Raw genomic sequence first — 60,948 nt, 5'->3', positions numbered from 1 at the left:
AAAAGCGGTAACTCCGCTTTCTAAATCTACGGCACCTTAAATACACAACTATACACAGTTGTTATTCGTTCCCTGGGACGGTACTTTTGAAAGAACAGATGTGAGACGCGTGCTCCGTAGGTGGTCAGGACAGTGCGTAGTCCACGGTGACGGATATTTCTGTGCGCAAGCCCGCCGGGGAAACATGTGGGAAATGTATTTATCGAAGTGCGTGTGGTCTAGATCTGTCAGTGTCTTCTTCACGCTATCGCTAAGACAATAGAGCTCAAAATAATACCTACTTCATGTTTGTGAGATGGAAATATTTCAATGGTGATATAGATGTCCTTCACGTGAAGCACTAAGTCCCCACATTGTTAAAGTGTATATTTTGCTTGCGTGTTGTTCTTGGTTAAAACTCGACCGTTCGTTCTTTTCTCGCCTTTGTCTCTTGTTGCGTCCAAACAGCCGCCAACTATCACCATGGTGTAATTTCCAACGTTGCCGAGCCAGCCGCCGGGGTTGGTACCCACTTGCTCTACTTGTAGCGTTACGCTGCGGCCATCATTATTATTAGATATAAAAATGTGCCTACTTTATTATACCTATCAATCAATAAATTTTTCGTGTTATGGCTCCATCAAGGTGTTGATGATTCTGCCAAGACGCCGTGTCTTAGTATATGAATCTTATCATATTACGGTCATAGGCAGTGTTCGGTGGAGTAGGTATCCGATAAATCTGCAAAGAAATACAACTTACCATTACTTAACTAATAAACTACATATAACTATTAAACAATTGTGAACACTACAATATTATACCTACTTAATGAAGGACTTCACCTGTGTTTACACAATCATACATCTCCGAGATAAATTACATTGTCCACGTAACATTTGACGTTTGAGACGTTTCTGACGCCTACTGTCAAACCCGCGACCAAAGAGAAAAGTGGTATAGATAGATACAGATCAGAGCACATCTGACCGAAGAAGGGCCAGCCCCCGCCCTGGTGAGGAGTAGGTATCTATGTGCATGTATTTTCTGCTGTAAGTGTTAACACTCGTGGTAAGGGGTATCTCTTTGTGATATTGCCGCCCGCCGCCGCCGTGCGCCGAGGGCGGGTATTTTACTACACGTGAATAAATACTTTGACATATTTTAATGTATTTTATTGTTTCATTTGTACCTATAACCTATCATGTTAACACGTTCTCAGTCCAGTGCCCCATATATGGGTCACGCTGAACTATCTCTACACGTCCGTGCACCACATATGGGTCACGAAGATACGACCAGGTACGCACTTAGATTAGTATAACTTCATACTGCGAGATAATATATGGGGATTTTTTTTATATATAATAATATTTTTGTCTAGTTAGACAACAGCATATAGAAAGTTATTGTTGTAATTCGAGTGCGTGGTTGTTTTTTCTTAGTGACCCATATGTAGAGCACGGACGTGTCATTAAAGTAATTTGTTTGGACGTATGTACCAGGAAATGCATACATGTAGTATGGGGACTGTTAACGTGTTAAAACAGATAACTTATCAAGGACAACAATAGTGAAAACCTCTACATACCTTATCGTACGTTGTACATACCTCGTAAAATTGCACAAAGAGTTTACATATATTTCCTATGTAGCAAAAAAAAAAAACGCCTAGACATTTTCTCGTTTTAAAGTCGTCATGTCGCGTCAAAATTGCACATAAATATAAGTAAACGGCTGCGAGCATGTTGGGCCGCGCCTGCCGCTCGCGCCAGTAACACAATGTGTCGCACGAGCCGCGCGAGGGTCTCCAGCTTCATTCACGTTTAGTCGTTGGATCATGGTAAGTTGGCCCCTTAGGTCCCCGCTGGAATGTAAAAAAACCTGTAGCTTATAAACCTTTCATTACCTATTTTAATGAAACGGGTCTTTATTAGCTTACCTTATACTTCGATTTATTTATTTGCCTAGACGTTCCGAACGTGTCGTTAGATTCCTGGTCGCAGGACGACTGCCTGATAATATTCGTTTGCGGCATCATGCGTCTCATTATGTATTGATGATGTATAACAACATGAGTGCAATAATAAAATACTTGAATAATTTTCGTTGAGATTCGCATAGTACCTAGACGACAAACATATTAGGCATAGGAAGCGATGACTGCTACGTGCTACGGCGTAGCAATCGTAGTAAACCGTACCCAGCGAAGCTTTGTGTATTGAGAGAACGACTAGATATCCTTCCTTACATTTCAGGAGGATGAATGCTTGGGTGAATTGATTTGCATCGTGAATAAGACAGATTCCGAGAAAAGTATCGCGACGACGAATGCGTACTCTCTAGAGTGTACGGAGGGATCGCGGTCGTCTGGCAAGGAGTCGCAGTCCTCGGGCAAGCAGTCACGGTCTTCGGACAAGGAGTCTCAATCCTCGGACAAGGAGTCGCGATCATCGGACAAGAAGTCGCGCTCCTCAGGCAAGGAGTCGCAGTCCTCGGATAAGCAGTCGCGGCGCACATACGTGCTAGCGGCCGACAGTGGGAGCGACTCAGCCTCCCCCTCCCCCTCCCCTTCTTCCTCACCCACCCGCGCCCGTCCCGCTCTTCTTTACGATGCCATCTCTCTCAAGAGCACGTCCAACGTTAGCCAGAGCCAGAAATTTACCATTGATGCCGCGGACACCATTCAAGAGGAAGGGTTCGCAGACGCGAGCGACGAGCTGCCCGAGTGCGAAGCCATCAACGGCGACCCGGATACCGCGCAACTACTTATAGAATACTCACTGCACGCCCAGGAAACCTTTACTCAGACGAGCAAGACTATACTCGAACTAGCTCAGACAAATTGCGTAAAATGTTTTACAGACATTAATGCCATAGAAACACAAACCTCCCGCGTTTCCATTTTCGAGAATAAAACTATAGAATACAGAATAGAAGTAACGGGATCGCAGACGCGATTCACAAGAAATGAAATTCCCTCGGGAGTGAGCGGCCGCGCCGGCGCCCGGCTCTCGCTCGCCGGCCCCTGTCACTCGCGAGGCGGCTCCGACGATTCCGGCACACTGAGGATAATTGACGACGAATCCGAAACTAAATCCATAGAGGAAATTGAAAAATCCGACCTCAGTGACAATAATACTTCTAAATACGATACGGACTTTACTGATTCACTCGAAGACGACCGCACTCGGCACGACGACAACAGCGACGGGAGCGTCCCGAAATCTGTGGACCGAGACGTCGAGGAGCTGTACACCAACCTGGAAAAAAGTTTCGATTTGCGTTCGTTTGATAGGCCTCAGTTTGATACTCCACGGTACGTCGCACTGTCCACTTTGTCCGAAGAAACGATGAAGGAGAGTTCGGTATCACGGCGAGACAGTACAAGAACACAACCGAAAGAAAGCCCACACAGACATAGTATCACAACGCCTGAGCTAAGGAGGAACCAGCTGTCCGCAGAGGGGGAGAGTAAAGAGCAATGGAGACTGCCTCCCATCGGCCGGGCTGAGCGCGGCGGCAGCCCGCGGCGGCGCCCCTACAGCCCCGGCGCCCGCGCGCCGCCCGCGCGCGCCTCGCGCGACCACGCCCGCGCGGACGCCACCAGCGACCTGGCAGCAGGGGAACACGCCAATCTTGCTACCAGGATTGGTATGATATTCAATTTACAGTATTTGGGACATTTTTAAATCATATGGACCCACCATTAACATTTTCATAAATATAAAATGTCGCCAAGACGAAACCTTAAGGTACAACACCTTATTCAAAGTATGGGGCTTGGCCGTTTCGTTACTACATGAAATATTGTATAACAAAAAAGTAATGAACAGTCAATACATTTTTCATCTTACGCCCATGTGACCAAGGTGTAGAGTTTGTGAAGTTAGGCTTGTGGAGTTAGAAGCTTGGCTCTACATGAGATCTGATAACTTTTTGACAGTGCGAGCCTTATGGTTTCGTCGAGGCAAAATTTGACATGAAAATGTATTTGGTGCTATTTCACTTCTTTTTGTAAACTGCTTCCATCTGCTGATTTAAAGGGTGGGGGTGATTTACAAAAAATCCTGATACAGATACGTATTTTCCTTATATATATACATTTTCAGACCTCCACCAGAGCCCAGAGAACAGAGAATTTAAATTTGCGGAAGTCTCATACTTACAAACTTTTATTCCCTATTTTAAGTGTTTATAATACTTTTTTGTTTGATAATACTAGCTTACATACCAATTTTTAGCTTTATAGGACTTCAGGAAGTACCCTAGAAATTTGATGATCATCAGTGAGTGAGTGAATGACGAAATAGGTTTTTTTTTAATATATAGATAAATTCTAAAGTATACACAGATAAAAAAGATATCTTCATTCAAAACGCAAAACTCTCTTGCGCACGGTTGCTTAAATAAAATAATAAATTGCTTCTTCCAATAAATATGTCTTGATTTAAAAACAACATAATTTTTTAAAGGAGAACAAAAATTATTTAGTTTTATCTTTACACATTTTTAAAGCGAATGGTAGTGATTTGAGTTAATATATTAATTATTCGCCGCAAGAAATAACGTCTTAACAAGAGATACAGCACGCTCTTAAAAAACGGTTTTATCTTGAGTAACTCTTCCTCAAACCAAAAATATTACCCAATTCCAAAGAAGAAGCACCAAAATTTTCCTTTGAGACTTTAAAGTTTTTAGACAAGAGCGATAAATTCTTAGTTTAATGTTTTCAACCTACAGTCAAGAGCCAAAGCTATTTCAAAGAAGAAGCACCAAAATTGTGCCTTGAGACTTTTACATAAAATAGTATCAATATATTTGACGAAGAGGACAAAAGCGCTGGTGGCCTAGCGGTAAGAGCGTATGACTTGCAATCCGGAGGTCGCGGGTTCAAACCCCGGCTCGTACCAATGAGTTTTTCGGAACTTATGTACGAATATTCACCAGTCGCTTTTCGATGAAGGAAAACATCGTGAGCTAACCGTGCTAATCCCAATAAGGCCAGGTTTAACCCTCTGGGTCACGCAAAAACTAGTGCCTACGCCAATTCTAGGGATTAGTTTCCAAGCGGACCCCAGGCTCCCATGAGCCGTGGCAAAATGCCGGGACACCGCGAGGAAGAAGAAGAAGATGAAGAGGATTATTGAAAAGTTATAACTACAAAGATTTCAACGAATGACGAAAATCATGTATGTTTAAGAAAATTAATTCTTTATTCAAGACATTCTAAACTTGGCGCTAAGAGATTTCAGCTCTAGATATAAATAATATCATATTTCACATTGAGTAACGTACTCTTGTACCAATGCTTTTTCATTGTTTTTATGGAGAAATATAATTCTAACCCCAAGAAACAAAGTTTCTTGGCACAAGTTCTTTAAGTATTGCACTAAGACACTTAGGTTCAATTTAAAAAATACAATACTTAAAACAAAACGTAAACGCTCTTGGTGAGAATAATGAGCTTTTAAAAAAAAACTTTTTATAGCTCGGATAGAGAATTTAATTTTTTGGCTTAAATAATAAATTTTGAAATATTTTATATCTTGACGCAAGAATTATATTGTTTCCTTACGTAGGAAACACAAAATGTCTTGACACAAGAGTATTTTACTTGGCTGGAGAACTATTTTTTTTCTGTGTAAGAGCTATACAATTGAAATTTTCTATGTTTAATAAGTCCACCATTGACATCATATTCCGGGAATTTTATTTATCTGTTATAATCCAAACTTAAGTTATGAGGGTTCACAAAAACGACGAGATTGGGAGGTAAGGGTTAAAAATAGGTTAGCATAAGTTATTTACAGAGAGCACTACTTAGTGGCAACGGAATGTCTTCAGTCATGCCTAATGGTCCAGTAGGAAACTCTATGCAAGAACAGCCATCGTTCAACGCCGTTACAATAAGAACGAATTATTTGCCACAGAGAATGACACAACATTGTTGTAGGGTTCGTAGCTCCCGCCGACCCGCACCGCCTGCCGTCGCTGGTGGGGCGCGCGCCGGCGAGCCGCGGCGACGGCGCGCCCACCCCCGCACCGCGCTCGCCGCGCGCCTGCTCTCCCGACACCATCAGCATCGGCGGCAAGATCCAGCAGCTCAAGATGCCATCAGCTGACAAAAAGCGCCTGCTCCACCAATTCTCGTAAAACTTGCTTTTGGTTGCGTTTTTGAATTACATTTTTGTTTTCTTTTTATAACAGCTTTTTTACAGTGGCGAATATAATTAACGATTGCTTATTCATGTAGGTACCTATATTGATTTACAAGTACAAATACAATACAAAATTCTTTATTTCTTAATAATATACATTCATAAGATGGTGGCTAATGGTATCTACCGTTGCGCAGGAGTACCTCGAGCCCCGACAGTCGCAGTTCGTCGCCGGGCAGCGCTCACTCTCGCTGGGCCGGCGCGGGCGCGGGCGCGGCGGGCGCCGACGTGGCGGCGCGCGGCTGCGACGCGCTGTGCGCCGACGTCATTGCGCGCCTGCGGCAAGCCTGCAGGTCAGTCTGCCGTGCCAGCTCTTGATGATTATGAAGATATTGACTTGAAAATGAAAATGAAAATGAAAAATGAAAAATATTTATTTTCCTTATAAAGTAAAGGTTTACAATTTGACATAAGTGGTTGGAGCTTCCTTTTAGGTGAATGAACCTGTATCAGGATGCCCCGCTCCTCCATAACATACAGTCTTTTTACTTAGTAGTAGGGAAATATTCCATAAGTACATGAAAGATTTATAGCTATATTTATTATATATATATATGCTATTTGATTTATGTTCTAGCCTAATTAATATATGAATATATGAGTGAATATGAGTGAATATACGAATGTAGATATACATACATATATATATATATATATATATATATATACACACACACATATATATATACATTCGTATATTGTGTGTGTGTGTGTGTGTGTGTGTGTGTGTGTGTTCAGCCTATATATTACGTATAGTTAATAATTCACGCGGTACAATAATGACTCCGTATCATCATAACTTAGTTGTTTCAGCCATTTTGTGAGTTCTATCTTACACTTATACAACAGTAATGGATGGATATGAATTAGCTTATTTATATTATTGTAGATGTATGCCGATTGCGCTTTATATTGCCTTTTGGCAAACATAGATTTATAGCTTGATAAGGGGGCAACACTGTTTTGACGTCGACGAGTTTCAATAGTAAAGTTAAAATCTAGGGTTTTATGTAGCCTGAGCGTTGTATTCAAAACATACAGTTTCCTGATTGTTAATTGGTCACTAATTTCGTATAGTTCTACTTGACTTATTGCTAAAATACATATGGTGTTAACGTGAGAAAACCATGGGCTTCTGCATATATGTGAGACTAAGCCTAGGGCTACCCATGTACGGTGGTCGACGTCAGCGTCGAGCGTGCATTTCGTGCTCGAGGCGTAAGGCTGCCTTCACGACCAAAGCTGTTGCTGCGAGGGGGTGAAGCGGCGGCGGCGTGCGGAAACCGCTTGGGTACCTATCATAATTCATCACCGAGTAAGATCATACTCGTATCACATTATAACTGTTAAATACAAAGGAATACTTGGGGGCCTGGCCAAGATGATAATCGGTTGCGCTACGACAGCGAAACGCTATCTGTCTCTATCGCGCTGATATGCAAGAGAGATATAGAGACACAAAACGTTTCTTTGTCGTAGCGAATAATGATTGTCATCTTGGCTAGACCCTGTTCATTATTTGACCATATGTGATGTTTCCAAGCTCATATCACCAAATTTATGATATATTTATCTTATCTTTATTACACAAAATACAAAAAGAAATACAAATGGCGGACTTAATGCCTAAAGGCATTCTCTAGCAGTCAACCATATGGCTAAACAGAGATGTAGGATTGGTCCAAGAAGAAAAGTAAGAGGATTTAATTTTGATAATAAACATAATAAACTACATAATTTTCAACACACAAATAAAAATATTATATACAGTGTTTTTTTTTTAAACTCCGTTAACTTCGGTGTATGGCTAAGTACCTTTAAGGTACATTTAAGGAAAGTGTATGACATACTTAATTTATTTTTTGTATTTTTGATTTATTTATTTAATTTGTAAACACACTGAAAATATGTTGTACCTTGACCCGTACTTGCTACTACTAGAAATACTTTTTTTAAACTTAAGATATTTCTTAGTATTGGTTATCTGCAGTGTATTTAAGGTTATTATATAAAGTAAATAACGGTAATTTTTCTATGAAATTCAATTAAATCTTAACAAATAACTGATTTAGATGACGATCGCTTCAGCATAATATATTACAGGTTTATAGGTTTCGTTTTTTTTAAAGTTTTGAAAAAGTATAATCTATAAAGCTAGTTTTTCATTGTGTCAATAACATACTAAAAAATCTTGGAGAGTGGAAAGGGTGCACTACATTTTTTATAATAACTTTTCATATATTATAGTTTGATATATCGTTATTTTGAATAACGTAATAAATGGCATACTACCATAATACCTAATTAACGACATAAATAATGTTATTATTGGTAAAATGGTCATAAGGTATATTTACATTTCGTCTAATATACTTTGCTATAAATATTACATACTCTAAAGCATATTATTTGTTCTAACAAGTAACATCACATAATTATTTGTGTGGCATAATGAGTGCATGACATAAATGGGTTAGGTTAGGTTGGAATTGCGACTCCGCACAAACGAATAACTGGGTCTTAATTCTTTTCGTTGTCTTTTTGATGTCCCCAAAAAAATGTGACGAAGTTTAGCTTTTTGGATGAGATGAAATTTCGTATTTATACATTTTCATGTAAAATATAACCTATAGCTAGAAAGACATACAATAGCACTCACTTTATTATTTATTTGATAGAAGACATTTATTTAATATGTACAAGCATGACAGAGTGGTCAGAAACAAGACAACGAAAAGAATTTTGACGGAACTACCTAGCAAAAGGAGGGTTAGCTTAGGTTATAACTTCGACCCCCGTAGAATAAAATACCTAAAAAGCGGTGTAGGTAAGGTTTGAACTGCGGCCTCCGCATAATCAAAAACCTGGAAAAAATAGGTTAGGTTAGGTGGGATGACAATCTGTACTTAATTATATGGCCTGCGTACTACTTGATATAAAAATTATGTAAAACTTTACGTAATCATTAAATTAAATATGACAAAAGATGTTATACAATATATGTATTTATACTTGATATAATTGTATAAAGTGTTACGTTATACAAATATATAATATAACACCAGTCATTATAAAATATGTCTATATACTGCTTAAAAATTATATTACCATAGGCATTATATCAATGACAGTTTAGATGAAATCATAATATAACAAATAAACGTATAATAAAAATAACATTATAACATATAATATTATGTCAAATAGCAATATAACAAATGTATGATAGTTTTTTTTTTTATAATTATACTAGCTGTTGCCCGCGACTTCGTACGGTACGCTTGGATTTGTATGTTGGTGGTTATATACATGAGCACAGAACATTATGCAGCAAAAGGTAGCAGTAGGGACGGTTAATCACTTGTTAATAATTAATTAATTATACAATGCATGAGATTTGTTTGACACAACCTACGAAGTATCAATCCCTTAAGGAGATTTTTAAGTCCACTATTCCAATCGAATGCAAACTTTTTTTTCGCCAATTTAGGGGATTAATACTTGTTTCCTATTATTGTGTCTTTTTACGACATTACAAGATCACTATTTACAAAAAACTTCGTTCCCGATGCAAACAACCCTTTTTACAAGCTTTTATTTACTTTCACCTGACCGTTGTCTGTTTGTAATCAAATCTTGCAAGTTAAATTTGATCCACTTCCCGGTTTCCGATTGAGCTGAAAATTTGCTTACATATGTAAGTCGGGTGACAATGCAATATTATGGTACCATCAAGCTGATCTGATGATGGAGACAAGAGGTGGACATAGGAACTCTGTGATAAAACAACGCAACCTAATTGTGTTTGGGGTTTTTAGGATTGGCTCGATGAGTATTAGTTGCCTGTGGAAAGAAAAGTACAGTCAGCGATAAAAGCTTGTACCAAAAATGAAATATTTGCCAAAAACTTTTTCACTAACTTAGGGAATGAATGTTCAAAAAAGGTGATATGTATCAGTGTTCGTTTATTTGAATAAAGAGGTAATGCCCGTTTACCAAGTTTCAAGTTCCTAGCTTAAAAGAAAACTCGTAACACATAAACTTCTATCGCCTTTTTAAACCCCTTAGGGTTTGAATTATCAAGAATGTTAAAATAACCTTTTTTAATCTTTCATTATGTTTTTCTATGAAGTTTTAAAGCATTTGTAATGGATTCAAACTTTCAACCACTTTTTAACCCCTTTAGGGGATGAATTTTTAAAAACGCTGAAATAACTTTTCTTTTGTATTTATAATGCAACACCGCCGTAAACTTCACTTAGCTTGTTTGCTCTTTGGCGTACTGAACTATAAAACTCCTGCATATCTTTTCAAGAAGCTATCTTGCATTAAGCTCCGCGAGCGCCGTGATTGTGGAATTCATCTGTTGACGCCGCGTCATGCCTCAGCCGCTTTCCGAGGGAGTTTTAAGTATTCTGCGTCACGCTCTTGGAACAATGTGCCGCCGCCAGTGAAAAACCTGCAAAGTATTCATAGTTTTAAGACAAAGCTTAAACAGTACTTGCACAATCACCAGCTTAACCAGGAAACCTGCAGATTGGAAACAAGTTGCCTGTAGTCAACACTCTATTATTGATCGGATTCACCAATGATCGGATTTCCCGGTGCAACACGGGGTGAATGACCTCAAACATTATACTAATATGGATATACCCCGGGATTCCACAACTTATGTTGTAGAATAAGTTACTGGCTATATTAAATTCAGTAAATTTTAATAACATTTTATCGCGTAAATAAATATTTTCGGAAAATAATTGTATGTGCATTATGCATATAATAAGCGTTAGTATTTTCTTTATTCATCTTAACTCTTAGGTATAGGTTTTTTATAATATGCATATAATGTCTGTTACCTTCCGTAATTATTTCGCACTCGATGGTTTCATCGGAAGATCAGCGCTGGAAGTCGCCAGCAACATGCTGAGATGAGGCCATTTCGTGACACTTTACTTTCACTATGTTCTCTTTTATGTATGTGTTTGTGTGTTTATGAATAAAACAAATTCTATTCTATAATATACCTACTTACAAAGTTTCAAATCCCGCACTCAAAAAAATATTTGTTCTCCATACAATCTTTCAACCCCTTTTCACCACCTTAGGGGTTGAATTTCTCAAAATCGCTTCTTAGCTCTTGCACACTTTATAAATGCAACCTAGTGTGTAAATTTCAAGTGTAGGGACGGTCACGTGGTATAGTCCCCTCTTAAGTTACAAAGTAATCGCTCTCAGAAAGGATTCCTAAAATGTTTTCGGCAGAAATAAAATACGGCCATTGCTAAATATATTTTTCTAAGGTAATTTGTACTAGAAAAATATGTTGAATGGCGTAGGGGACGAATATTGCGTATTGGTATTTTTATGTTGTAATGCCGTGTAGCTATAATTGCATTAAATAAATAAATAAATCTTGAACTTGACCCCTCATCCGCCCATATGCTTAAATATCTGTGATTTCATTAATTACTAGCGTTGTTGTAACACGGCCATTATATTTAAATACACCAACCTATTGAAAACTATGACATATCAATGATATGTCGAATATCGATCGTCCGAGATAGTAGTTGCGTTTAGTAGTAAATACAAGTAAACACTAATCAATGTGTGAACTGGCCCTAAAGCAAGTGTACACGCTTATAGGGGCCTTATCAGGTAAAAATAAATAATTAATTATCTCCAAAATGGAGTAAATTAGAATACCTACTCTTACCGGTTTCTTTGAGAATTTTGAAAAAGATGCTTAATTTAAGCTCAGGAATGCACCCATGAAGTTAAAGAGCTTTAAAAAAAACACTATATGTATACAATTAATATACTATTACATACTTAATTATCATACTCGATTTAAAATCAAATGATGAGTTTGTTTAGCAGTTCCACGCGGATGACATTCGAGCAGCACGTGAGCCGGTACGAGAGCAGCGACAGGTGCGGCGCTAAGTGGTAAGTACTTACAACACATTCCTTTATCAACGGCTTTCACCACTCATCCTTTGATAATCTTAGATATGTTATAGTATACTTACCTACTTCAGTCAGTCCTGCATGGATTAGTAGACCGCAAGTCAGGAACAGATTTATCCGCCTCACGGGTGATGTAAAAATAAGCATCTAAACTATCATCTAAAAAAATGTTAATTGGGAGGCGATGACTGATTTTTTTTTAGTTACAATAAGTAGAGAGCGTTTATTCTTGGTAAAATAAAAGAAGAAAACAACAGGTACCAAAACATAACGAAATGGGCCCGACACATCATGGCGCTAGCCTGGCTGGGCTAGCGCTGGTCTTCCGTCAACTCCGTGACCGTGTGCAGCACGAAGCGTAACACAATATTCAAAAAAATGTGATCACATTACAACCGGCTGACTAAACTAAATTCATTATAGCATCTAAACTATTATATGTCGATGTATCAGCCGGGAGGCGATCATTGACGATATACGAGGGGCGTCTGAAAAGTTCTAACCCTAAGATAGAAAAAAAAAAAACTATTTACAAAAATGAACTTATGTTTATTTTTCAATATAATCCTTCCTTCTAACTCAATGCATTTTTACATTTTTTATACAGTGCCCTTAGCCCTTTAAAAAAATATTCTTTATCTTGCCCTTCAAAATGCTCCTGTACAGCCGCATTCATCTCTTCGTCACTTCTAAATCGCTTTCCCCTCAACTCTTTCTTTAAATTATTGAATATAAAATAATCGCTTGGGGCTAGATCTGGGCTGTAGGGTGGGTGATCAATTTCGTCAAAACCAACTTCCTTCGGGGCACGTTTCGCAACATTAGCGGTGTGAACGGGTGCGTTGTCTTGCAAAAACAAAATGCCTTTCCTTAGTTTACCCCACCTTTTCTCAACTATGGCTTGTCGCACCTGTCTTATTAGATTCGCATAATTAGTTCCGTTTACTGTAGAGCCTTTTTCTAAATATTTGATTAAAAGAATGCCATCACAGTCCCAAAACACCGTAGCTAGGCCAACTTTTGCACTTTCAATTTCTTCTGCGGCCTTTCGTCCTTTTCAATCCGCTGCATCGATTCATACTTACACACCGGATCATACTGTCTGATCCATGTTTCGTCAACAGTTACTATTCGGGAACAAACTTCATCTAAATGATCTTCGCACAATTCTAAAAACGCCCTTAAAGTTTCAACCACGGACGTTCTTTATCGAAGGCCGGCAGCATTTCGGGTTAAAAAATATTTTTATTATCTCAAAAAGAAATTTACATTTCACTTATATGAGAAACATTTTTCTATAAAATTTGATGATAAGGTACATAAAATTCGTAATTATTATTTATACATTGCGTAGATAAAGTATTTAAGTTTTATAAATGTTTGGTTCAACAAACATGCATTAATATAATACGATAAACGTAAACAATAATATTACTGATTTATTTCTAAGTACTAAAGCATGCAGTATCACTAAAATTACATGGTTTGTAATTAAAGTAATTATCATAATGAAAAAAATATAAGTTCGAGAGATCCAGAAATTATACATTAAAAATGAAAAATGAGGTAGACGTAGAATTTCAACGGGCAAGTTTCACAAACAAGGTGTACATAGTGAAACAGTAAAACAGTAGGTCAGTTAATCAGGTCAGTAGGCAGAGAATGGCGAAACTCGGTAGGCTTTCGCCATTTAGGATATAGTGATTTAATTTATTTTTAAATATTTTAAAAGAGCGCGCATTTTTTATAGTATCAGGTAATTTATTATATAATTGTAGTCCTGCAAAAGTTACTATTCGTTTTCCCTGAGCGCTTTTTATTTGTGGCAAAACAATGTGATCGTTTCTTCGGCTATTGCGTTTGGATATCTGGTGTTTTTTAATAAATGTGATTTGACTATGAATCATACCGCTTAGATTTTTTTTTATTAGTATACATGTACTGTTGATATATAGTTGTTTAATATTCATAAGTTTTGTTTCCATGTAAATTTGTTTACTGGGTGTTAGATAGTCATAATGAAAAAGCATACCCAACGAGCACTGACTTTACTCATGTACAAATGTTCATGTAAAATTTCACCGACTCTTTTCTTCTTACCTAAGACCTCAGCTATTTGACAAACTTTAATTCTTCTATCTTTTAATACCAGCTTTTTGACTTTTGCTACGTTTTCTCCGGCCACTACCGATATTGGCCGCCCTGAGCGGGGGTCGTCTTCGATCGAGTCCCGTCCTAGTTTAAATAAGCGACTCCACTTTTTGACCGTGGCATAAGAAGGCCCAGAAGCACCGTACTCGTAAATAATAGACATTTTCTCAAAAATACACTGCGGTGATTTGTCACTTTTTGTTAGGAACTTAATTACAACACGGTGCTCAATTTTCGTAATATTCGTTAGTAATTCACACATGACGAGGATACTTTTCTGTTGAATATCTCGAAACAGAATAATACAAATGTGACATGTTTTTTTAAATAATTTGTTTTTAAATGGCCTTTCTAGTGGCCAGTATCATAAACGCATATATAACCTCGAAATACCTTAGGCTTAGAACTTTTCAGAAGGCCCTCGTATGCTCCTGGCCCGTGGTCTAATATAGGCTCAAATTGTATTCAATAGAAAACAAGAAGTGGCCTAATATAAATGAGCATGTGTAGGTATATGATGTTCGCGTGATGTCCGCAGGGCGGCGGCCGTGGAAGTGCTGGAGGACATCCCGCGGCTGTTCCGCGGCTTCTGGCCCGCCGTGCCCGAGCACCGCCTCGCCGACCTGCTGCGACTGGTGGACTACTCTATAAACATTTAATAACCCATACCAATTAGTCTTATTCTGTTGCTACCAAATTAAAATCAATGAATACAATCAGGTCACGCTTCCTCTCCACCTTTTAAATTAATGCCCACAAACACACTTAATGCATAAGGCCGCATACACACTTGAATCTTCAAACGCGGTGGCGTGCAACTATTTCAGTTGGCGTAATTATAAGCGGCGCTTGGCGGCGCACCATGCGTCCTAAGTACGCCAATGTAATAATAGTTATCCCAACCAAACGCAGGTGGCGGCACAAGTGGAGTCCCCGCGCACGCGCGTGGCGCGCGCCGCGTGCGCCGCGCTGGCCGCGCTGCTCAGCCACACCGGCTACACCAAGAGGCCGGTGAGCTATCTACCGTCAGCAACACACGCTAAAGACAATTAATAAAGAGCGATAAATATACCCTGATAAGATCAGATGGAGGAAGATCAGATGGATAAGATCGTATGATCTACATCACTATGTAGCAATACAATGTGTGACGTCATTTCACCCCGCCCTCGCCACATTGTAGTGACCGTATTGTAGTCGTAGTAGAGAGTCAAGTGCGAGTTCGTTTACCTCGCGCATCGAGGGTTCCCTACAAACTTTAAATTTTCTCAAGAAAGACTTGACCAGAAGTATAATTGTGTACAGCGCCATCTATGGACGAATTGGCTAACTAATTTGTGCGATCTGTATGTTGTTGGTTTTCCAGGGATAATTCTTTATCATGTGAACCGATTTCAATAATTTTTATTTTATTTGAAAGATGGTGCCTTTAGTGGAATCTCATAGGAATTTCAACTATAATACGAGTAAACACTCGCAAACGGGATTAAATTGCAAATTAAATTACAAAATTACTTTTGTAAAATAAAAAGAAAAATTATCAAGATAGAGGTCTGATTTTATTTTTCCTGTAATCATTATGATCATGTTATTATTATGTTAAAATTAAACTTAAGGGGGGGGGGGGGGGGGGGGTAATGGTATTTTTTTCACATTTTCTTTCATAAGTAAATTTTTTTTACTATGAAAAAAAAATTGTTTTGTAATGTTCAATTTGAGCGCTTTCAAATGATACCCCACTTGACCTAGTAACTAGACTTTGAAATTTTGCCCCCTCTTTATATTGGGAATTTTCCATAATTAATACAAATAAAATAAAAAAATTACACTGCCAATATGTTTGGGTTAGCGTTATTCATTACTATTCCAAATTTCAAATCGATAGCTTAAGTACTTCTCGAGATATTTAGCAATGTGACAGACGGACGGACGGACAGAGTCGCACCATAAGGGTTCCTTTTGTACCTTTTTGGTACGGAACCCTAAAAACTGGACTTTTTAACCTATGCAACTTATTTTCCTTGCTTCCGATTTGTAATTAGCTATTAGTCTGATCATATACGTCCAAGAAGGTTTTTCGGTTTGGTGTCTGGAAAAATATGTAATTCAACTTTGAGTGTAGATAACTCTTAAATGCAAACCCGCGCGAAATTACCTTTTCATATAAACGTAGTCATTTTCCTCTCTGGACATTATAGAATTGAAAATATTTACACACAATTTGTTGTATATCGACCACAGCTATGCCCGTTTGATTTTTTTTTTATTAAAAAAAAGAACACCTTCGAAACACAGTCAAGGACTAAAAAGCAAAAAATAATTGGTATGTAAATACGATTTCCTGATGTGTTTAAAGTGGGTGCCACGCCAAGCCCCGCGCGTGCGGGAGGTGAACGGGAGGCTCGTGCCGAGGGAGCCGAAACGGGAAGACACGTGCGGGCAGACGACGGGTGTAGCGCGGTACCTATTTGACTTGGCACCAATTATTTTTTGCTTTTGAGTCCCTAGGTTTTTTTTGAAGGCGGTGTTTATATATAAAAATAGTTTTATTTATCATTTGCATTAAACATTAGGAGGTCAATTTTTGTGACGTCCTTCTAACTCGCCGAAAAATAGTCCGGTCCCACCCGGGTATACCTTACATCTGTTCGAATGTTGTGCGCAGGACTTCGACGAGGCGTTGGCGGCGCTGCTGGGCAAGACGGGCAGCATGGCGTCGGCGCTGCGCCGCGCCGCCAACCTCGCGCTCGACCAGGTGGTGGCCGCCGCCGCCACCGCGCCCGCCGTCACCTCGCTCTGTCTCTACGGTGCCGAGTGAGAGTTATATCTTCAACCCGATTTAGCATTCGGACGGAGTCAGAACGCGTCGTTAACATAAATGATGCCTTCAACACAAATGTATGGATGTATTTGGTTGTCGTCAGTCACAAGAGCGGGCTGGTGCGGTGCGCGGCGGCGCGGCTGCTGGTGGTGGCGGCGGCGCTGGCGGCGGGCGGGCGCGGGCTGCTGCGCGCGCGGCCGCGCTCCGCCGCCCACGCGCGCCGCCTGCTGCTGCGCTCGCTGGCGGCGCTGCTGGACGACCGCAGCCTGGACGCCAGGTCAGGGCGCTCCTTTATCTACACTGCCAATAATAATTAACTATAATCTGACTCGTACACTGTGTAAGTTGTTGTTCCAGTTACCTCAGAGTAGGCACCGTGCACGACCGAGCACGAATCTGCCGTCTTAATACGGTGCGGCATTTATTATGTGCGTTTTTCTCGAGCTAGATGCATCCAGACTGACCCAGCATTTTATTTTGTTACGCGTTATGTTAAATGTAATCGTAACATAGTTTTTTTAGTTTTGGCCAGAGCACCGTAAACATAGTCGTAATCATAGATGTCCGCTTGTGCCAGAAAGTACGCGGAGCGTCTGTACGCGTTGCTGCGGCCGCTGCCGGGCTTCGAGGCGTTCTTCCTGGCGGACGTGGAGGCGCGCGCCGCCTGCCGCCTCATGAAGAAGCTGGACCCGCTGCTGGCCGCCGTCCCGCGCCGGTGACCGCCCACGAACCGGACCCACGCAATATAACACATCATATATATCATTGTTATTATTACTCAATATCGGCCTTCGATGCATGTTGTGGTAGTTCAGTGTTTTCGTCGATAATATTGATAACGGTGTTAAATTTAGTTATGTGTTTTGAGCAATAGGAGAATAATAATACAATTATACTGATATCGCAATAGGTTTTGATATGGATTTATTGTAAACTTTTTTCTGTTCATTCTTATCGAGGGTTCGTGGCCACCTATTCTTTCATTCATTTTTTTTTTCATTTTTATTTTCAATTTTTCACACTGAATCTCCAATGTAAGGAATTTGTCAAAGTTCCGGTACATTCAGAGCTTGCGGTCGTAAGGCGACATCGGAGATACGTAACACATTGTGAGTGAAGATTGTATGTAAATAACGTCACAAGTTTTCTTGTAAGTCGTGTCGTGTATATTTCATGTTTATGTAAGTTTGAGTGTTTATTTCGTGTTGATGTAAAATCATGAATAAAGGATTTAAATGAATGGATAATTGTATATTCTTGTAAACTCGTACTTGCGCAGTGCGCGAACCTCGACAAATCAAAACTAAGTATAGTAAAGTTTAGGTGGCGCATACTTGTAGCAACAGAACGTAAAGGCAAGGCGACGCACGCATCCAGTGTTTACTGCAAGCGGCGGACGTACGCGGGTGGGTGTCCTGCGGGCGTGCGTCAGCGGGTGGCGCGAGCGCTGCGCCGCCACTGCATTGTCGTCTTGTTTATCATTACTCGGTAATAATCATTATTGTCATGATGACCCGTCACCCGTAACGTAACGCTAATATCGCCGTTAAGCATAACAATTCATGTTATTTTCCATACCAGATAAATATTATCATCGTTATTTCTAGATATTTTTAACGCGTGGATGTAGTTTTGTTTGCGTCACTTTTTGTATTTTACTTTTATATCCATATTATAAAATCCTAACCTAAGATGAAAGAAAAATAAAGAGAATAATAATAATATTTCGGTTACGGTTATAACCGATTTGCATTCCCTAGTAGAATGATAATTTCTGTAACAAAAACTAAAAATTATATTTGTCTTTTCCTAATCTCTATACCAAATCGAATAAGTATAAATCGGTTTAGCTGTTTAAGTGTAGGTAATATTTATTTTCTCAAACTTGCTATGAAATGATGACATGACTTACGTCAAATTAGGTCCGGAAATACTACATATCAGGTGCGATGAGTGAAGATGATATGAAAAGGAATTTCATACAGCCTTACACACCTAGGCCTGTAAGGCAACCTTCTTTTGTTTTTTAACGTCAAATTGTGACACAACATCTTGGCATTCAACCATCAACAAATATAGGTACGCTACCGTTGCTTAGCAACGAATATGCACAACAAATCACCGTTGTTGTGCATATTCGTTGCTAAACAACGGCGACGGCGCATCGCGCAGGCGCACGGACTTACGCGCGCAGGGAACCGCTGGTAGAGTGGCGAGCCGAGTAGGTCGCCACAAAACAAATTAACTACATTTTTTGTTTTAATTGCAAGTTTGAGAAAAGCACTATACATATCTCGGCGAGAAACGGGGTTGCCGGCCGCATATCTCTATCCGTCTATATCTACTTGGCCTGCAACCCTACGTTTCCCGGCCTCTATAGTAATGTACTATTATTAAATCTCATTTTGATTCAGGTATACTGCAGTAAATGCTTCAGAATAACCAAAGGCTTTCAATTGGTATACCGTTGGAGTTTACCTACAAAGATAAATACCCAAAGACCGATGTACTGTTTACCTAATAGGTTACATAGGTTATAGGTAATAGGTATGTATATGAATGCACTATAGCTACAGTGAATGAAATATGCCAAATAACAATTCTTAAGCCTTATCGTGTAAGTAACGTTCACTCAAGTGCACAAATGTTGATACATCATGCCGTAGGTAGGTACTTGCGTATTTTGTAGATTGGGACTGTTCTGTCGTTTAGTAGTTGTAGTAAAACACTTTATTGTACAAAAATTCAATCGAAATTGGAAAAAAATATAACAATCGAACTTATCCCTTTAAGGGATCTCTTCCAGTTAATCTTTGAGCAATTGAGGGAGAGTTATAGGCGGTCTACATCCGTACTATTAACTCTCGTTTATTTGTTCAATTAACTGAAGCGTTAGTGTTGGTGGGCCCCGTAGGTAGGTACCTACCTACATACCTAATGTAATACATATTTTTGGATTGTAGTAGGTACATTGCTTAAAATATCTTGTGACGCGAGGTCGTACGAGTAACTTATGATAAGGTGTTATCGGTATCGGTTGAGTGCCCTCACTACGTTGGGCACCGTTACAAAAATATTTGGAACAATCATCAGCCGAGCCAGTCGAACCACCCACTGAGTCGCCGTCTCGAGGGAGAGAGAGAGAGAAAATCATACACTACAAACAGTCGATTTTTAAATTTAGTGTTATATTTTTTATACTATTAGGTACTTTTACTTATACATGTGACGACTATTCGATTCGATATTTTCTCGCATACGGTTTTACCCTATATGAGACGACCGTTCACACGGCGCGAGCTCCATTCGGTTTTTTCACGTATCCCGTATATAAGGTGCTAACAAATTAGCTACCGATATATTAAGAGATGGTACTTTACATTAAAACAATAACTTCAAATAAAAATTAAAAAAACTAGCTATTCATATTTTTTTGTTTTCAAATGAAATACCGAACAAAATATCACAATTCTATCTAACAATAAAAAAAATAGAATTAAAATACAAGTCCACATCTAAAAATTTTAAAGACATAAAATACCATAAAATTAAACAACATGTCAAAAACCAGAAAAAATATAAAGAATACATCGGAATCAATACCTAAACATAAAATTAAAATCGCATTACAAAATCTTCACATTACAATAAAACGATCGCAGTATTCTTAATTACACAAAAACTTATTGACGAAATTCGCCCCGAGTCCCTCCAGATGCAAAGGAGCCCACCACGCTCGCCGCGTTGCCACGTTGAACCGCGATGGACAACCTTTGCATAAAGAACGACCCGGAGCAAGGGTCATGACCACTCTCTCTGAAACGTCTGCCCACTTCCCCAATGAACGTCTGGGCCACAGCAACACCGGACTCTAACAATAATCATCATTTGCATTAAACTGACAAGATGTTTAACACTTTCTGTCATGTCAACGATTGTTTGTCTACAATGTCATCATCAACGTGCCATTTGATTTATCAACGTGAAGTGGCCAGCTAATTTTTAGGTAAGTAAGTAAGTAAGTAAATATTCTTTATTGCACCAACAATTATACATTTTACATACATGTAAAACTACAAATGAATTTTAAAGGAAAATAGAACCAGGTAACAACAGGCGGTCTTATCGCTAAAAAGCGATCTCTTCCAGACAACCTTTAGGTAGCAGGAAATTTCGAACTCATACAAAAGTCAACAGGTAGTGCAAGGAGCTAAATATGGAGACTATTAAATACAAACACACATACTACTTATATAAGTATTAAAACAATACCTAATATACTAATAAATATACAATATAATATAATACAATATATATATATATATATATATATATATATATATATTTATACTTACACATATACAATATATAAATGGCAACTTAAGGTAGAGATAGAAAGTATAGTTTCAGCTGATTTTTGAAAATGGGGAGAGATTTAGCTAATCTTAATTCTACTGGCAGAGCATTCCATAACCGAACAGCCCGGAAGGTAAAAGAGCTATTATAAAATTTTGAAGTAGATAAGGGAGGAGCAAGAATATGAGTCTGAGAACATCTGATAGAAGAGAGATACTTGAAACGCTCTAGGTAAAAAAGGTTCTAGAATCTGATCAATGAGATCTCATTTAATTATCTCATTAACAGGGAAATTGTTTTATAATTTCCTTAAAAAAAACACCATAAAAACTATAAGTCTATAATGGTTCATACTTAAAAATACTCTAATGGCAAGACCCTACGGTACACGGTAAACAATATGTCACGCATCATAGACACCTTGTGAATGATTTTCACGTTCCCATACATATTTTGTTGTCATGCATTTGGTAAAATCTCGTATATACGATATACGAGAAAAATTGCGCCGGGTGGACGTAGCCTACATTTTCCCGAAGTGCTACGAGATAGTAATGTTGGGTAGTGTTTTTTTCTCGGGAACGTTATTTCTGTGCGCAGGTGTGCTACGAGTGCTACGGCGTAGCCCGTACATTGTTTTCCCGACGTTTAGCAAAATAGCTCCATTGATACATGACGCAGCATACGCGTCATTCGTACTGAGGGGATAGATCCCCAAACATTATTGAGCCATAATAGATTATTGCTTGCTTGATTGTTTAGACCGGTAGCCGCACGTTTTGTCCAATATGATGCACATGCACTAGTCGACATGTATACACTGAAAAAAAAAACAATAAAATATGAATAAAAAAAAAACAGATCCAAAATCACTTAATTTGAGTTCTTTTTTTAAGAGACCCGCCTCCAAAAAATAAGCACAATATAATTTTTATATCCACAACCCTATCCTTGTCCAGTCTCTATCCCGTTGGTAAAGCAAATTTCTGCCAAAAGGTAATTAATACCTAATGATAAGAATAATTACATAGTTTTTGGAGTCGGTGCCAAACCAACATTTCAGACAACGAAACACGATGCACTTACTTGCAGTTAAAGTACATAGTTTACTCATTTATTTCGTCCTTACTACTACTCGTATTTTATTTCAGTTTGGCAGCAAAGAATGCGTTTGTTGGTTTGGCACCGCCTGCGCACTGATTTTAGACATTTGAAAACTCATATACAACGAACCGTCGTTTTTCAAGATAACAAGATATTCTAGAGAAAAGTAAATTGCATTTCTAGATTCGCTGTAACTATCACGGTCCGGTGAACATCTGGTGGCAAGATGCACTTGCGGGTGCTATTGAAAAGGGCTCCCGGAATACAACCGCCCCCGGCCGCGCTCAGAAACATACTCGTCAAGAGCGGATATCTCAAAAACTTGACTAAATAAAACTTGTAACAAATTTAATCAACTTTCATTTTGTAAAATGGCCATGTCGCTAAGACGCTTAGTTTCCGATATATGATCGAAAAATCGAGAAATGGGACCTTCAAACCCCGCTCTCCCCCCGCCTCAAGGGCTACAGCCAGGGACGTTTGATATGTTCACCTCCTAACTAGTCCAAATAAAGTTACGAAGGCAAAAATTGTGCTCCAAGCATTTTCCTCTATAACTTTTTTGTACATTCGTTGCCCGGCCTAGTAGGCTAGTATTTAATACTTACAGTAAAACTATAAGTAGTCGCCTACGGATTTCAGCTCTAATGCCTGGACTTAAAGCAGGTACACTAAATAATATCGCAGAGATGTACTACCGAGGAGCAACGTGGCGGAGGCGTGCCAGATAGCCCAGATAGCGGCTTACCTAACCCGCCGGTAATTGAGCCTCGGCGATAAAGCTATAAATAAGCCGTGAGTAAGTTAATTGGCTCGTCTAGCTAGTGGCCTGCACAGTGTCGATGTCGTTAGTTATCACGAGTACCTAGAGGTTAGAGGTTCATGTTTTTTCTCCGTTATTATGTGTAGAAGTACAATCTATTAAGCATTTTTTTTCTCGCATCTTAAGCTTACTGATCATTTTGCATTTAAATCTAAACGGAGGCACTACAGAGCTACCGGAGTCCAGGTATAAAAAAACGGGGAACCCCATGTTACACAAATAGCTTAAAATAATAACTAAAAGTAATTAGGGGAAGTGTAGGCCCTACTTGCTATGAACACAGCATGCTGGAGATAATATATAACAATAATATGGTAAATTTACACTAAAGTTTTACAACCGCTATTAGTCCAGTAGTCATGTCAAACGAGGACTAAAATGATTTTCACTAAACTTAAATTTAAAATGTACAATTAAAAATAACAAGCTGCCTTTAGTATCGCCGAGGCAAGCGAGAAATGTGCACGTGCTAACGAGCTTCCTCACACCGAAAGAGAAAGAGAAAGCTTAGGTATAACAACGAGTATATGACAAAGATGAATGGAATGCGAAAATGAATCAAACAGAACAGATTTCTTCGTAGGTACTTATATAAATAAATATGGAACAATTTTTTGTGCTCCTTATGTGTGAGTATAACCTATCTATGTACAGTTATATAATGTCATTGATATTAGAACAAGGCCTGCTCACTTCGCTAGAAGCGGACCCCGGACACGGCGCTGTGTTTTCGTGTTGTGTGTGTGGCTATTATTAACGTTATGTTATCGCACGTGCCGTCTATCTCAAGTGATTCACTACATTCGGTAACTCAGTAGGTAGGCAGATTATACATTATCTTAATCTACGCAGCAGCAGGTGTTCATATGATCCTGCAGGTGGCTTTACAGCTTATTTGTAAACTGAGAGAGACTGACATGTCCGCAAAATGCGGTCCCACGTGTGTACGAGTTCGAAGTTATCTACATCAAACGGTCTCTGAGAAAAACGTTTGAAGGTTACTGATTTACAATACCGAACCGAAGTAATGGCTGAAACTAACAACATTTTGTACGGAACACTAAGAGCAGTTTGATGGAGTTTGTTGAGCGAAGTTACTGTACTTATCTTAAACTCAGTTTATATTAGACCTAAGGGGTAATATCACCCACCCGTAAAAACTCATTTTAATATATTAATAATTTATTACAAACGACATCATATTATCAATTCGCTTTTTTGTAATCTGGATGTCGTTTAAAATAATTTATCAGGCTTCTTCAGAAAGACTAATTATTTATTCAGTGATCATAATTTTATACCCGCAACGCAAACTTAGTCAGGTGAGCACAAACTCATGATCAGCTACAGGCTTCGTCACAATACCATACGACGGTAAAAACTGCAACAGGCTTCGTCTAAAAGTATACATTAAAAAAAACCCTACAAATAAAAAGCACGCTCTAACTCGCCGCCAGCAGGCAGTGTGCCCATCAGGCTGGCCGCATTTCCCCGTTGAATTGCGATGCTAATTGGCATTAATCCGTGGCATCATCATCATCATCGTGGCATCGTGGTGTCATGGCGTGGTCATTAAATCAATAATATGGGTTTTATGGGTGCAATGTTACCCCCTAAGGCTATAATTAATGTAACCCGAGTTTACGGTAAATAATTTGATGAGTTTATGCGGGGTGGGGCCTTAATACGATCTGGCTTGGAGACCAAGCGATTTAATGGATGGTCATCTTGACAACCTCATACTAGGTTAGGTTGTCTGGAAGAGGTCGCACTTCTCGACAAGACCGCCTGTTGTCTGCCTGTATCTTTAATCAATTGTTTTTCTTTAAGCTGTATCTTTTACTGCGGTGTGCCAGTGAAGAGATAGATCTATCTAGTCTCACGGCTATGTAGTCGTGGAAAGCTGTATGTAAATAAGAAAAAAAGCTGGCGATGGAGCTTAGTTTTAGCTCTAATTTTTTTTTTTGGTCATTTCGTCAAAGTTATAATTGCGATTGATTAATTGCGCTTATCATAGATATTGGCAGTGACATCACCGGACTAAAGGCGACGAAACTTAGTCTAAAGGATGTTTGCGGTATTGTAGTTTTTATGTAATATATATTATAGAATATATATGTATTTAGTTGTATATATATGTGTATATATTTGTTGTAGGTCATATACCATTGCATGTATATTGTAGGTTATAAGTAAAATAAATACCTTTTGTATATTATTGTTTTTTGCGCCACTTTGTACAGTACGGATGCCTACCTTCTCCAATTCTCCCTCAATTGCTCAAAGGTTAACTGGAAGAGATCCCATAAAAGGCTAAGTTCGCCTTTGTACTAATGACGAGTGTTTTATTTCCTGTTTTGTTTTCATTTTTGTACAATAATGAGTTTACTACTACTACTACGAAAGGCTGCAGCAGTATTTCAAACGGTATCCGGTACGAGGAATGCTGCAGTGGGCGTCATCCGAATGTCATAATTTGTCTAAAATCCTAAAAGCGCGTTCTGACGCACTCTCACAAGTATGATGGTTAGGGAAGTACGAGTATGTACGCGTTTTTTATTGTTTTTTTTTAATTAGGTCTGCCAACAGCGGTTATTATTAGGTACTTACATATTGGATTTTTTCACAAACAACCGAGGTAGTGTCGTCAAGCTCATCATACTTATCAACCTATCGAATGAGCTAATGCTTTTACGGATACTGGAAAGTGAAATGTAAATGTACTACATACCTATACGAGGCCTGGACGTTAGTGAGATGACGATATGAGTTGTGCTGGTGTCCGACTTTATTACCGACCTGTAACATGAGTTTCACATGATTACCCACCTGGTTTCTTGAGCTTAATAGTCGCCTCCAAACCTCCCCTTACAGCGACCCCATTCCTCATACAAAGTTTACCTTAAGGTCATATTAGCCTCACTGGATCACTGTTCACTCTGAGTACTGATAACGTTGGTCACAATCTACAAGATACACATCATTATTCTAATAACACCATAAGAACGTCCTTGACTTGATCTAAAAGCAAATATCACATCCCGTAGATTTGTTGGCACACAAAACCTCCTTTTTCCTACTGTCGTTCTCATCTACCCTCTCAACTTCAGCCAAAAAATCCCAATAACCTAGAAGCGGTTATTTAACTTAAACGTGACTACTAGCGTCATCTACTCCATGACGTTGGCAAATATTAGCCGGTTCGCAATACGTTCGCGACAGATAATTTACCTAATATCGCTGTAATACTAATTTGCCGAGCATCGTCTGAACTAAATTATAGAGCATACGATTTCGGTGACCGTTCTGTGGCCGCCGCTATATTTAGCGCCACCGTCTGGTCTGACGCAATATCACGTAAAGTTGGGCGACGCTGCCATGCATTACATTGTGTGTTATCCAAAAGAATACCTAAATTACCTACCTAATAATAATAATAATTCAGCCTATATACGTCCCACTGCTGGGCACAGGCCTCCTCTCATGCGCGAAAGGGCTTGGGCTATAGTCCCCACGCTAGCCCAATGCGGATTGGGGACTTCACATACACCTTTGAATTTCTTCGCAGATGTATGCAGGTTTCCTCACGATGTTTTCCTTCACCGAAAAGCTAGTGGTAATTATCAAATGATATTTCGTACATAAGTTCCGAAAAACTCATAGGTACGAGCCAGGATTTGAACCCGCGACCTCCGGATTGAAAGTCGGACGTCATATCCACTCGGCCACCACCGCTTTTTACCTACCGAATATGAAGACAAAAGTTTATACCAAACTTCACACCCTTGGGCGGCCTCATTACAAAGCGAGCAGTGATTGTCTTATCTGAGTGATCGAATTAAAAGAGATCTTGCAGTGACGAGCAGTTAGGCCATTTTAATATTTTATACTGCGTAAAAAATATTAAATACAATAACTGGCTATCTCAATGAAGGACGTAAGCGCCTCTTCCTGTACAGTCAATTTAGTTTGAAGAGGGGAGATTGTAATAATGAACTCAGCGGAAAAAAAACATTAAGGTGGTTCGACTAGGTTACCCAAAGCTTAAACCTCACTAGATGGCGCCACAATTGCAAATTTTGAGTTTTAATTTTTTTGTGGAGTAGTCTTGGTATTTCTATACTGTAAATTATATTTAGCGCACTCTTTAAATAAATATTGAACTATTACAACAAACATTGAACACTTCATTGTACAAAAACTACCCCTTAATGTCGACAGAATGTTTCTTGACTCTATTTCTAAGTATCACTCACACATTGAAACAGTCTTACTGGGATCCGTGTAGTAGACAATTTGGCACAGCGTGAGTAAGCTTCAATGGCGTTACGGTATGTACGTGGAAATACATGCAATAGGATGTGGGTTCGAGACTCATTAGAATTTTTTTTGTTATCAGTATTATCAAGTACCTATTATTATTAAATTATTTTATGAGAAATATGAGCGTTTTCCATGAAAATATTAAAAATCTGATTCTCACACATCATGATATTTTTGGGTTCTTCCAACTCAGAATCACTAGCATAATCAATCCTCGTGCTAAAAAAACCCGAAAATTTGTATTGAAATTTTAGTTTTACATTGTAATTTCTTTCACACTAAAATGTGACGTAATGGTATGGATATTTTAGGATATCTTTTTTTAATGCTAGGGTGGAGAAGATTCTAAGTAGAATGAACCTAAGAAAGTCTAAATTAGTAAGTCAGATTTTCCGGTATTTTTTTTAAAAAAAAACGCTGTTTTGTTCTAAAATTAAAGCAATCCCTTACTGCCCAGCCTTTAAAAAAGTAGGTACTATTTTACAGTAGAATAATTAAAACATTTTTTTACGATACATTAAATTAAATTACAGTGAGTTACATAATTGCATGGCCTTCTATTTATAACCATTATAAAAAGAAATGAGATATTTACCATGTTTGTTTATATTATTGATTTCCCGATATTTTGACACAACTAGAAGTTTCACACAATGCCTAGAGATAGAAAATTATTTATTTATTTTATTTATTGTCAATTTCATTCAACGGATCACATCATATCCAATTTATTTTCTACCTAGTTGGTTATTAAATTCTGTTACTGCAATAATCTTTATCTACATAAAATATACCAACGAAAGTTTAAAAAAGTATATATTAAAATGAAGTACACAAAATCAGGAATTACATATGACAATATCATTCAAAATCGCCTCCTCTGGCTTTGACACAGGCCCTCAAACGACGAGGCCAGTCATCAATAGCGGCACGCACCATTGTCATGTCTAATTCCGTCACTGTCTTAACTATGGCCCGCTTGAGGGAGTTAAGATTTGTGTGGGGTTTAGCACAGGCTTTCTCCTCAATAACCTGCTATATGGCATAATCCAGGGGGTTAAGGTCCGGGCTGGAGGACGGCCAGTCTTCGTGGGCAATAAAGTCAATTTTGTTCCTTCGAAACCAGGCTTGAGTTGTTTTTGCCTTATGTGCAGGAGCTGAGTCCTGTTCAAAGATCCATGGCTGGTTTTGAAATAGGGTGTGGCTTAAGGGCTTCACTATTGGTTCGAGAACGGTTTCCAGTTTCTGGTTTTCACACTTTTTTCACAGAAATGAATCTGTGTTAGCCCTGAGTATGACACACCCAAAATCATGTTTGGCGGGTGCCCACATTTGTGCAACGCAATAGGGTTGTTTCCATCTACAAATCTTAGGGCATAATTGTATCCCAATAAATTCTTTTGGATTATAAGAACATGTTAAACTGCTTTTACGGACCTGTAATGACCATATTTTTATAAAAATTGAATTTAAAATAACTTTTGGCACACATCACGTGACCAAACTCGAAACATCATTGAAGATTCTGATGACGTCACAACTCTCGGATTGACACTGTTGACAGTTAGGCGATTAACAACAAATGACAAATATCAGTTGACAGTTCGTATCTTCTACGTATGTATGTAGTTATGTGTCAAACCATAAACTGTGACGTCAACAATTTTCAAAGAGCGTCTTGGGCGCGAAAGCATCTGTCAAAATATATTTTGTTAATTTAACATATTTAAAGCCGTTTTTAGTATAAAAGCTGAATTTTAAGGCAACTTTTAGTTAATATAGAAAGTAATACAAGCGTTTCAAAAAATTGGAATACGATTCTCTTTTAGGCCCCAATTCATTATAGATACGACGAGATAAGCGTTATGTGTGGTATATAATTATAGCTCACAAATCCACCACATTATGTCATTTTTTATTTTTTCGGTAGCATTTGTTTTAACGGAAATAAAGAGGTTGCAAATCGAGTAACAGAACTTCAGAACAGATATCATTTGATATTTACCAGTCGCTTTTCGGTGAAGGAAAACATCGTGAGGAAACTGGACTAATCCCAAAAAGGCTTAGTTTTACCCTCTGGGTTGGAAGGTCAGATGGCAGTGGCTTTCGTAAAAACTAGTGCCTACGCCAAATCTTGGGATTAGTTGTCAAAGCGGACCCCAAGCTCCATTGAGCCGTGGCAATATGCTGGGACAACGCTAGGAAGAAAGAAAGAAATCGAGTAACAGAACTTAGTAACCAACTAAGTATAATAGTTATGATGTAAATGTCCATATCATGTTGGAGTCATATATGTATTAGCCAACTAATTATTCAAGATCAATACACTTAGCTCCCTTAGGTATTCGCCTAAGTACAATCTCGGGCAAAATTGAGTTTTATAAAAGTGAACTAGTTTCTAGGTCATATTTTCTATGAATTGGTCATTTTTGTAGACTCCAATTACAGTTACACTTTTCCTGGTTTTTCGCGGACCAGAATATCGATGATTTTTGTAACTTGATTTAGACGTTGCTATCATTTTCAATCCAAAAACACATAAAATCACAATTCAGAACATGCGGCAGCGTTGTTTTCTATCAAGTACCTCAAGCACCAGAGCGGCTACCGGGAAAATCGAAATTCGTCAATTTGGGGCATTTTTCTCTGTCACTCTAATTACGTCTTAGTGAGAGTAAAAGAAAGATCCCCGCAATTTGCGAATTTAGGTTTTCGCGGTAGGCCCCCAAGTCCTGTCAAGTTTCAGCAGTGTTGCCAGGTGAGCGGAAGAGAATTATCGTACTTGAGTGTCAATATTATTGTACCGTTGAAAAAAATATCGTACGCCAATCAAAAAGGCAGCCCCTAAAAATGTCTAGCAAAATAAGCTTAAATTTCCAATTAATAATAAAAAAAGACAATTTTCGTCTAAATTGCGCAAAAAATCTGTTTATGTTTGTGTATTTTTGGGATAGACTCAAACGGTATACAGGAAATTGTGACATTTTAAACTTTAAACTTACACCAAGGAGCCGAACACCCAAAAGATACTAATTTTAGCCTATTTCTGAGAGAAAGTGTCATATTTTGCTTCAAATTACTAGAGTTTTAAGGTGGCATCATCCAAGGGCTGAAAGTATAGTACTTTAGTGTACGATAATGCTCTTTGGAACATTACGTCATACCGGGGCCCAAATTATCGTACATGTACGACAATTATCGTACGCCTGGTCACACTGAGTGTCAGTGTCGACAAAGTCAGCTATAAACGCGTCAAACATCGCAACGTCGCGCCGATGGCCGGCCGAGGCATGGAGTGGCAACGCCGCAATGTATTTGTACACGACATTTGTCACACACACATGAGTAAAATTTATAAAAATATAACGTTGATTATTGCATGATTTCTGTATGAAACAAAGTTTTTCTATTAATTTAGCGCAAATGAATATTCGAAAGTAGATAGATGCGCAACTATTTATGTAATAATATTGTGTAATTAATTAATTAATAGCGATTGTTTTTTGTATGAAAATCGAACCACCTTAAGGAAACTCATATTTTCGTCTTATGGGAAGGAATAATGTGTTATCTGCTAACGCCATCTGGTATCTTTGACGAGTAGAACATTTGTCTCGCTACTTGCCACTGGAGGGCTCTGGTAGTTCAGAATTCTGTTCAAATCTATATGCATAATAAGTATATGCATATTTGAAGTTGCAAAACTAGTACGTGAACATCCCAATGAATTCAGAATGCGTGGTCGTAACTTTATATCTTAAATCAAGGTTACATTACTGTTGTTCTTCCTTCTTGAAAAAAAAAAAAAAACAAACTGATTTGTTAAAAATAGTGTCGAAATAAAATAATAGATGGCGATTCTCGCACAAATGCCAAAAGGTAGATCGCGATATTAAAATTTTTCTACCAATTATGATCCCATTTTAACGATATAGGGGTTAGGCACGGTTCGGAGTTAGGTTAGGTTCAGAGTTAGGTTAGGTTCAGAGTTAGGTTAGGTTCAGAGTTAGGTTAGGTTCAGAGTTAGGTTAGGTTCAGAGTTAGGTTAGGTTCAGAGTTAGGTTAGGTTCAGAGTTAGGTTAGGTTCAGAGTTAGGTTAGGTTCAGAGTTAGGTTAGGTTCAGAGTTAGGTTAGGTTCAGAGTTAGGTTAGGTTCAGAGTTAGGTTAGGTTCAGAGTTAGGTTAGGTTCAGAGTTAGGTTAGGTTCAGAGTTAGGTTAGGTTCAGAGTTAGGTTAGGTTCAGAGTTAGGTTAGGTTCAGAGTTAGGTTAGGTTCAGAGTTAGGTTAGGTTCAGAGTTAGGTTAGGTTCAGAGTTAGGTTAGGTTCAGAGTTAGGTTAGGTTCAGAGTTAGGTTAGGTTCAGAGTTAGGTTAGGTTCAGAGTTAGGTTAGGTTCAGAGTTAGGTTAGGTTCAGAGTTAGGTTAGGTTCAGAGTTAGGTTAGGTTCAGAGTTAGGTTAGGTTCAGAGTTAGGTTAGGTTCAGAGTTAGGTTAGGTTCAGAGTTAGGTTAGGTTCAGAGTTAGGTTAGGTTCAGAGTTAGGTTAGGTTCAGAGTTAGGTTGGTTTGCGGCAGAACCATGGACCTCATCTGCCGCCGGGCGCTGAGAGTTTTCTGGCGCCCGTGGCCTCCTTGTGGCGGGCTCGGGGGGGTCCGCTACACTGCAGGACGGAGGCCGAGGAGGAAGGCGCGTCGAACCATCTGGCGCGCCTAGCGTGAAGGGCCTTCGGGCATTTGCGAGGGAGCCGCTCGCGGGCGGCTGCCGCCGGTGGGGTCGCGGATGAGTGCGCAAGCGTTCCCGTAACCCCACCAATAAGGCGGCGAGGTGACATATGGGGGGTTTTTAGTGGGTATACCGTCGGCCTCATTAGCCTGGACGGGAGTCCCACATAACCACTCGGGTCGCCCCCCGCACCCGGGTGGTATGCGGAATGCATTTTCCCCCCTAGAAAAAAAAAAAAAGAAAAAAAAAAAAAAAAAAAAAAAAAAAAAAAAAAAAAAAAAAAAAAAAAAAAAAAAAAAAAAAAAAAAAAAAAAAAAAAAGGTTCAGAGTTAGGTTAGGTTCAGAGTTAGGTTAGGTTCAGAGTTAGGTTAGGTTCAGAGTTAGGTTAGGTTCAGAGTTAGGTTAGGTTCAGAGTTAGGTTAGGTTCAGAGTTAGGTTTTTTTTTTTTTTTTTTTTTTTTTGTAAGGTTTTATAGTGTCGGTTTAAGACACAGGGCCCTCGCTAGGGATACGGGCGACCCTGTGTCCATGGTGACATTTTTGAAGAGCTAGTTTGATTTATGCGATGCCGGGTCCGGCATCACCATCAGTCAAACAATGGTGATGCTCAAGTTGAAGACCCGGCGTTGTTATTATGATTTTAGATGGACCCATGGTCCCCGCGTTGAATACGGGCGGCCATGGTTCCTGGTTGATATTTGTTAGGTTAAGTTAGATGTTGCGATTTATTTGAGATTTTTGTTGGAGAAAGTTATGTTGTTATAATGAATGTATTTAGTTTGGTTTAGTTGGTTTGGTATTTTGGTTTGGTTGTTGAATAGATAGTTGTTTTTAGATAGTTGAGATTGGTTGTGGTTGGAGGGACCGCAGTAAAGATGGATAATTAAAGGCACTCAGCGGACGCTGCTGCCCGTCCGCCGGTTTTCCCTTAGTCGCCTTTTACGACACCCACGGGACGAGATGGGGTGGTGCTATTCTAAACGCCGGCACCACACGGCGTCAGAGTTAGGTTAGGTTCAGAGTTAGGTTAGGTTCAGAGTTAGGTTAGGTTCAGAGTTAGGTTAGGTTCAGAGTTAGGTTAGGTTCAGAGTTAGGTTAGGTTCAGAGTTAGGTTAGGTTCAGAGTTAGGTTAGGTTCAGAGTTAGGTTAGGTTAGGTTAGGTTAGGTTAGGTTAGGTTAGGTTAGGTTAGGTTAGGTTAGGTTGGGGTGCAAGGGCTGGTAGACCTCCTCGTGGTGCACCCTGGGAGGGGGAGGATAGACGCTCAGTTGCGCGCTTTCTATCCTTCCTCTGCTAACTACCAGTCGCAGTCGTGGTCGCAGTTGAGCTTGCTCCTGCGTTGGCTTCAGTGCCGTGTTTCGTGGCTAGCTGCTCCGATCATGCCTCAGTTTCACCTGAGGTGGCAGCGGACGCAGTCGTCGTCTAGTGGTCTTTACCATTGGGTGGTGGTGGTCATGCGAGGTCGTGCGAACTTCGTCAAAACCGCAAACCTGGTCCGTTGGTGCCAGGAGCGGGGGCCGTCTTCCTTGGGGGCGGGGGCTGCGAGGAAGAAAACCTCTATAAAAAATTACCCATGGTGAGGGCAACGGTTGATTTAGGTCAGCTGTTGGCCAACTCGTAACCTGGCCCGTGGGGCCGGCACGAGGGTCGCTGGCGTTAGACAGGGACCGCGAGGATGGAAAACCTCTATAAAAACCACCTAGGGCGGCGGGTGCTGCTAGCTTCGGGGAAGAAGTTAGTGGTGCAGACTACGGTCACCGTCGGCCGAGCCGTTATCCCGGGGTAGGTGCTGGTCATGTGTTAGGCCTACCTTGAGACCGGCGGTCTTGCCTTAATTGGCTGGGCCAAGGGGAGAAAACCCCAATAAAAATCCACAACTCTTGGCGTGAGGGTTCTCCGCGTCGGGATGCTCTTCGGAGCGGCTGGAGTGTTTACCAGTCACTAGAGACCAAACCTGTGATACCGCCCGACCTCACAGAGTTAATAGGGCCACTGTTTGGGTATTGGGAATCTCTGCCCCTGTGGAGCTTTATTTCTTCCCTACTCGTGGGATTTTTATGGACGATTTAATAGAAAACTCTCAAAACGGCCCTTCTCAGGGCCAAACCTCAAACGGTCCTTTTCAGGACCAAACCCCAAACGGCCCTTCTCAGGGCCAAACCTCGGAAGAAAGGACGCGGGCGATGACGCCTGTTGTCCGGGTGGAGCGCATGGTGCTCAGGTCGCGTTCAACGACCCCTAAAGCACCTGAGAAGACAGTGGACAAAGCCAGCAATGGCTTTACAGAGGCGGATGACCAGTCTGACACAGATAGCCTCGTCACAGTGCGTTCGCAGTCGGCACAGGATGATGCGGACACAGACTCGGCCATGAGCTGTAGCTCATTGGAGGAGAGCAGGTTTTGGCGGAAACGCAAATCTAACCCTGACAGCTCGGGTTCAGATGCCGGAACAAAAAGAGGCCGCGGCAGGCCTCCTTCTACTGGGCAATACGTCGGCCTCGCCAAAACGAAGGAGGAGCTGAACCGCGCCAAAAGAGAAGAGCTCCGACTTAGGGCGGAAGAAGAGGCAGCCGGTCTCGCGCAGTCGCTCTCGATTCGCAGCCAGCTTGGCAGCGGCAGGAGAGTAGCAAGCCTGCTGCAAGACGAGGAGGAACACACTGTGGGCTCTCTGATCGAGCAGGTGAAGACCAGCCTGAGGACAATTGATTTGGTGGCCTCAAAGTCCTCAAATCTAAAGGGCACGTTTGTAAAAGCCCTCAATGAAGCTGCCACGTCCATAGGAGATGCTTTCGAGGAGATTAAAGACCGCACGTCCTCTGAGGAATCGCGGCGACTGCAGGCGCAAAACAACCGTCTGCGAGCGGAACTGAAGGAGCTCCGCTCCGAAATGGAGCAGCTCAGAGCGGAACTCCGGGCTCAATTCAGGAAACAATCTCGGGTGCCGTCTCCACCGAAGGAGCAGGCGCAGCCCGCCCGTTCCCCTGAGCGACCCAACATGGACGATATGGTGCGTGCCGTGACGGCTCAAGTGGGGCTGATGCTTGACGCACGGTTCGGAGCTCTCGAGCTGGAGGGTAGGCTTCTGCCGGCCCAACCAATGCGGCCCCCGTTGGCTGCTGATAGGCGACGACAAGCCGCACAGGCGGCTTCACAAGAATTAGCGGCGGGGCCAACGCCCGCATCTAAGACGACTGTAGGTGGACCCAAGTCGGCTTCAACCTCCACTCCGAGGCGAGGCCCTCCGAATTTTACTGAAGAGCCCCAAAAGGGCAGCAGAACGAAAGGGAAGGGAAAAGGGAAGAAGAGCGTGGCCCCAACAGCGGCTAAGGCCACCACAAACCCATCTTCTCCCTCGACCTCTGCTCCTCCTCCCCAGCCATCAGTCCCCGCGCCCGTGAACGAGGGCTGGAATGTGGTGGCCAGAGGCAAGAAGAAGGGGACGGCAAAATCGCGCCTAGCGTCCCAGCCAGCGACGCAGCGCCAAAAGGCCACCAAGCCTAAGCCGCGTAAACTCCGCCCGCCTCGCTCGGCGGCGGTAGTTCTGACGCTGCACCCGGACGCTGAAGAAAAGGGCGTAACGTACGCCCAGGTGCTTTCCAGGGCGAAGGAAAACATCGACCTGGAGCAGCTAGGCATTACTGCCATAAAATTTAAGCGGGCAGCCACTGGCGCAAGAGTCCTTGAACTGCCAGGTGCAGCCAATGGTGAGAAGGCCGACTCGCTGGCAAAAGAGCTGGCTGAAAAGCTGGGGGAGAACATAGTCCGAGTCTCCAGGCCGGTAAAGTGCGCGGAGCTGCGCCTCACGGAGCTCGACGATTCGGTGTCGCCTGGCGAGGTTATCGCAGCGGTCGCTAAAGTCGGCGGCTGCGCAGAGGCCCAGATTAAGGCAGGAGAAATCCGCCAAGATGCCTCAGGCCTCGGTACAGTCTGGCTTCGCTGCCCAATAACGGCAGCCAAAAAGGTGGTGGAAGCTGACCGCGGGCGAATCCGGGTAGGATGGGTCCGTGCCGCAGTGAAGCTGCTCGATCAGCGTCCCATGCGGTGCTACAAGTGCCTCGAAAAGGGCCACGTCAGGGCACAATGCACCGGCGACGCTGATCGCACTGATCTGTGCTATCACTGTGGCAAACCTGGCCACAAAGCAGCTGGCTGTTCTGCGTCACCACACTGCGTTGTCTGCGAAAGTGCAGGTAAAAAGGCGGACCATAGGCTGGGCTCTAAGGCTTGTCTAGCTCCTGGCCCGAAAGCGAAGAGAAAGAAGGCTGAAACTGGCTCTCGGGCCATATCCCAGCCTTCCCAGCCATCCAACAGCAGGTTGGACGCTCCGGAGGAGGATCGAATGGCCACAGATTAATATGGCCACTCGGGTGCTTCAGGCGAATCTCAACCACTGTGCCAGGGCCCAGGACCTGTTGTTCCAATCCCTGGCACAGTGGAGGATAGGCGTTGCTGTGGTGGCAGAACCTTACTCGATCCCTCCCCGCGATGATTGGGTGGGTGATCTGAACGGTTCCGTGGCTCTTGTGGTAAGAACGGCGACTGGTGGTTTGCCGCTCACTAACATCATCAGGGGAAGGGGATACGTGGGTGCCCTCTGCGGTGAAATCTTCTTCATCGCAACGTATTTTGCGCCCAACCGCCGCCGCGGCCGTCGCCGCCGCCGCCGCCGTCTGGTCGAATTCGAGCAGTTCCTGGACGAAATAGGGGCTCGAGTTGGTCAACTCCATCCACGTCCGGTCATCGTTGCTGGGGACTTCAATGCCAAATCCACGGCTTGGGGCTGTCCGCGGACCGACGCGCGAGGCGCGACCCTGGAAGAATGGGCTGTGGCGATGGGCTTGGCAGTTATAAACCAGGGAACGGCAGACACGTGCGTGCGACAACGGGGCGGCTCCATTGTGGATATCACATTCGCCAGCGTCGCCCTGGCGCGCCGTGTCCAAAGTTGGGAGGTCATGGTGGGGGTGGAGACGTTGTCGGACCATCGCTACATACGGTTCGACGTCGCCACTCCTTCACTGACCCCAGACAACTTAGGTCGGATTGGTCCGGTTGGGGGTGGCCCAAGATGGGCCCTTACTAAACTTGACCGCGAACTGCTCAAGGAGGCGGCTATCATTCAGGCCTGGTTGCCCGTACAGGAGGAGGCTGTTGCGGTAGAGGCGGAAGCTTCCTGGCTCCGGGAGGCCATGACACACGTCTGTGATGCGGCGATGCCCCGGGCCAAGCCCCTACCGCCAAGAACATCAGTGTACTGGTGGTCCGCTGAGCTCGCGCAGATGCGCGAGGGCTGCATAGCCGCGCGGCGCCAGTACATGCGTCAGAGAAGGCGAAGGAGAACGGATGCGGACGAGGAGCGCCGCCTGTATGACAGCTACAAGGCGATAAGATCGGAGTTTGCGGTGGCCATAGGACAGGCGATTGAGGCGAGTCGTGCCGAGTTCCTGGAGACCCTTAATGCCGATCCATGGGGGAGGCCATACAAGCTCGTCCGGAGCAAACTGCGCCCATGGGAACCTCCGCTAACCCAATCGCTCCAGCCGGAGCTGGTGACCCGCGTGGTGGAGACGCTATTCCCCGAAAGAGGGCCACATCTGCCGCCTACCATGGCGCCCCCAATTGGAGGATCAGGAGAAGAGGAAGAGGTCCCAGCAGTGACACCCGCTGAGCTCCACGCGGCGGTGTTTCGGCTCCGTGCCAAGAACACGGCCCCCGGGCCTGATGGCATTCCGGGCCGTGCTTTGGTCCTGGCCATGGACGCCCTAGGGCCTAGATTGCTGAGGCTCCTGACCGCGTGTCTGGAGCAAGGTCGCTTCCCAAAGGACTGGAAGACTGGAAAGCTTGTGCTTCTGCGTAAACCCGGGCGGCCGGCCGACTCTCCGTCTGGCTACCGTCCGATAGTCTTGCTTGATGAGACGGGCAAGCTCTTTGAGCGGATAATTGCAGCCCGCCTCATCAAGCATCTGGAGCGCGTGGGGCCGGATCTTGCAGACTACCAGTACGGCTTTCGTGGCGGCCGTTCGACGGTAGACGCCATATTGCGGGTTCAGGCGATGGCCAAGGAGGCTGTGTCCCAGGGCGAGGTTGTCTTGGCGGTGTCATTAGACATCTCCAACGCCTTTAACACCCTGCCCTGGGAAACCGTAAAGGAGGCCCTGCGCTACCACAAGGTGCCCCCACACTTGTCGCGAATTATAGCCGCCTACCTCAACGAGAGAGCCGTAGTCTGGCCAGGGCGACAAGACTGGAGTCGACGGAGCATGTCGTGCGGAGTTCCGCAGGGGTCGGTCCTAGGGCCACTCCTGTGGAACATAGGTTATGACTGGGTCCTACGGGGGGAAAACTTGCGTGGAGTGGACGTCACGTGTTATGCTGACGACACGCTCGTGACGGCCAGAGGACCCAGTTACCGCGATGCAGCTGTGCTCGCGACCGCGGGAGTTGCCCAGTGTGTGGCCCGAATTCGGCGTCTAGGGCTAGAAGTGGCGCTAACGAAATGCGAGGCCATCTGTTTCTTCGGCCCGCGAAGAGCTCCTCCAGGCGGCGCAGAAATTATCGTGGGAGGCGTTCCAATTGCTGTCAAGCCGACGCTACTCTACCTCGGCGTCTTGCTTGACAGCAAGTGGAACTTTGAGGCTCATTTTAAGCGTTTGGCGCCCAAATTACTACGCGCAGCGGCGGCCTTTGGGCGCATTCTGCCCAACCTGGGTGGACCCATGGCCTCATGTCGCCGCCTGTATATGGGTGTGGTGCGCTCCATGGCGCTTTACGGTGCCCCAGTGTGGGCGGATTCTCTCAGCAGCCACAACATGGCCCAATTGCGACGACCGCAGAGGGCAATGGCGCTGAGAGTAATCAGAGGGTACCGCACGGTGAGCGCGGGGGCCGCGTGCGTGCTGGCCGGTTCTCTGCCCTGGGACCTGGATGCGAGAACCCTCGCGGCGCTGTACCAGTGGCGCGGGGAGGCGCGGGCCCGGGGCGACCCGAAAGCACCTCAGGAGGTGGCGAAGCAGCGCACAGAGCTGCTAGAGGAGGCGACGGAGATGTGGGTGCAGCGGCTGGAACGGCCGAGTGCTGGCTCTCGCACTATAGAGGCGGTTCGCCCAGTCCTCCGTGACTGGGTTGAAAGACGCTCCGGGGTTCTTACCTTCCGACTAACGCAGGTACTGTCGGGGCATGGCTGTTTCGGCAGCTACCTGCACAAGGTTGCCCAGCGTGAACCGACTCCGGAGTGTCACCAATGCGGAGCCGACGTAGACTCGGCCCAACATACACTGGCTGAGTGTCCAGTTTGGGGCGAGGAAAGAGAGGAACTGGTCGCCCAATTAGGGCAGGACCTTTCGCTGCCAGCCGTAGTTCGGGCCATGCTGGACAGCGAAAGAGCGTGGGAGACTGTGCTCACGTTTTGCGAGCACGTCATACGAGACAAAGAGGCGGCCGAGCGCGAAAGGGAAGCCCTGGCCGAGGCTAACCCGATGCGCCGCCGCCGCACAGGACGCAGGCGTGCCGCCCATGAGCGGAACCTGCCGCCCTAATGAGAGCTAGCGGGCGGTGGACATGGGGGCGTTCCCGCCCACGATGCTGGCTCCCGAGATGGTAAGCGCGACCTCGTGTCCCGGAAGCGCTTCCACTGAGATGATCGGTTAGACGGCACTAACCATGCGTCGGATCCTAGTCAGGATAGCCGCTGCGGGGTCGCGGACGAATTGCGCGAGCTTCCCCGTAACCCCGCAACCATAGCGGCGAGAGGACACCATGGGGTTTAGTGGATAGTGGGGCCTTCTGTACAGCCCTGAGTTCCACATAACCGTCCGGGTTTATCCTCCGACCCGGCGGTATGCGTAAAAGCATTCCCCATGTAAAAAAAAAAAAAAAAAAAAAAAAAAAAAAAAAAAAAAAAAAAAAGGTTAGGTTAGGTTAGGTTAGGTTAGGTTAGGTTAGGTTAGGTTAGGTTAGGTTATAGGGTTGATTCTCGGTAGATTTTGTTCAAATTTGGTACAGGGGCTTATTTTGACCTTATCTTTCTATGGTATTTCGCGCTTGCTCAGAATCGTCCTGGGTCTGGGACCTCCCATACATTTTTTTTGAAAATTTTCAGTTTTTTGTTTTTTGCGAAAAATGTATTATATTTAGGCACTTGGTTTCCTAGCTACCCCAAAATTTCTCTAATTCTGCATCGAATGACACTTTTTTCAAGAAAATCGGTTAATAAATAAAGATTTTAGACCCGGGTTAGATTATTTTCGCACATTTTTTTGAAAAAAAAAGTTGTCCAAAAATTCTGAAAAAAATTCTATTTATACATTTGCTTAAATTCTGATATTACTAACGTAATATCTGACTGCTCGAATCTGAAGTCCATTTTGCTCTATCTCTTACCGTTTCCGAGATATAGCGTCCTAAAGTTGCGAAATTTCTTAAAACATTGCTATTCCTGTTTATGCGGCGTCGTTGAATTATTTGTATGGAAATAGTGAAATCCGACTCACACTTGACCCTTTTTTCATAGAAATTGGATTTTATGTAATTATGGGTGAGTTTTTAGAGTTTGTATGTTCATATTTGGTACATAGTGACATGGCATAGTCTATATTGACATGATCTGTCAAACTGTTAAATTTGACAGTTTTTGAGAAAAAGTTTCACATTTTGTCATAGTTAAATAGAAATTGTCATTGTTAAGTATTTTTGACCAAAAGTGTCATAGTTGATGTATTTTGACAGTTTATGTAAAAATCTCGAAATTTGACAGTTTTAACAAAAATGTTTACTTGGAATAGCTATACAGCTGTATAAGATGACATGACCAAGTGCAAATTGACAAATTTTATCAAAACTATCATTTTTACAGTTTTTGAGATTTATATTGAAATAAAGTTATTTTTGAGTATAAGATGATATGATCAAGTGCAATTAAAGTGATTGGGGCAAGATTGAAAATATTGACAGTTTTTTGCCAGATTTGGTTCGTGCTTGGAAAAATAGTCATATTATTGTATGAGATGACATGGCCAAGTGCAAATTGACAGATTTAGACAAAATTGTCATTTTGACAGATTTTGTTCTAAAATGACATTTTGACAGTTTTTGACCCAAAATGTCATTTTGACAGTTTTTGACACAAAATGACATTTTGACAGTTTTAACCCAAAATGACATTTTGACAGTTTTTGACCCAAAAAGACATTTTGACAGTTTTTGACACAAAATGACATTTTGACAGTTTTTGACACAAAATGACATTTTGACAGTTTTTGACACAAAATGATATTTTGACAGTTTTTAACCCAAAATGTCATCTTGACAGTTTTTGACCCAAAATGACATTTTGACAGTTTTTGACACAAAATGACATTTTGACAGTTTTTGACCCAAAATGACATTTTGACAGTTTTTGACAAAATGACATTTTGACAGTTTTTGACCCAAAATGACATTTTGACAGTTTTTGACACAAAATGACATTTTGACAGTTTTTGACACAAAATGACATTTTGACAGTTTTTGACACAAAATGACATTTTGACAGTTTTTGACCCAGAATGACATTTTGACAGTTTTTGACACTAAATGACATTTTGACAGTTTTTGACACAAAATGACATTTTGACAGTTTTTGACCAAAACTGTCATTTTGACAGTTTTTGACAAAAAATGTCATTTTGACAGTTTTTGACACAAAATGACATTTTGACAGATATTGACTGACAATGACACTTTGACATGCTGACAATCTGACAGTTTTTGACACAAAATGACATTTTGACAGTTTTTGACACAAAATGACATTTTGACAGTTTTTGACACAAAATGACATTTTGTCAGTTTTTGACCCAAAATGACATTTTTGACAGTTTTTGACACAAAATGTCATTTTGACAGTTTTTGACACAAAATGACATTTTGACAGTTTTTGACACAAAATGACATTTTGACAGTTTTTGACACAAAATGACATTTTGAGTTTTTGACAAAATGACATTTTGACAGTTTGTGACACAAAAATGTCATTTTGACAATCTGACAATCTGACAATCTGACATTCTGACAGTTTCACAGTTAGGTTAGGTTAGGTTAGGTTACTGACATTTTGACATTTTGACATTTTGACATTTTGACATTTAGGTTAGGTTAGGTTAGGTTAGGTTAGGTTAGGTTAGGTTAGGTTAGGTTAGGTTAGGTTAGGTTAGGTTAGGTTAGGTTAGGTTAGGTTAGGTTTTTTTTTTTTTTTTTTTTTTTTTTTTTTTTTTTTTTTTTTTTTTTTTTTTTTTTTTTTTTTTGTAAGGTTTTATAGTGTCGGTTTAAGACACAGGGCCCTCGCTAGGGATACGGGCGACCCTGTGTCCATGGTGACATTTTTGAAGAGCTAGTTTGATTTATGCGATGCCGGGTCCGGCATCACCATCAGTCAAACAATGGTGATGCTCAAGTTGAAGACCCGGCGTTGTTATTATGATTTTAGATGGACCCATGGTCCCCGCGTTGAATACGGGCGGCCATGGTTCCTGGTTGATATTTGTTAGGTTAAGTTAGATGTTGCGATTTATTTGAGATTTTTGTTGGAGAAAGTTATGTTGTTATAATGAATGTATTTAGTTTGGTTTAGTTGGTTTGGTTAGGTTAGGTTAGGTTAGGTTAGGTTAGGTTAGGTTTTTTTTTTTTTTTTTTTTTTTTTTTTTTTTTTTTTTTTTTTTTTTTTTTTTTTTTTTTTTTTTTTTTGTAAGGTTTTATGTGTCAGTTGAAGACACAGGGCCCTCGCTAGGGATACGGGCGACCCTGTGCCCGTAGTGACGTTTGTGAAAAGGCTGGTGTGATTTATGCGATGCCGGGTCCGGCATCACCATCAGTCAGAAAATGGTGATGCTCGAGTTAAAGACCCGGCGTTGTTGTTGTGATTTTAGATGGAACCATAGTCCCCGCGTTAAATACGGGCGGCCATGGTTCCTGGTTGATTTTTTGTTAGGTTCAGTTAGATGTTGCGATTTGTTTTAGATTTTTGTTGGTGTAAGTAGTGTTGTTATAATGATTGTGGAATTTCGTTTGGTTTGGTTGGATTGGAATTTTGGTTTGGTTTGATTGTTGGATAGAAAATAGTTGTTTTTAGATTGGTGGGATTGGTTGTGGTTGGAGGGACCGCAGTAAAGATAGATAAAGGCACTCGATGGACGCTGCTGCCCGTCCACCGGTTTTCCCTTAGTCGCCTTCTACGACACCCACGGGACGAGATGGGGTGGTGCTATTCTAAACGCCGGCACCACACGGCGGGTTGAAGATGATGAAGTTTGATTTGTTTGTTGGGGGTTGAAATTGGGGTTTTTGAGTTGTTTTCGCGAATTGGACCGCAGTAGGTGTTGGTAACACTATTCAACGGACGCTGCTGCCCGTCCGTTGCTTATCCCTTAGTCGCCTCTTACGACACCCACGGGACGAGATGGGGTGGTGCTATTCTGACGCCGGCACCACACGGCGGGGTTAGGTTAGGTTAGGTTAGGTTAGGTTAGGTTAGGTTAGGTTAGGTTAGGTTAGGTTAGGTTAGGTTAGGTTAGGTTAGGTTAGGTTAGGTTAGGTTAGGTTAGGTTAGGTTAGGTTAGGTTAGGTTAGGTTAGGTTAGGTTAGGTTAGGTTAGGTTAGGTTAGGTTAGGTTAGGTTAGGTTAGGTTAGGTTAGGTTAGGTTAGGTTAGGTTAGGTTAGGTTAGGTTAGGTTTTTTTTTTTTTTTTTTGTAAGGTTTGATGTGTCAGTTGAAGACACAGGGCCCTCGCTAGGGATACGGGCGACCCTGTGCCCGTAGTGACGTTTGTGAGAAGGCTGGTGTGATTTATGCGATGCCGGGTCCGGCATCACCATCAGTCAGAAAATGGTGATGCTCGAGTTAAAGACCCGGCGTTGTTGTTGTGATTTTAGATGGAACCATAGTCCCCGCGTTAAATACGGGCGGCCATGGTTCCTGGTTGATTTTTGTTAGGTTCAGTTAGATGTTGCGATTTGTTTTAGATTTTTGTTGGTGTAAGTAGTGTTGTTATAATGATTGTGGAATTTCGTTTGGTTTGGTTGGATTGGAATTTTGGTTTGGTTTGATTGTTGGATAGAGAATAGTTGTTTTTAGATTGGTGAGATTGGTTGTGGTTGGAGGGACCGCAGTAAAGATAGATAAAGGCACTCGATGGACGCTGCTGCCCGTCCACCGGTTTTCCCTTAGTCGCCTTCTACGACACCCACGGGACGAGATGGGGTGGTGCTATTCTAAACGCCGGCACCACACGGCGAGGTTAGGTTAGGTTAGGTTAGGTTAGGTTAGGTTAGGTTAGGTTAGGTTAGGTTAGGTTAGGTTAGGTTAGGTTAGGTTAGGTTTTTTTTTTTTTTTTTTTTTTTTTTTTTTTTTTTTTTTTTTTTTTTTTTTTTTTTTTTTTTTTTTTTTTTTTTTTTTTTTTTTTTTTTTTTTTTTTTACTGTGCTCCTCCAACATTATCGGAGACTTTGGGTTTCCTAGTTTCTCTTTCATTCCAGTTCTCTCTTTTATGCTTCTCGTACTTTTATGCTACATACTTGTTCTTTCTTTCTTTCATCTTCTTTTATACTTTTCTGAGTGGGATTCTCAGCTAGCTTTATATTTATTCATATTTCTAGGTTGACAATAAAATAAAACAGGCATGAGGGGATTCTTTAGGGGTGGGGGGGGGTGGATTTCTGGAGGTGGGTATTTTCAGTACTTTTTATTAATGTTTTATTTACTTATGCTAATTACATTTTTAACTTCTTATTTCTATTGTAAGGTTTTACATATTCTTATCTACTATGTACATATTCATTTTCTTTTTATGACAGTTCCCCTATATTTGTCAAAATATGTGACTATCATATTTGCTTGTGCTCTTTATTTATTTCTTTTGCGAACAATATTTATTACCTTTTTGCAGTATGCTATAAACAATTTTCTTTCTGTACCTAACATTATAGTTGCTAGGTTTTGCGGTCTTATTTCAATTTGCATTTCCTGCTCTATGTTAAATCGTTCCCTGGCAAATATTGGACACTCAGTTACCAAGTGCAACACTGTCTCCTCGACTTCTGGGTCGCAGGTACACGATGGGTTATCCTTACACTTGTATTGGTACAAGTATGAGGAGAACCCGCCGTGCCCTGTCATAAGCTGGGTGGTTTCAGCCTCAACCTTCATTTTCTTTACTACCCTGTACGCCGCCAGCGCGTCAGGGAAGAACGTTTTTGTCACCGAGGCCGTTTCTCCCGTCACGTACCGTTGGTTCCATTCACTCATGGTCTGTATCCGCAGGTTTCGTTTCACGAAAGATATGGGGCACATACTGTAGTCGGGACTTTTCTTTAACTTCAGAGCAGCCGCTTTCGCCAACTCGTCCGCTCTCTCATTTCCCGGCAGTCCAGCGTGTGCCTTGATCCAAAAGAGGGAGAGATTTTTATTTTGGTCTTTACAGCGCTTTATCATCTCCCTGCTTTCGACTGCCAGGGGATGTCGAGAGTTCGGGTTAACAGTGGCCTGCAATGCCGCCATTGAGTCGCTGAAGATTCCGATTTGGGTAGCAGCAGTAGCCCTTTCTGCTTCTTTTGTCGCGCGATTTAAGGCCAGGAGTTCGGCCTGATATACTGTGCAGTAGCTGGACAGTGCAAGTTTGATGGCTTTGGTCTCGCTGGCGTCCTTCTATATGGATAGCGCCGCGCCTACCTTACCATCAATCCTGCTGCCGTCCGTGTATATCCGCATTTGCAGCTTTTCACAATCTTGGTACTGCTCCTCACCGCATATACGTTCGAAGGTAATTTCTTCCCGTTCTGCCGGATGTGGTGCTTTTACGGCTGGTGTCATAGCTTCGATCTCTCTGTCCTCCAGCGCCACTGGAGCACGGGCTCCCTTCTTGGTTTCATATAATGAAGCCATCTCACGGACTCGGAGGTCTAGGGGGAGCAATCCGGATAACAGTAGCGCTGAATTCAGAGAGACTGTACGGTATGCTTTACACAACTTTTGTGCAAAACCCCTTTGAACCGCTTTTAACTGCTTTATGACTCCCAGCTTTTTCACGGCAGGAGCCCATGCACTTGCTGCGTACATGATAGTTGGTTCAATTGCTGCTGTATATATTAGCCTAATAATTTCCGGGTGTAAGCCCCATCCTACACGGGCGGTTCTGGCCAGCATCTTATATCTATTGAGTGCTTTACTGCAGATGCTTGCGACGTGTTTATTGAAAGTTAGTTTGTCATCGATGGTGAGGCCGAGAATTTTGACATCCCTGGACATCGCGATGCCCACCCCTCCCATACTAAGGCGTGGTTAGGTTAGGTTAGGTACTAAGGTTAGGTTAGGTTAGGTTAGGTTAGGTTAGGTTAGGTTAGGTTAGGTTAGGTTAGGTTAGGTTAGGTTAGGTTAGGTTAGGTTAGGTTAGGTTAGGTTAGGTTAGGTTAGGTTAGGTTAGGTTAGGTTAGGTTAGGTTAGGTTAGGTTTTTTTTTTTTTTTTTTAAAAGGTTTGCTGTGTCAGTTGTAGACACAGGGCCCTCGCTAGGGATACGGGCGACCCTGTGCCCGTGGTGACATTTGTGATAAGGTTGATTTGAGTTATGCGATGCCGGGTCCGGCATCACCATCAGTCGAACAATGGTGATGCTCAGTTTTTAGAGACCCGGCGTTATTCATGTGTTTGAGCTTTGATGGACCCATGGTCCCCGCATTGGGTACGGGCAGCCATGGGCCCTGGTTGATTTTTTGTAGAGTTGATTGGTTGAGGTTTGTGTTGCGAAAATTGTTATTAGATAAGATGATTTTGAAATTTGTTGATAATTTGTTGTGATTTTATTGTTAAAGAAGATAGGTTTGATTGAAAATTTGTTTAAGATATGTTTGTTTGGTTTTAGTAGGTTAGGGTTGTTATTTCGAAATGGGACCGCAGTAGTTGTTGATAAAAATCTCGTCGGACGCTGCTGCCCATCCGTCGGTCTTCCCTTAGTCGCCTTTTACGACACCCACGGGACGAGATGGGGTGGTGCTATTCTAACGCCGGCACCACACGGCGGGGTTAGGTTAGGTTAGGTTAGGTTAGGTTAGGTTAGGTTAGGTTAGGTTAGGTTAGGTTAGGTTAGGTTAGGTTAGGTTAGGTTAGGTTAGGTTAGGTTAGGTTAGGTTAGGTTAGGTTAGGTTAGGTTAGGTTAGGTTAGGTTAGGTTAGGTTAGGTTAGGTTAGGTTAGGTTAGGTTAGGTTAGGTTAGGTTAGGTTAGGTTAGGTTAGGTTAGGTTAGGTTAGGTTAGGTTAGGTTAGGTTAGGTTAGGTTAGGTTAGGTTAGGTTAGGTTAGGTTAGGTTAGGTTAGGTTAGGTTAGGTTAGGTTAGGTTTTTTTTTTTTTTTTTTTTTTTTTTTTTTTTTTTTTTCAGTTAAAACTATAAATAGTTCCAACGGCCCTCGCGAGGGATACGGGCGACCGTTGGACATAGAGCTGTGGAGGTTCCCGCTGGTGATACGGGTAACCTATTATTAAAGCTGTGTAAGTATTACAATTATTTGTTTTGTCCTAGTTTTTGTACTAATACTGAATTAATTATAATCTTTTCCTGTTTATTACAACCTTCATGTGATGTTATTTGCACTATGTATTATTGAACTTTTTCAAAGTATTGATGATGTAGTTAATATGATTAATGAATGTGTCCTTAGTTGCTTCTTTTTGAATTATTTCTGCTAAATTATATGGATCTATTTTGTTTATTTCACATAATATTTCATGATTCAGCCTTGTGTTTGCATATCGTGGGCAGCTTTCCAAGAGGTGTTTCATTGTTTGTGGTGAATCATCGTCACATGGGCACGTGTTATTGTCTACGATGTGATGTCTCTTGAGATACGTTTTATTGTATCCATGTCCCGTGATAATTTGGGTTATTTGGAACGTGAGCTCAAAGTTCTTTCTGAATGTTGTTATGTGCTCTAATGAAGGTAGCCATCGTTTCAAATGTACTCCTGTTGTGCAACTTTGGTATGCATCATCCTGTGTTCTGATTGTTTCTGCACGCAAATTTCTTTTATGGTAAGACATTGGAAATCTGTCGTAATCCGGGGATTTGTGTTGTGACGCGGCTGCCTTGGCTGCCATGTCAGCCGCCTCGTTGCCAAGGAGGCCGGCGTGCGCCTTAATCCAACAGAATTGGATGTTCTGTCCGCGCTCTCTCATATGGACGATAGTTCTATGGGTCCTATTTATAATGGCATTTGTGCTATTCCGATTAGTTAGCTCAAAGAGCGCGGCCTTTGAGTCAGAGAATATGGTTGCCTGTTCCAGTCTGAGCGTCTGACATAAATTACACGCCTTCTCAATTGCCAGACACTCAGCCTGGAAAACAGTGCAACTGCTATGCAGCTTGAGCTTATTTGTTGTGCTGCGGCCGTCCGGGTGATGTATGACTACTGCTGCCCCCACTACTCCATCATGCTTACTGCCATCAGTATATATTCTGTGCATGTCGGTGGAGTAGTACGGTTCCAGATCATCGCGGTTATTTATATCTTTTAGTTCAATCTGTGGTCGCAGGACAGGATGCAGCAATTCTGTGATAGGGACTCTCTTGTCATAAAGGATGTCATTAGGTAAGAATTTAGTAACTTTAGATCTCTTAACTTTCTCAATTGATGCAACTTCCTGGACCTTATCGGGTAGAGGTGTCAGTCCCGCCAGCGCGATAGATGGTATAGTTGGCAAAGTTCTGAAACCATGAAGGATTTTTATTGCAAAACCGCGCTGGAGGCTGAGTAAGGAAGTGCGTACTTTTTTAAAAACGGTTGCATGTCCCCAAATTTCAGCTGCGTAGGTTATGATAGGTTCTATAACTTGCCTATATATTGTATTTATATTTGCGGCATGTACTCCCCATGTGGGCTTGACGAAAATACACAGTCTCTTGTAAATAGCTTGCGCCTTTTTAATAATGTACTCAGTGTGACGGATGAAATTCAAATGTTGGTCGACAATAACACCCAGCAATTTGAAGTGTGTGTCGAATGGTATCGGTATATTATTCATATAAATCTTGGCGGCTTTAGCTTTTGGGGTGTAGGCGATCATTTTAGTCTTTAGCGGGCCAAACTTCAGCTTATTGTTTTCACCCCACCGATATGCAGCATTTAATAAATTATTAGCATTAGTTTCTAATTCTTGTTTGTCCTTTCCAGAGCAGATAAGCAAAACGTCATCAGCATAGGCCTGAACGAAGTTGCCATCTGCAAGGTCTTGCTCCAGCAGAGTGTCAACAATAGCATTCCAGAAGATGGGCCCAAGTACCGAGCCTTGGACACATCCTCTGGTTTGTTCCTTTGTTATCGTAATATCGGAATAATTCAAAGTGATTTGTCGGTTAGTGAGATAACTGCAAATTATTTTCAGAAGGTTGTGTGGACAGTTTATATCTGAGAGCCTTTTAATAAGTGCAGGCCACCAGGCATTATCAAAAGCCCCTGCAATATCAAGCGATATGGCTACAGCAAGCCTGTTGTTGCTTTTGCACATTTTCAGCTTACTGATTGCATTATTTAGGGCATCAGTAGTGGAGCACTGCTCCTTGAAGCCATATTGCCTGGTACTGCAGGCGCCGTTGATCTGCATGAAATACGTTAGTCTAGTGGCAATTAGTTTTTCCAATATCTTTCCAAATACATTAATCAAACCAATAGGTCGGTAGGCGGATATATCTTTGTAGTTTGTTTTGCTTGGTTTTGGAATTGTTCTAATATATGCGATTTTCCAGCATGCAGGAAAGTATTTGAGCGTTAGACATCTGTTGTATAATTTAGTTATATTTTCAAGGTAACATTCTATATAGTGCTTGCAGATGTCTGCAGTAAGATGGTCAATCCCTGGTGCCCTTTTAGGGCTCATATTTTTAATGATTTCCAAAACTTCATGAGTGGTAAATTGCGGCTCATTATTTTCTATTGCAGGTTCATGGTTCAATATATTATTAACAACTGTTTCTCTTATTTGCAGGTGGTGTGGGGTATCGTCGGCAGCAGCGTCTACGGGGAAGAACTTTGCGGCGAGCTTCTCTGCGGTATCCTGGATAGATGTCGTGTAAGTACCGTTATCTGTTTTTAATGTTGCAGGTGGTTGCGGCTGTGGTGTGCTCTTCAAAAGGCGATTCGTAACGGACCAAACATCATCCTTTCCTTGGCGGCTGCAGAAATCTCTGAAGTGATCTGTCGAAGTTGCTCTTATTTTGTTGGAGTATTCTGCTCTTGCATCATGGAGTTCTTTTAGTATGTTGGTGATATCCTTTTTACTCCGTTTCAGGTCTTGTAAACGGTGATGCAGCGATATGACTTTTTTCTTCATTTCTGTCAATTCTTGTGTCCACCACGGAATCTTTTGGTATGGTTTTTTAAGAGTGAGTGTTGCGTTACAGGTTTTCAAAATAACATTGGTCATGTCTTTTATATACTTTTCAAGTCCATTGTTGTCAAGTTCGTCTATGTCAGTCATAAATATAGTGCTAGCTTCAACATTTTGTTTAAGTTTAGTTTTGAAATTGTCCCAATTTGTTCTATCAGTCTGGTATTTATATGTTGATGTAGATTTTTTCCTATTCGTCCGCATGTTGTCCGATTTTATTTTAAATTCAATTCCGTGGTGATCAGAAGATGGAATAATTTCGTTGTTGACTTTCCAGTCCAAGATATTGTTTACTGTGCGTGGAGTAGCAAAGGTGAGGTCAACTATGGAGTGCCTAATTTGGCCATGTGATACAGATTCAAACGTGGGCTCATTGCCTACATTGCAGCTGATCAAGTCGTAGTTGATAGCCAGGTCGTGTATTTCTTTGCCCCGGTCATTATTTCTTGCGGATCCCCATGTGGTGTGCCACCCGTTAAAATCCCCACACACAATGTGTTCCCTATTAGCATACAGTTGAAGATATTGCTCCAGGTGCATCATTGTGCGCGAGGGGTCCTCGCCCGGCTCAATGTAGACAGATGAGATCAGTATTTTCCTGTTACTGTTGAGTGTAAGTTCGGCAGCGATAAAGTTGGTGGTATCAAATTGGGTTAATCCGATGTAATTCCCAAGCTTCTTCCTTACAGCAATGCACGCTTTATTTCTGTAATTAACATCACTGTGTTGGTACAGATCATAGCCGTCAATGTCCTTAACTAATGTTTTATTCTTGCTGATGAACGGTTCAGTTATGCAAATGATATCATACTCCTTGTCTCTAGCACATTGTGTCAATTCCTGGAAGGCATTATTTCCCCGTCCCAAGTTGCATTGGACAACGGTGATATAATGTTTACTAGTGAAGTTTACTATTGGGAGGCCCTTAGGAATAACGGACATTGATTCTTGCAATGCGATCCCACTTTATCCAGTCTGGACAGTTTTGACTAAACGCAGGGTGATTGTATTCTTTGTCTTGTCCTTTGCAGTTGGTGCAGCATGGGACTTTCGAGCTTCTTGGGCAGTTGCGGGTATCATGTGCATCTGCACAGAAACCGCATTTACTGTAAGATGTACAATTTGCCGCTTGGTGCCCGAAGCCCATGCATTTGAAGCACTGTATGATTGGCGATTGATCTACCGCGAGGACTGACTGATATCCGATTTTGATTTTTTGGGAGAGCATTTGCTGGTACAATTGGGGACTGACTTCAACCACTACGTTTTTCGTCGAGTCATTGCGTCCCTTGACGCTACGAATGTATTTGACTCGTTTATGGTCTGCATCAACGCTGTCCATTATTCTGTGGTTCTGCTTTGCGATTGCGTCAACTATTCGCTCATTAGCGTTCTCGTTAGTCACGCCCAAGAGTTTTATACAGGGGTTGCGTAATTTCGGGACTCCGACTGTGACGCCTGTGGTATTATGCTTAATAGCCGCACTAAGAGTGGTTCGATCACTTTCTGTTTCGCAATTTATGACTATTTTATTATTTTTAGTGTGGCGTACACTCTTTATGCCCACACCCAACTCTACCAAGTCAACCTTCTCCTGTACCTCATTCAACGCGTCCTTACTCTCTTTGCGTGGATCCAGAGGTTCCAGGATAACGGCATAACTGGTATCCTGAGTGGTTCTGTCACTAGTCCTGTTTTTAGGTGTGTGGGGTGTCCTGCGAGCCGCATCAGCGTACGTTGCCCCCGAGGCCCTTGCTCCAGCTTCTACGCTTGTTTCTGCACGAGCTCTCTTCTTCGCTTTTCTGCTGAGGACCTCGGTAAAGCCATCGTTGTTTTCCTCTTCATTCTCATTATCTAGTGGTCGTGTTAAGCAGAATACCACTAGCTCGTTGATTTTTTGTTGCTCATCAACAAGTCTATCGATATTAGCTTGGACCCCATCTATTATTTTTGTTTTCAGATTCTCCATATGGAGCTGTGGGGCATCGGTGGTGGTGCCCTCATCTTCTGTTTGGGTGGCAGAATTTCTATGTGTAACTGATGTCAGATGGTCTGACAATCTGGACTGGTTACGCATGGGTGGCGGGCTCCTGGCATCCTCTATCACCTGCCGGATCTCCCTTATTTTTGCCGGTTGGATATCATATTTTGTGATATGCTTCATTTGGTCTAAAGCCTTTAAAATTTCCTGTGATGCTTTCGTTATGGCTTTCTTGTTAGTTCTGTTCACGCTCTTGTCTTCGTTAACAGCCCTGTCAATGAGCTTGGCCAAATGGCCGACTACCGATAGGAAAGTCTCGTTATTTGTAACGTCTGATGCATAGGCACCGAGCTCGACATGGTCTTCAGGCTTAAGTTTTTTGGCGTTCTTCCCTTTTGGTTTGCCTGTTTGTAACTGTGCTGGTATCTGTGTCTGTAATTCCGGCAGCGACTGTTGCGACTGCGGCAGTGAGAGTGTTTGTGACTGCGGCTGTTGTTGCAATTGTGGCTGCAGTCGCTGCAGGAATGCAGCTAAATTTCTGATGTCGGTTTCGGTGTTGGTGTCTGGTTGACCGTCTTGCATTTCAGTCAAGTTTGCCACATTCGGTGCGATTGCGGCTGCATTTGCATTTGGTGACTCCTGACTGAGGCGAAGCGGCTCCATATCGCCGGAGCTGTCAATGTTGAACGCGACCGCTGGCCTGCGAGCGTCGGAGGGTTCATTTATGTCTTCTGCCTCTCCGGCACGTCCAAGTGAGAAGGTCGCGTTCGAGATATGGCCATCCAGGTCCTGCGGGTCCAAGTCGATAAGGCTTTCCTCGCTGAAATTTGTTGCAGCGGTATTTATGTCATCGTCTTGAGACCGGGCAGTCCCTGTCTGATTCGGAGGAGCATCATCCTGCTCCTGACGAGCATGCAGCGGCTCCTCATTGTCAATCTGCTGTTCCTGCGCAGTGGATCGCAGGCGCTTTTTTACTGGTGAGCGAAACACCATTTTGAAAAACTATGTTAAGTGAGAAAAATTTTGGGGGGGGGGAGGTAAGGAAAAGTTGGAATGTAAAACGAAAGAATTAATTTTTTGACACACAAAACTGAAAGATGATGATAATCGACTGGTAAGGTAAAAAGTTATGGAGATTTATATGTAGATTTATAAGCGAAACGAAGAAAAATAGTAGAAAATTGAAAGTTTTGTTCAGGAAAAGTAATCAGAAAATTAAAAATTATATACTAAAAGATGCGCCTTAGCAGAGGGATTGTTACAGAGAAAAAACGACGTTAATATCTAGAACAGAAGAGAAGTTATGAAATTTTAAACAAGTAAAATTTTGAGAAAAATAGAAAAAATTGAATATCTCGAGAACGGGAGGGGGGGGGGAAGTGGGGATAGTACCAAAAGATGGGGAAAAATTTTCTCTATCTATGTTCCAAATTTGAAAATTCTAGGTGGAAGTATAGTCACTTTTAAAAAGCTTGGTTAGGTTAGGTTAGGTTAGGTTAGGTTAGGTTAGGTTAGGTTAGGTTAGGTTAGGTTAGGTTAGGTTAGGTTAGGTTAGGTTAGGTTAGGTTAGGTTAGGTTAGGTTAGGTTAGGTTAGGTTAGGTTAGGTTAGGTTAGGTTAGGTTAGGTTAGGTTAGGTTAGGTTAGGTTAGGTTAGGTTAGGTTAGGTTAGGTTAGGTTAGGTTAGGTTAGGTTAGGTTAGGTTAGGTTAGGTTAGGTTTTTTTTTTTTTTTTTTTTTTTTTTTTTTTTTTTTTTTTTGCGGTGAAGGAGAGAATACTCATGTATACCGCCGGCCCGTACCGACGGTTATGTCCGACTCAGCTGGGAATGGTGCCCAGCCGCCTACGGACTAAAAACTCCTCCACTTCGTGTAGAGTGTAGTATGTTTTTATTTGGTGTGTGTTGAGTGTTACTGGGGTGTTTGTGATTTAAATTTAGGGATAACTGGCCCTCGCTAGGATTACGGGCGACCAGTTATCCTAAAAGAAAAAGTTAAGGGGGACGTGAAGTGCCGCCCGCCCGCCCGCCCCACGACCAGGTCAGTGAGTGCGGGCGGCCGCCCGGCCACCGCCCCCTTGCAAGAGAGTTGAATATTTATAAGAGATTAAATAATAGTGTTTTAGTGAAGTGAGTGATGTTACAGGAACCTGCAATATCCATTAGCACAGACCAATTAATCAATACTGCAGGCTCCCGATGATAAAAATATTATATAAATGTTACAAAGTTACATTAGAGTCATCGGTAGTGTTAACAAAGTTTCACAAAGTTTAACGTAATTAAGTTTACAGGCATTTAGGCAGGACTTATGGTTTGTACATGTAAATGTTTGATGTTTGATGTTAGAGATCTATATAAATTTATTATGTCTACAGTCCCCGCTAATATATACGGGCGGCTATTCGGCATTTATTTAATGTGAGAATGCGCTGTCGCCCGGACGCCCGCCCCACTCACAAAGTGGAAGTGGGTACGGGCGGCCGCCCGACCATTGCGCCATTGAGCGAATAGTGTTATCGTGCCTACATGCTTACAGAGTTACAATATTACAATATTTATTATACTAATTATATGAGTTATTATTGGCAAAAGTTGACAGAAGTTATAACATTGTTAGCAAAGAATAAATACACTATGCAGCTTAGCTTTGATTGACATTTAACTGGTTTCGTAGTCGACTCTCATTTTAATCCTATTGATCATGGATATCATTCTTGGGCAGAAAGATGAAGTAGCGCTGGTTAGGTTAGGTTAGGTTAGGTTAGGTTAGGTTAGGTTAGGTTAGGTTAGGTTAGGTTAGGTTAGGTTAGGTTAGGTTAGGTTAGGTTAGGTTAGGTTAGGTTAGGTTAGGTTAGGTTAGGTTAGGTTAGGTTAGGTTAGGTTAGGTTAGGTTAGGTTAGGTTAGGTTAGGTTAGGTTAGGTTAGGTTAGGTTAGGTTAGGTTAGGTTAGGTTAGGTTAGGTTAGGTTAGGTTAGGTTAGGTTAGGTTAGGTTAGGTTAGGTTAGGTTAGGTTAGGTTAGGTTAGGTTAGGTTAGGTTAGGTTAGGTTAGGTTAGGTTAGGTTAGGTTAGGTTAGGTTAGGTTATAGGGTTGATTCTCGGTAGATTTTGTTCAAATTTGGTACAGGGGCTTATTTTGACCTTATCTTTCTATGGTATTTCGCGCTTGCTCAGAATCGTCCTGGGTCTGGGACCTCCCATACATTTTTTTTGAAAATTTTCAGTTTTTTGTTTTTTGCGAAAAATGTATTATATTTAGGCACTTGGTTTCCTAGCTACCCCAAAATTTCTCTAATTCTGCATCGAATGACACTTTTTTCAAGAAAATCGGTTAATAAATAAAGATTTTAGACCCGGGTTAGATTATTTTCGCACATTTTTTTGAAAAAAAAAAGTTGTCCAAAAATTCTGAAAAAAATTCTATTTATACATTTGCTTAAATTCTGATATTACTAACGTAATATCTGACTGCTCGAATCTGAAGTCCATTTTGCTCTATCTCTTACCGTTTCCGAGATATAGCGTCCTAAAGTTGCGAAATTTCTTAAAACATTGCTATTCCTGTTTATGCGGCGTCGTTGAATTATTTGTATGGAAATAGTGAAATCCGACTCACACTTGACCCTTTTTTCATAGAAATTGGATTTTATGTAATTATGGGTGAGTTTTTAGAGTTTGTATGTTCATATTTGGTACATAGTGACATGGCATAGTCTATATTGACATGATCTGTCAAACTGTTAAATTTGACAGTTTTTGAGAAAAAAGTTTCACATTTTGTCATAGTTAAATAGAAATTGTCATTGTTAAGTATTTTTGACCAAAAGTGTCATAGTTGATGTATTTTGACAGTTTATGTAAAAATCTCGAAATTTGACAGTTTTAACAAAATGTTTACTTGGAATAGCTATACAGCTGTATAAGATGACATGACCAAGTGCAAATTGACAAATTTTATCAAAACTATCATTTTTACAGTTTTTGAGATTTATATTGAAATAAAGTTATTTTTGAGTATAAGATGATATGATCAAGTGCAATTAAAGTGATTGGGGCAAGATTGAAAATATTGACAGTTTTTTGCCAGATTTGGTTCGTGCTTGGAAAAATAGTCATATTATTGTATGAGATGACATGGCCAAGTGCAAATTGACAGATTTAGACAAAATTGTCATTTTGACAGATTTTGTTCTAAAATGACATTTTGACAGTTTTTGACCCAAAATGTCATTTGACAGTTTTTGACACAAAATGACATTTTGACAGTTTTAACCCAAAATGACATTTTGACAGTTTTTGACCCAAAAAGACATTTTGACAGTTTTTGACACAAAATGACATTTTGACAGTTTTTGACACAAAATGACATTTTGACAGTTTTTGACACAAAATGATATTTTGACAGTTTTTAACCCAAAATGTCATCTTGACAGTTTTTGACCCAAAATGACATTTTGACAGTTTTTGACACAAAATGACATTTTGACAGTTTTTGACCCAAAATGACATTTTGACAGTTTTTGACAAAATGACATTTTGACAGTTTTGACCCAAAATGACATTTTGACAGTTTTTGACCCAAAATGACATTTTGACAGTTTTTGACACAAAATGACATTTTGACAGTTTTTGACCCAAAATGACATTTTGACAGTTTTTTTGACCCAGAATGACATTTTGACAGTTTTTGACACTAAATGACATTTTGACAGTTTTTGAAACAAAATGACATTTTGACAGTTTTTGACCAAAAATGTCATTTTGACAGTTTTTGACAAAAAATGTCATTTTGACAGTTTTTGACACAAAATGACATTTTGACAGATATTGACTGACAATGACACTTTGACATGCTGACAATCTGACAGTTTTTGACACAAAATGACATTTTGACAGTTTTTGACACAAAATGACATTTTGACAGTTTTTGACACAAAATGACATTTTGTCAGTTTTTGACCCAAAATGACATTTTTGACAGTTTTTGACACAAAATGTCATTTTGACAGTTTTTGACACAAAATGACATTTTGACAGTTTTTGACACAAAATGACATTTTGACAGTTTTTGACACAAAATGACATTTTGAGTTTTTGACAAAATGACATTTTGACAGTTTGTGACACAAAAATGTCATTTTGACAATCTGACAATCTGACAATCTGACATTCTGACAGTTTCACAGTTAGGTTAGGTTAGGTTAGGTTACTGACATTTTGACATTTTGACATTTTGACATTTTGACATTTAGGTTAGGTTAGGTTAGGTTAGGTTAGGTTAGGTTAGGTTAGGTTAGGTTAGGTTAGGTTAGGTTAGGTTAGGTTAGGTTAGGTTAGGTTAGGTTTTTTTTTTTTTTTTTTTTTTTTTTTTTTTTTTTTTTTTTTTTTTTTTTTTTTTTTTTTTTTTTGTAAGGTTTTATAGTGTCGGTTTAAGACACAGGGCCCTCGCTAGGGATACGGGCGACCCTGTGTCCATGGTGACATTTTTGAAGAGCTAGTTTGATTTATGCGATGCCGGGTCCGGCATCACCATCAGTCAAACAATGGTGATGCTCAAGTTGAAGACCCGGCGTTGTTATTATGATTTTAGATGGACCCATGGTCCCCGCGTTGAATACGGGCGGCCATGGTTCCTGGTTGATATTTGTTAGGTTAAGTTAGATGTTGCGATTTATTTGAGATTTTTGTTGGAGAAAGTTATGTTGTTATAATGAATGTATTTAGTTTGGTTTAGTTGGTTTGGTTAGGTTAGGTTAGGTTAGGTTAGGTTAGGTTAGGTTAGGTTAGGTTAGGTTAGGTTAGGTTAGGTTAGGTTAGGTTAGGTTAGGTTAGGTTAGGTTAGGTTAGGTTAGGTTAGGTTAGGTTAGGTTAGGTTAGGTTAGGTTAGGTTAGGTTAGGTTAGGTTAGGTTAGGTTAGGTTAGGTTAGGTTAGGTTAGGTTAGGTTAGGTTAGGTTAGGTTAGGTTAGGTTAGGTTAGGTTAGGTTAGGTTAGGTTAGGTTAGGTTAGGTTAGGTTAGGTTAGGTTAGGTTAGGTTAGGTTAGGTTAGGTTAGGTTAGGTTAGGTTAGGTTAGGTTAGGTTAGGTTAGGTTAGGTTAGGTTTTTTTTTTTTTTTTTTTTTTGAAAGTTTTAATGAGTCAATTGAAGACACAGGGCCCTCGCTAGGGATACGGGCGACCCTGTGCCCGAGGTGACATATGCGAATGATATTTGTGTTTTATGCGATGCCGGGTCCGGCATCACCATCAGTCAAACAATGGTGATGCTCAGTTTTTGAGACCCGGCGTTGTTTATGTGTGTGAGCTTTGATGGACCCATGGTCCCCGCATTGAGTACGGGCGGCCATGGGCCCAGGTTGAGATTTGTGAGATTTTAGTTATGTTTTAGGTTGTTGCGTTTTTATTAGTTTTTCGGTGAAATTTAATTTGATTTGTGTTATAATTAGTGTGAAATTTGCGAGATGTTTGATATTGGATAGAGGATTAGTTTAGATTTTGAGTTGGTGAAATTGGTTGTGGTTGGAGGGACCGCAGTAGATATAAATAGAGGCACTCAACGGACGCTGCTGCCCGTCCGTCGGTTTTCCCTTAGTCGCCTTTTACGACACCCACGGGACGAGATGGGGTGGTGCTATTCTAAATGCCGGCACCACACGGCGGGTTAGAGATGATAGAGATGATAGAGGTTTGGTTTTTAGATGGGGGTTTGTTTTCGAGTTTTAAGTTGTTTGAACGAAATGGGACCGCAGTAGATGTTGATGACAATACTCGACGGACGCTGCTGCCCATCCGTCGGTTTTCCCTTAGTCGCCTTTTACGACACCCACGGGACGAGATGGGGTGGTGCTATTCTAACGCCGGCACCACACGGCGGGTTAGGTTAGGTTAGGTTAGGTTAGGTTAGGTTAGGTTAGGTTAGGTTAGGTTAGGTTAGGTTAGGTTAGGTTAGGTTAGGTTAGGTTAGGTTAGGTTAGGTTAGGTTAGGTTAGGTTAGGTTAGGTTAGGTTAGGTTAGGTTAGGTTAGGTTAGGTTAGGTTAGGTTAGGTTAGGTTAGGTTAGGTTAGGTTAGGTTAGGTTAGGTTAGGTTAGGTTAGGTTAGGTTAGGTTAGGTTAGGTTAGGTTAGGTTAGGTTAGGTTAGGTTAGGTTAGGTTAGGTTAGGTTAGGTTAGGTTAGGTTAGGTTAGGTTAGGTTAGGTTAGGTTAGGTTAGGTTAGGTTAGGTTAGGTTAGGTTAGGTTAGGTTAGGTTAGGTTAGGTTAGGTTAGGTTAGGTTAGGTTAGGTTAGGTTAGGTTAGGTTAGGTTAGGTTAGGTTAGGTTAGGTTAGGTTAGGTTAGGTTAGGTTAGGTTAGGTTAGGTTAGGTTAGGTTAGGTTAGGTTAGGTTAGGTTAGGTTAGGTTAGGTTAGGTTAGGTTAGGTTAGGTTAGGTTAGGTTAGGTTAGGTTAGGTTAGGTTAGGTTAGGTTAGGTTAGGTTAGGTTAGGTTAGGTTAGGTTAGGTTAGGTTAGGTTAGGTTAGGTTAGGTTAGGTTAGGTTAGGTTAGGTTAGGTTAGGTTAGGTTAGGTTAGGTTAGGTTAGGTTAGGTTAGGTTAGGTTAGGTTAGGTTAGGTTAGGTTAGGTTTTTTTTTTTTTTTTTTTTTTTTGCGGTGAAGGAGAGAATACTCATGTATACCGCCGGCCCGTACCGACGGTTATGTCCGACTCAGCTGGGAATGGTGCCCAGCCGCCTACGGACTAAAAACTCCTCCACTTCGTGTAGAGTGTAGTATGTTTTTATTAGGTGTGGGTTGAGTGTGACTGAGTGTGTGCATGCTTTTGAATTTAGGGATAGTTGGCCCTCGCTAGGAATACGGGCGACCAGCTATCCTAAAGAAAAAGTTAAGGGGACGCAAAATGCCGCCCGCCCGCCCGCCTCACGACAGAGTCAGTGAGTGCGGGCGGCCGCCCGGCCACCGTCCCCTTGCAAGAGAATGAAAGTTATTATTAAAGAGTTTAAATAAATTTGGTCTTAGTATGTTAATGACATGGATGCCTGCAGCATTCACCAGCATTAAGCCGTTCAATTCTGCAGGCAAGCGGCGAGATACAATATAGCAAACATATACATTAAAATTGTT

The 60,948-nt window shown here is 41.5% G+C and overlaps 1 protein-coding gene across 2 annotated transcripts; it reads left to right on the top strand.

The window, feature by feature from the left end:
- The first annotated feature begins 1,321 nt into the window (after positions 1 to 1,321).
- LOC133515689 (uncharacterized) lies at positions 1,322 to 18,382 on the top strand. 2 transcript variants are annotated; one of them, XM_061848232.1, is made up of 10 exons: positions 1,322 to 1,822; positions 2,238 to 3,633; positions 5,936 to 6,131; positions 6,338 to 6,493; positions 12,081 to 12,149; positions 14,860 to 14,956; positions 15,234 to 15,332; positions 16,987 to 17,135; positions 17,246 to 17,419; positions 17,720 to 18,382. In XM_061848232.1, exons 1-10 carry the CDS (start codon positions 1,820 to 1,822, stop codon positions 17,859 to 17,861), a joined length of 2,481 nt encoding a protein of 826 aa, XP_061704216.1. In that variant the 5' UTR covers positions 1,322 to 1,819; the 3' UTR covers positions 17,862 to 18,382. The 2 variants fall into 2 exon arrangements, with proteins under 2 accessions (XP_061704216.1, XP_061704215.1); XM_061848231.1 differs by having other exon boundaries at positions 12,078 to 12,149.
- The last annotated feature ends 42,566 nt before the right edge of the window (positions 18,383 to 60,948 follow it).

Source organism: Cydia pomonella, chromosome 3 (genome assembly GCF_033807575.1).
Source record: "Cydia pomonella isolate Wapato2018A chromosome 3, ilCydPomo1, whole genome shotgun sequence".
Lineage (NCBI taxonomy): Eukaryota > Metazoa > Arthropoda > Insecta > Lepidoptera > Tortricidae > Cydia > Cydia pomonella.
This window is presented reverse-complemented; position numbering and strand designations above follow the sequence as displayed.

Excerpts from the sequence above, each read along its gene's own strand:
- LOC133515689 (XM_061848231.1), top strand. Across the intron at positions 12,150-14,859 it reads GACAGGTGCGGCGCTAAGTG|GGCGGCGGCCGTGGAAGTGC; the intron begins GTAAGTACTTAC and ends TGATGTCCGCAG. Across the intron at positions 17,136-17,245 it reads CTCTGTCTCTACGGTGCCGA|TCACAAGAGCGGGCTGGTGC; the intron begins GTGAGAGTTATA and ends GGTTGTCGTCAG.